The sequence below is a fragment of the Ciconia boyciana genome, chromosome 6, assembly GCF_034638445.1.
Source record: "Ciconia boyciana chromosome 6, ASM3463844v1, whole genome shotgun sequence".
NCBI lineage: Eukaryota > Metazoa > Chordata > Aves > Ciconiiformes > Ciconiidae > Ciconia > Ciconia boyciana.
In genome coordinates, this window is record NC_132939.1 from 48,430,635 (window position 1) to 48,502,723 (window position 72,089).

At 40.5% G+C, this 72,089-nt stretch overlaps 1 protein-coding gene across 3 annotated transcripts; it reads right to left on the reverse strand.

Annotated features, from left to right (window-relative positions):
- Positions 1-31,957: 31,957 nt before the first annotated feature.
- Positions 31,958-51,746, reverse strand: DIO2 (iodothyronine deiodinase 2). 3 transcript variants are annotated; one of them, XR_012043072.1, is made up of 3 exons: positions 51,064-51,746; positions 35,720-37,264; positions 31,958-33,984 (listed from the first exon to the last, which is right to left on the reverse strand). XR_012043072.1 is itself a non-coding variant. In XM_072865203.1 (2 exons), the coding sequence occupies exons 1-2, from the start codon at positions 51,283-51,285 to the stop codon at positions 36,647-36,649; spliced, it is 840 nt and encodes a 279-aa protein (XP_072721304.1). In that variant the 5' UTR covers positions 51,286-51,746; the 3' UTR covers positions 31,958-36,646. The 3 variants fall into 3 exon arrangements, 2 of the variants coding, with proteins under 2 accessions (XP_072721304.1, XP_072721305.1); XM_072865203.1 differs by having other exon boundaries at positions 31,958-37,264; XM_072865204.1 differs by lacking the exon at positions 31,958-33,984 and having other exon boundaries at positions 36,692-37,264.
- Between the last annotated feature and the right edge of the window lie 20,343 nt (positions 51,747-72,089).

The following is a 72,089-nucleotide window of genomic DNA, read 5'->3' on the forward strand; positions in this document are numbered from 1 at the left end:
AGCTATGTAACACAGGATTTTTAATGATTAATGAAGAGGATAGTATTGCCTTTCCAAAGCTGCTTCTCTGAGTACTAAATCACAAACGATCTTTAACGTTTCCATCTGAGGGTGATTTACCTCATTTCACCATAGTGTCTATCACTGCTTTTATAAAAATAGGGTCTCTCTACTTCTACTAATACATGTTGTTCCCCGGGGGATGGTTCAGGACACACCCCCCCCCCCATCAATAACTTCCCTTCTAAAGCAGCAACAATCCATCTGAGAGCAATTGCTCTGTGCACTCCGTCCCTTGCTGTCCTTCACTAACACCCAGGAGGGAAGCAGGAATGAGGTCAGGTTTGCTAACCTTTCCCCACTCTCAACAGGCCCAGAGACCTCTAACTCCTCCTTGGATCTATCCTCAGCTTTAAAGCTGCAGATTCTTGGGGGAGATGTGTTTGAGATTTTATGGTATATTAAAATGCTACTTTTTTTTTTTTCCATACCAAAGGCACAGAAGTATAACCGAAAAGGGTAAGGAACTAATTTAATGTATAATACAAAACTAAAAGGACCAGACTTTTTAAAAGAAGCTTTCTCAATCAGCTTTCCCTCATATAAGCCCCCTTCTGTGTAATCTTTCCAATGCAATTCCTTCCATGCAAATCAAAGTGCCTTTTACGATGAGGAAGTCAGGCCAAGCAAATAAAAGATCCTCCTCTAGCTTTAGCACAGGATTAATCAAGAAAAGTTGGGATATAATACAAAAAAAAGATAACAGGATTCTACCCTGAGTTCTCTTGCCATCCGCTTTCACCAGGCAACTAACGCTCCCACACTTTCTTCGAGAAGGGTAATCATACATGCAGACATTAAACAACACTGGAGATACATATATGCTAAATATAAAAGAGAAGAGAGAGCAAACTTTAAAGTAGATTCACAAGTAGGATTTTTTTCATTGTTATAGTATCTAACTTTTTTAAGCACTCTTTTATTTCTGTCTTGAAAACAAAGACCCTTACATAATGTGGTGAGGATGGGGGTGGGCATTCAGAGAGAAAGAATGAGGTTTGCAATTTGCACTTTCGTCAGCACAATGGAGCTCACATCACTTTGTATCCTCTGAAATCTCTGATACTCACAGAACTGAAGGAAATGAAAGATGTGAAATACCTGTGATGATATATGCCAGCAGTTATTATATAATCCAAGCCCTTAGCTGGTACACGAAACCACTCCTACCAACTTGAAAAACAAGGAGCTTTCTTTCAGCCTCCCTGACTCATTTGGCTCTTGTACTGCATGCAGAGGAGAGCTAGCTAGCATGTTGAAACGTCCCCTTTTAGGGAGAACATGAGGATGTCATGAGAGCAGGTGGGTAGAAGTATCTCTCAGTATTCTTTCCATAAAAACACAAAATAGTCTTTCATGGTAGATAATGAAAATTAACATGGCAACAACTAAGAAGTTGAGTAACATGATTATCAGCATTTTCTAATTGTAAAACTTAAGCTGCATTAAACTGAAAAAGTTTTATTTTAGACCTAAAACAAAATGAACCCGAGGCAAAAAATATCAGTTCATAAAGGTCAACTATATTCCTGGGCTCTTGTCTGCAGTGTTGATTTTTCCAGTGGTGCTGCTTCTTTGATGAAATTATATTTGTGTAAATCTCATCTTCCTACACTGTCCTGGTGTATATTTTATCTGCCACAGATGCTGCTTTGCCCAGCTTCATACTGAAGATACATTTTTATAGCTTCAGTGAGCTACAGATTATCAAATATGTTTATTTTCATAGCAGGATTGGCTTTTGCATACTCATTAGCATCATTTTTTATTGCATTGCTAATCTTTGTGCTTGTTTAGTATCTTATATTAAGGACATAAACCACATCTTACAGATATAAAATAAGGCATACAGGAGAAGAAAGAACCAGAATTTAACCCAAAGAGTAGTGTCTCACTTTGTGTAAGTACCATAAGTACAGTACTAGTCAGCAAGAGTAAATTCAACAATTGCTCATAATGAAGGAAATGCTGTAGCAAAGCTAGGAATAAAACTCATATTTCTTACCTTTCATGTAGGCTGTTAACAAGGTTGCAATAACTTACATTTAGTGTAATTAAATCTTGTTATCTCCTGCAATTTCAACTCAGCAAGGTATCCAGCTATTCACAGCTTATTTGCACCTTTTCAGGAAAGAAAATAGCATCTCAGATATATAATTAGCCACAATGACCTACATAGATGTCATCTGCAAGGCTGTGACTGAATCCCAGTCTTGGAAGTAGTGGCATCCCTTAGTGGGGATTGCTGCTTCATAGAAACCCATGCATTTCACAGGTAACTGGCTTCCACTTTTGCTTAGCTGTCCCTTTACTGCTACTCCTTACAGTATGGAATTGCTGTGCATTAAAGGAATGAATAAGGTGGTTCTGAAGGGAGTTCTGGGCACCAACACACATCCTCTCTGTTTGGTAGTCAGTTCCCTTAAAACATTTCACTGAGGTGCCATCATTTTGTACCACCTAGAGATTAATCATTCACCTGCTTAATGTAATATTTTTTCATTAAGGATTCACACCAATAAAAAGGGATGCAGTAAGAAATCTTTCTTGTAAGAAAATACTGTGTACTCTGAACATAGAGAACACACCAGGCTGTGGTTCTATAAAGAATGATGTCTCCATATAAAGAAGATGAGATGTAATACTTTGTGTTAATGAAGTGAAAAAACAAAAGGGACCATTAAGATAGACTTTTCAGACTCCCTTCCACAAAAAGGATAGAATCTTACCCACTAACCCCGGCATGGAGCAACATGTCTTGTGAGTGGCCTAGGATCTGTCATTCAATGACACATTTTATCTTGTCTGAACAACTTTAAGAGGCGGAGAATGAATTACTTTTAAAAGGTTTGGCTAAACTACACCCACCTTTGGGAGAGTCTCACTTGGCAAGTACAGAGGAAGAGGTTCTAACCTTGTGTTCATTAATAACCAGTTAATCTCAGTTGATTTGTACACTCAGTAAGACTAAGTCTGGAGTCTTCCCAGACAGTTGTTCTAAGACATAAACCACAAATGCTCTGTGGCAATTACCTGACTCCAGCAAACAAACACTGGTATATGCAATTTCATTGTTCTCCACACCCTCTCCAATTCCTGGTCCTGCTGGCAATCCTTTCTTCTCTCTTTTTTGCTATTAGGACACATCTTATGCCTCAAACATTAACTTTCATGTGTTTCTTCCTCTGGTATTTTCTCTCTTTTTCCCTTTCCAGGCTTTGTTCATGTAGATCTTTCCTGGTACACACATGCTTTAAAATAGCTCCTTCCTTCACGCTACTTTACCAGCCTATTCCTGAGGTCTCGAAAGACTACTCTCTTCACCACCTTATTTATAAATTTCCTTTCTCCAATACATTATCTGCTACTCCAACTCCACTCTCTTTCCCAGCAAGCACTCAAGAAAGAAGTCTCCTTGCTTTTAAAAATTCAGATCATATTATTCTTATCCCTCTCTGGGTTTCACTCTGGCTGGACATGAAAACAGTTCTTCTGCGAGTATTTAATAATCTGTCTTTCTACTTAGATTAGCTTTCAACATGATGGACAGTTCCATTCTATTAAATCGCTCTTCAGCAGTGCCATCATCTCTGCTTCCTTCCAGAATAATTTCTCTTTCCCTTACTCTTTCACAGTCGCTTGCCCTCCATCTACTTTCCTCCATTCACACACTAATTCTTTCATTGATTCAAGTCCCCACAGCCTTAGCAGTGTTTCTTAATATTTATTATCAAATCACTTACCTGTTCTCTCTCTTGTTTCCTTCCATTTTTACCACTGAATGTCATAAAATTCCCAGAGGATCGTAATGCTACCTGTGACCAGTTTTGGAACAAGAGTCCTTTGTTACCCACATCTCCTTTTATCTGACTTGGTGAGTCATATTGGTCAGGGTAGCAAGGACTTCAGATACCTACCCAACTTAAAAGCACTGTCTTTGTACTGCTACCCAAAACTAGGGTTCACCAGTTTTTAGTCCTTTTTCCTCCAGGGCAATCACTGTGAAAATGTTAATGCATTTTTGGCATCCCTCCACAAGGCTTTGCATTAAGCAGTAGACAAACATCCTTCTCCAAAGCAGCCTGCAACATTTCCAGCTACTCACACTATTTTAATTGACAGATTTCCATAGCTTATAAGGATCTTCATTAAACTTTTCTGGTCTTCTACTGTCTATGTAAAGCAGGCATTATCCATTGCATTACTATTCTTTGACTGCCTGTTCTCCATCCTCTGGGTATCTTTAATTACTTTCCTGTCTATTCTGTCCATCTAACTTTGTGGTATTACTTTCGTTTCATTTAAACAGCTGTCTGGAAGACATTTATGGGCACCTGGACAAGAAGATCTTCACACTTCCCATTGCTCTCCATGACATATATTCTACAGGTTTCTTCTCTTCACTTCCATCACAACCTTGATGTCAGGGTTGATTCTGAAATTTTTTCCTGCTGCTGCAAATCTGCCACTGTGATATTCTCTGAATATCACCCCATTGTTTTTTGATAACATTCTCTTTGATAACTTTGTGTCCTCTCATCTGAACTACTGAGCGTTCTCCTGGCTTCATCAAATCCCTGCTCCCCACTGCTGTCTATGGATTTTCCTTTACACAAATTCCTCTTCAGAAGTTTTAATTCCTTTCTTGCTCATCTTGGAATCCAGTCCAGAGTTAGAGGGGAATCGGCTTAGAAATTGTTTAAGCAAAAGTTTTTTCCACTGGAAAAAGACAATTAATAAAACCCAACTTCTCACTGCAGTAACTTAGTGCCACAATGAAACTTCCATCAAGAAAAGGTCTTGTAGATCCAGAATGGAATTTCTATTCAAAACTAGCTGCACAGAGGACCTCAGTGTGGCCAGTTTTTCAATAGAAAAAACCTGTTCAAACCCCTGCACTTTCTGATTTTTTTTAAACCTTAAGTTTTGGTGTATATATAAGAGACACTCCATACCCATCCAGCCAAATTAACCTTTTTTCTTTTTTTTTGTGACTATCCCTTTGAATTTTCTCTATCCAATTTAGCAGATCAGTGGTCTCCCTTTTCCTGTAATACTAACCATCAGCAGTGGTGCAAGGGTATTCTGCTACTCAGTGGCTTTCTGAATTTCTCTGCCCATTCATTTTTCACCTCAGCTCAGATCTTACTGAAACACCTTTCACCTCCCTTGCTTATAGTTCAGTCTTTCTCAGTACCTTGCTACTTATTTCTTAACTCAGTGAAGCATTTTGCTGTTCTTTTTGTGTGACAGATGCAGTCCTAAACACAGGTTGATTGTATTCCCTTTCAGCAGGGCAATATTCCTATTAGAACAGTAACCAGCACACTGAGACAAATTTGAATTTTTTTCTCTACCTCACTGTAAACAGACTTTCACTACAGTAAATACAAATTCCACTGCATGCAGACGGTACGAAAATACACAACACAAATGAGTACTTCTAGCTTTCAGGGAGATTCCAGCAGAGCTCTGGCTTTGGCAAGTGAAAGATTTCAAGCAGTACATCTTATTACATGGGTGGTCGAGTTATTGAACTTTATTGACAAAGGGCTGGATTTTCCAGCAAGACGGAGCTTCATTAAAATTCTGCAGAGACTGAAAATTCAATAATCTCTCTCACAAAGCACTGCATGAGTAGGGCTGATTAGGCAATTTCTCTCTCATTCCATTTCTTTTGCTAAAAGCGTTGTTACTTCTTGTTGGTACAAAAAGACAATCATTAAATGAGCATTCGCTATAGTTGATTAAGCAGAAAGTTTTAAAGGTGCATTGGCTCCCTTTCTCAAGGCTTAATTGAGGCCTTAAAAAAAGTTGCAACAACAACAACAACAACACTCTATAATTCTAGGTTGAATTATTTAAAATTTGGATCTGATGAATCCATTTGTGGCTCTTTTTTCTTTTTTTTTTTAAATTCTCTACTCTCATAGCTACTTGTACATTTGCAGCCAGGTCTGCCTGGTGCTGGAAAGAGTGTGTAAATTACTTTCTACTTAATTTCTTTTCCTGTAGATCACAACATATTTGCTTTCGTTGGGTTTCAGATTAAGAGACCCCATAAGAACAGAACTGCAGGATCAGACTGAAGATCCATCTAGCTGATTATCTCTTTTCTGGCAGTGGCTATAAGTAGTTAGGTAGAGGAGCAGCATAGCAAGCTTACTGTTATACTTCCCCTGGGAAAGCTATGGGCTTCAGCAATCCATAGTTTAGGGACTTCTTGACACAGAGGTTGTATCCTTGTATTTAACAACTGTTAGCAGATTTTTCTATCCTTGTATTTAACAACTGTTAGCAGATTTTTCTTCTGTGACTTTGTTTATTCGAGTGCCCCCCCCCCCCCGTTGTACAACGTGATGGTGTCTTGCTGCTTGCAGGAAGGTTTTTCTAGTAAGCAAAGCCAGTTTAGAGAATAGGAGACCCTACAAACCTGCTCTTAAGGGTCTGTTCACAGTAATCGCAGCAGCAATTTCCTCCCTTTTTTTTGCAAATTGAGAAGGGAGGTTCTTTGGACTTCTTTTATGCAAAGAAAGATGATGAAAAAGGCCCAAACCCTACAAGATGGACCCCTAGAAAAAGAATTATAGGATTTTTATTCCTGACCATTCCTCTTATCCTCTCTCTCTGCTCTTGATCAGTCCTGTATTACTGCTTGTTCTTTTTTCTAAGGCAGTTCATTTGCACCCAAAATATAAGGATATATAAGACCACGGCAAATGTTGGTATGTGTTTGCTCAATAGCATTAGTTATCTAACCTGGTCTGCATCCTAGAACTGTTTGGTTCTGAAAAATAAGGTGAGGAAGCTGCTGCTGTTATTCAATATCGTCTGCTATGATGTTTTTGGAACATAGATCAATCCATTCTGACCCTGACTGTATTAGGGAAAAAAAAAACCTACCAAATACCACAGTCCTGATTCCAGTTGTATTCATTCTCTGCTCAGCTGAACTCCCATTAACCTTAGTGAAATTTTGCCTAAGTTAGCGCCGAGAAAAACAAAACAAAAAGTCTTCTAAACATGGTCCAGTATTGGTGCAGATACATAAACTGTGCATTGAAATATGAGTGCAAAACCTAGGTCCTGCAGTGTCTCTTACCCTTTGGCCACTATGCTGTTTCTGAGGAACTGTTTGATATTTGTCCTGACTTTTTTTCAATTAAGGGCACTCAAAAAAATATTGAAAAGCTCAGCGTAGTGAGAGACATAGGCCAGGAGAACAGATGTCTAGCCTGAGACATCTGGATACAAGATGGTCGGATAAGGAGCACCAGGTGGCAGCAGGACCCAGCAACATGCCAGCAAACAGAGGCTGAACAGGGGTGAGAGATCTGTCCTGCGGAGAGAAGCACTAAAGCAGAAAGGCTCAGCTGATCTTTCCACACTTGATTCCTGAAGACACCATTCCTCAGATTAAACTTTTGGACACAGTTATCTTCAAATCTGAATGTGACACATAAACTGAGATTTTCACCAGATCTACCATCTTCAGAAGCTTCTGTGTTCTACAGTCTGGAGAAACAAGTTTCCAAGAAGCAAGTTCTCTTTTCTAATGGCTTGGGAGATTCTCCAGTGCAGGACCAGATAGCTGTCTTCCCATGGCTATCAAAGAGATTCCTTTACAAAACACTGTTGAACATAACTGCTGTATCTCGAGGCTCTTTTGCTTGTTTATTCTATTTTGCTGTTTCTCTGGACAGATTTTTGCAAGAGAAAATTGCTGGCAGTGCTCACATGCTTGCACGAGGGGGCAGGAGAAGCTAACAGTTTCGGCAGCAAAGGCTGCCTGTGACAAGAGAAGCAACCGACAAAAGTGACTTTTGCACTGCTGGTCCCTGTGGTTCTTTACCCTTCTCCTCTCCCTGAAGACAGCCCTTGCTGCAAGGATATTTTGTAATAGAGACTGGAAAATAAATATGACTTGCAATAAAACTTGTGTCAACAAAGGTTTGCAGATTTGACTCAAATGTACACAAGCAGTAGAGATTGTTAGTAGGAAAAGGCCATTTTTGCATAGTCATTTCCGTTCCTGTAATTACACTTTGAAATAAATACCAGTAAGAACTGCAGTTAAAAGACAAATCAGGACATTCCCTTTCCTTATGTCTTTTCTCTGACCATAATTAAGACATTGTGCTTTAAAATCAGGAAACACAAACACCATGGCCTGGGAGATGTGAGGAATAGGGTTGCAGAAGAAATCAGTAGGATGCCACTTTACAGTTGCAAAGTAGTCCAGCAAAGTGGAGCAGAGCTTGAGTGAGCCAAGCCATGATCCCATGTAAATCGACATCATTCTCTTGATGCAGTAATACACAATTTACACCTAATAAAGAGTGGCTCACATTCTTCTGTGGGGGGAAAAAAAAGTGCTGAGAAGAAAAAAGTCTTGTTCATATGTTTACCAAATCCAACTATTTGCTACAGTAATAACCACTAAAATTTGTTTTGGAGCACTACCCTTCAGTCTTCTCATCTCCCATACTTTTTTTTTAAATAAGTGTATGCACAACAACCATGAGAATGTCTGATAGGTCTGAAGCTGAAACCAACTACTTTTTCTGGAAAATGAATAATTTAGCCTTGCAATGCTTTTAGAAGGCAGAAAGCTATTGTTTTCCTGTGAAGAGACGAAAACAGGGTCTCATGAAGGCAAAGTGACTTGACATGGGCTCTATAAGAAGACAGAGTAAATGAGGAGTTCCTTGTTTCTCAACATCTACTCAGGATCCATCACAAGTGCTGCACTAAACACCTTCCTTCATCTGCACAATAATTCTCAGTGTCTCAGTCCTTCTGCTGCACTACCCTACATAGGGATGGATGACATGAACCAGAGTAGATCACTGAGCTCTGAAAGTACAGGTGGTGCTACTGGGGCAAGAGGTATGACAAATGGTGGCCTTGCCAGAAGTGGCTGTGCTTGTCTAATTGCTGATGCAGCAAGAGTTCCTCCCCCTGCCACAGCTGTGGACAGCTGCTGCCCTTTCCTTTGCACCCATCCCGATGCTTGTCTAACTTGTGAGCTGACTCAACTTGCTAAATGAGCTAATAATAAAGCTAATAAAATACCAAGCTCACCTCTTGTAAAAAGCGATGAGATAGTGGGCCAGCTTCGGTGTCCTACAAAACCTCACTCTGGTGTGCCTAGAAAGTACACAAAGTCCATGTAAACCAGGTAGACTCTATTGACAATACTGCTACACCTTCTCAGCTCAGGAGGCCCATGAAGCAAGCACTAAGTGTGATACCACCACAGACAACAGTCCAACATGCTATAGCAGCAGGAGGGAATTCAGCTCCAGTCTCCTATCAACTTTCTGCATCCATAGCAATAACTCAGGCAGAGATTTGTGTTCTAGTATTGAGTCTTGGGACTCCTGGTCCTCTTTAACTACTTCCTCTCCATCGATGGGCTTATTTCTGCCAGTCACTATCTCCACATCAATCCTGTCAGCTATTCCCTACTTCAAGGCCATCTCTTTCTTCCATTCCTCTGCCAAGTGAGTGTGTGCTTTGGAGTTTCAGCTCCTTCAACAGAATGCCTCAGAGAGGTGTCCCATCTTCATTCCCCAATAATACAGTATTAGTTAGTAGTGGTAGTAACAAGGAGGATTGCTAGATATGGGTATCGCTATTCTGACTCTGCATTTTTTAGGACTTGGGTGAGAACCTGCCTGATTTTAAGCACCCAAGTAAGTAGTCCCCTTGATTTACACAGACCCATAAGCTGACTTAAAATCAAGAATGTGTTTTAAGTAAGTACCTTGCTAAATCAGACTTCACTGAGTGACACTGCCTGTAAGGGATACAACAATAAAAAAATCCAACTGTTGGCACTGAGGACTCCTTCTTCATGCTGGGTGGCCAAGGCCGCATTTTCAAAGCAGGGAGATGAAGGCTATAATTGAGGCTTCCCATGCGTGTTCAAATCAGACCCTTACACAAAACCTGTTAGAAGCAATGAGAAGTTTTGCATTGACTTGAAAACATTTTGGATAAGACTGTTACATAGCAAACATTGCGGATAAGGCCACCACAGATTGGCACCCAGACACTGGAAGCAGATTGCAGATAATATGAACCAACTTGGTCCAAACACACCATCAAGGAGAAATAGTTCTGCCCCTTATTCCTGTCTGATCCTTAACATAGCCTGCAACAAAATCTCAAGTTTGTGTGCTGCATCTTGGGTACATCATTAGTACTTGACTTGGAGATCTCTCTTGTATTCCACCAATTCAACCAAGCAGAAGAATAGGTTTGCACAGAGCAGAAATTAGTCATTGGATAAGTTCATTGGTTTTAGTATTTAAGTGAAGGGCTGTGTTGTGGCTACAGTTCCCTACAGCAGAAGTTGTAATCAATGTCAATTGCAAGACAGAATTGCTCACTGCTGAGGCAGAGGTGAAACAGCAATAGTTAAATGCTTCCCTCCTGTGATGGTATTAGCATGACTGCTAGGAAATATGTGCTTGAAAATGCCAGAGAAAGTGATTTGTCTGTGACAGAAGCTGTTTTAAGAAGAGAGAAAATGAAAACCACAACCACAGTAGAATAAAGCCTCTTTTAATGAGCTTCGGATGCCTTCTGGAAAATTGAGAAGAGCTTTTAATGCATAAATGGTTCTTCTGGTATATCATTATATTTTCTGGTGGAGGGTTTTGTTGTTTTTTTGTTGTTTTCTTTTTTATTATTATTACCAAGTATATACTTTTTTTTTTTAACTGAGAACAGGACCTTTGTTGTTAGAAACAGAAAGCAGGAAGGACCAAATTGCTCCAGTCATCAGAAGAACCAGTGTGAGAGATGTTTACCTGAACCTAACCTAAATTCCTGAGGATACCCACCAGTATTTCCTGGAGGATGGTTTGGTAATCAATTTAACTTTGTGTTGCTGAGCATGAGTCATTGGAAATCATAACGATCAAGTGTCTGTATCACCCCTCAGATGAAAGTGAGAAAAGGGGAGGGCGTGGAAAAGAAATCTAATATGCCTTTGCAGACCCTGCTTCTGGGCACAGAAAAAGGCCTGCAACACACTTAGAACAAAATGACACCTCTTGAGGGTGTGATGGTTTTCAGTCTATTTGACTGTTGCAAACCAGCTATATGCCAGTCTACTGCTCTCCTGTTGAATTCTCCTTTGCCATATTGCCTGCTCAGAAGAACTATGCCATTTTATGTCTTATGTTATCTGTTCCTTAATCTGTCTTATTTTAGGCCACTAGAGCCATCAGTAGGGTCCTATTGTTGATAAGCCAGCACTCTTATCCTTCACTCTAACACTCCGAGTGGGAACCTGTCATTGAGGAAGTAATCCTGAACTTGTTAGCTATTGGTATTCCAGCATCTGATAGCCTCCCATCCATATTTTTGCATGAAGTTGTACGAATGTATAGCCCCTGCCTTCAAAATGAGTGGAACAAGTAAATCATTGAAAACTATGAACAATCTAGTGTTTCAAGGTACAATCACTGTACTATTCAATCATACTGTATTCCTGCTTGCTTTCCAGTGAATCTGTGCACATTGTGCACATTGACCCAGCCTTGCTGAAAGTTTTCCCATACGAGGGTTATTTATGGCATCATTGCAGGCAGAAGGTCTATACTCATCTTTAACACTTCCCGAATGAGTAATCTAGCCATGAAACAAAGGTGGTTGCTCCTCCTTCAAACAAGTTTTATGAGAAAATAGTGTTTACCCAAAAAACACAAGCCAGGCACTTATCTGCCAGCAGCAGTTTCAGAAGCTGAATCTCCATTTCAGAAACGCCACCTCTGAGATCACTCTCTAAATCTAGGCAATACAGAGAACGTAAGATTCCCCAGTCTCATCAGCATTGCCAGTTGGCTGGATTAGACTTTCTCTCATCCCCTCCATTTGGTGTGACTGCTATTCTTAGACACCTAAATTCATTACGTAACGATCCGAAGTCAGCCCTGTGCATTCCTGTGCTGTAACCACGCTTTTGAATTGGGGGGGGAGGAACTGCTCTACTGAATGTCACGATGGCTAAATCCTGGTCTGGATCTGGTCCTGAGAAAGTAAGGCCTCAGATTCCCTGTTTAAAGAGGAGTTTGTCATGCTCGATCAGACTGTTGAGCTTGATAGTTTCTGAACTCTGGCTGGTCGTTAACATGCAGGCTCTATGACAAACATTTATTCTTTATTTTCCTCAAGTCCAACTGCCCAGTTACACCTCAAATTTCCCTTTGCTCATTCCCTCTGCTTATTCCACGCAGTGGGTTTCCAGGGCAGGAGTGAGCAGGCAGCTCTGCTGCTGTCTGCTGCACAAACACCAGAGAGGATGGGAAGAGGAGTCATAAAATCCAAGTGAAGAGGAACATCTTATTCACCTATGCAAAGGGTATGTCACCAGCTTTCCTCTTTTTTTTTCTTAAAAAAAAAAAAGGCTCTGCAGTAATCAACTGCCTCAGCAGAGACACCTGAAAGCATTTTGTCTGGCAGAAGAGAGGCGTTCACAGGCTGCAGGGTTGGGTTTAACTTTATTTTTATTACTTCAGCTTGTGGCTGTCACAAGTCAAACTAATTTGTGGTGGGGGTCTCAGAGAGAGCAGTGTCAGTGCTCCCTTTGCCCATTTACAAACTTCAGCTTCCTCTTAGCAAGATGCCCTGTAGTGCATCTTCACCAAAGACAGTTTTGATTCATGTCTCATCTATCCTTAATATCTTGTCTTGAAAGTATGCTCAGCCACCTGGAGGACCTATTCCATACAGGCTTTTGACTACACATTGCACCAGCAACTCATGTAATTGAAACCCTCTGTAATTAAATGCTCCATCTTTCTCTGAGCTGTGGCGGTGACAGAAGTATCACTGAGATTCAGATCCTTCATTATCTGCTAGGCTCTCTGAGGCCAATCCATATCCATCCTCCTGCCAGCAGTCCTGTGACAATTCATCTCTGCAGGAGAGAGGAGAAATGTCTTGAGGTTTCAAGCTGCCATTTTGTCCCACTGCATGCTCAGGCTTCGGCCTCCATTTCTAATTTGACTGCCAGCAAGATCCTATCTAAAAGAGCTGAAGAGAAAGAGCAGGCTCATGGATGAGCCTGGAAGACCTGGATATTCAATATCTGCCCCCATCTTTGGTGCTGGCTCCCTTTTTACCTCCATTGCTTTCTGCCTTACTTCTTTCCTTTTGTCACACACAGTTTGCCCAGCAAGGAAGGAGGGCACTTGACAGACGGAGGCCTAGCTTGTTTTCTCATCTTCTCTTCTAGGTGCTACCACACTCTGACTATTAATACGTAACAGTGAAATAAGACTGCACAAGCTCATCTCACCAAGGACTGAAGAAGAAAGTCAATTAGTAGCTAAGTCATTAACCCCCTTGGCTGTTACTAAACTCTTCCTGCTATCAGTGAGAAAGAGCCAAGAAAAGTCCTTAAGAAAAGAAAATGTCTGGTCATAATTACAATCCAGGTGCCTAATCTGTCACATGAGAGTCCGAGACAAAGTCTAAATGATTGAACTCACTCCTGGAAAAATGAGACCCGAGTTTGCAAAACTACAAAATCTCTACTACAAAATTAACTGCAGAATCAGTGAGCCATGATAAGAAACAGCAGATGAAGAATAAATTCAAAGAAAAACACACATCTTGCTCCCCTCTGAGTTTCTTTCCCTTTTGCTTTGGAGCTTCTAAGAATCAACTGTCTGCCTGCATCAGTTAATGACCATTCAACAGTTTATCCCTCCAGCTGCCAAGATCTCTCAAACCTAGAATCACTTGTTGCCTATAGCTGGCCAGCTGATCCCCAGAAGGGTGGAAATCATTACAGACTTCAATCACATGCAACTTTAAACTGCCTGGGCAGGATACCACCAGTTGCTCATTCACCTGGCAGTGTTCTTCTCATCCATACTGAGTGCTAGGAATTGGAGAGGGGCAAGGGACCACAATGCCGTAAAGCACACAGGAAACGGTAATAAAGGCTGCTGCCTTCCATCCAGAAGGCACACATATGTCAGTGATGGATTTAGTGATCCTTACATACATAGCAACAAATCCTCTCTGCTACTGCAGCAAGTATGAGTAGCTGCACTTCCAAAGAGGGCTTTTATAAAGGTAAAAGATGAGCAGGAAATCCCTTCCACACAAGGTTGTTTTGCACCATGCTAGTTGCAAAGATGCATAGCAACTGCTAAATCCGTGCAGGGCCTGATGCACCGGTCGCATCTGCACACTGATCTTGGCCCAGTGCCCAGCATCTGTAGGGTGTGGGTGCCAACACTGCACCCACACTGCTCGCTCTCTATAGCACCATCCCTACAAGCTCTAGCAGGAGTTGCAAGAAGTTTATATTACAGGTGTGTTAATGTCCTCCTTATATAAAGAAAGCCACAGGGCTTTGGAGCTAGATGTTTGTGTATTTACACTCTGGTTCCTCAACCTCAGTACTTAATTGCTTTTCCCAAATTAAAGCGGAGAAGAGAGACAAGTTCTGTTAATGAATAAACTGTTCCCATTGCTAATTAATCAGCAGCAGAATAATGATTCAGGATCAGAGCTGCTCTGTTCTAGCCCTGCTCAAAAGGAGATCGGCTCACCTCCTCCCAAACACTTGAGAAAGCCCGCATTCAGAGGTTGCTTAGCAAGTTAGCCAACACAGGCTGCGATACAGAGTGTGCTGCCACAAACGTCGTCCTGACACATTCCCACCCCAGCTCCCTCATCACCAGCTCTGGGCATGCGACACTGCAAACAAGGAGCATCTCCCAGGTAATCAGGGCCTTAAACAGTTAGGACGAAGTTTTGGCCCTGACTCCTGGCACGCCACCCAGGTTGTAGAAAGCTGGTGTGCGGTGCTCCTGGTGTGACGTGCTTAATAAGCAAGCCGCCACCACCCCCACCCCCCCCACTCGTTCCACTCTCCAAATGGTCTCAAGGTTTAGCTTCATTTGTTACAGCCATTAGGGTGGCCCCAGTAGTTAGTGCTGGACACATTCAGGCTTTCTCTTTGAAGCTGTTGCACTGTGATTATTTTCTAGCAAGAATTAGCTGGAAACTTTTCCCAAAGCACATTATATCAGACCTGAGACTATCTGGATAATAATAAGTAGTGCAGAGCAGCTAGTCAGATTGCCAGACAGGAGAGGAAAGCATGTCACCGGTGAGAAGGAACAGCTCACCTTCATCACAGACCAATTAAGTTGGCATCTGCTGAAGGTCTGCCAGTTGCTCACATTTCCCTGCCATGAGTTCACCTGTGGCAGCACAGGCGGGAGGGCTGGCTTTGCACATGGTCAGAACATTTTGCTTTGTTTGAGTACTCGGCCGTCCGTTGACCTGGAGTTTTACGACGAACTCCAAGCACATTTATCCAGAACACTGGGAGACTGGGGGCTGGAGGGCTATTCCAGGAGCTGAACTGACTGAAGTGGATGTCCTCATCGTTTATGGCTTAATCAGTTTAATCATTGTGTCACTAGGACATTACAAAAATATCACTGCTTCCAGCCCGATCGATACTTTTATAAGGTTTTTGTACATTGACCTTTTAATACACAGCTGACTGTGTAATCTGCCCTGATTGAAGAAAATGGCATTTCATCACACTAAAAAAAAAAAAAAAGATTTTGGCATGGTATTACCACACTCCATAGAGAATAGTTAAACTAAAGAAAGGAAGGTCATAAGAAGTGTGCTAATGTGAGGATGAAAGGAGTGAATATGAAGTCAAAGAAAAACAGGAAATCAAATTTCCAGGGAGATTTGCAAGCCTGTGGGTGTTTTCTGTGTGCCGTGAGGCAGTGCTGAAGCATCCACAAAAGGAAGGAGCTCCTTCCCACAGGCTACAACAGAAGATGGTGACGGTTCAAGTTTAGGTACTATGAAGAATGGCATGAGAGGTAACAGGGAAATTTGAGGGACAGAGGTGAACAAAATGGTTATTAAAGGGAAAGATGAGTGAGGGCAAACTTGATACGTGCCCCGGTCAGTGGATGCTAAAGAAATTAGGGGCAGGGGTGATACGGGAGGGCAAACTCATTTTGAAAACCCATGTTTTGGAGACCAGGTGCACAGTGATAGAGTTAAAGGTCTGGGACGCAAGCGGATTAGACAGTAGTTTCTGAAGTAGCAACAGCAGGAAGTTTATGTGGGAAATAAGTAGCAGACAACCTCTTCAGAGACAAATATCCTGTTTTCCTACAAACTTTCCTACTTAAGAAAAAGAAAGAACCCAAATAAATCCCATATAATGAAGTCATCAGATTATTTTTTTTATTTTTTAAGTAAACAAAATGTTCTTTCAAGTTCTGTGAGAGGCATTAGTGGATTTTAAAATAAGAAAAATTAACACCACATTTCCCACAACTGAGCTTGCAGACCACAAGGGTTTTACTGCCCACTCTGGTTTCCTTTGTTTTGTTAGTTGTGCTCCACATCAGAAACAATGAAAACTTTTTGTTGTTGTTGTTAAGAAACATCTTTCAAATTGAGCTGTAAACCACTCCTGATGTATGTGAGCATGGATGTGTGGGGGTGTGTGAGCAAGCTTTTTGTGAGAGAGAGGAAGAGTGGATACATGTGTGGTAGGGGAAAAATGAGAGCTAAGAAGAAAGAAAATCCAGTCTAGGGTGGAATTAAGCAGTGAAAAACGAGTTGTGAAATAGGATTATAACAAGATGAGGTTATTTTTGTGATTTTAGGCCAATTGGGGAAGTGGGAAACCTAGAAATTCTCTCAGTTAATAGCAAGGCAATTCAGAGTTCATTAAATATTCTTGGTTGTTTGACTGTTTGTTTTAAATCTCCCAGCAACAAGGGGAAGAAGATTTACAAAAGCTATAGGAGGAAAAAGTTCCATGGGACTTCAAAAAAAAAAAAAAAAGGAACGAGAAAAACCTTTATCCATATGAATAAAAGCTCTCTCTGTGCTGGGCTTCTTTTCACAAGCTTTGCTCATGTTGTAAGTTTCTATATTGTAACAGCTGGGCTGCATTTTTTCACCATTCCTTCTTAAGCAAAAAACCAGGCATATTAGTGGGACCTAGTGCAGATTACAACAGCTCAGGGTAACTAATCAACTGCTGCTGGGTCAGAAAGAAAAGAACCACTGCTGTGAAATGGCAGGAACTGCTCCCCTCTCTCAACTAAAGTAGTGCCGTGTACTGATTCCTCTTGGCAGTTTCTGTACTACAAGGTTTTCTTTTAAAATCATATTTACTTTTCCAGCAGAGATTTAGGCAGTTACTTAAAATCCTGCAGCTAAATCAAATATTTAATTTTCATCTAATGTCGGTGAAAGATAACAGAGCTCGGCAGGTACTCAGCATGAACAAATTGAGATTTGGATTGCTACAAGTACTTCTATGTTCTCCAGATAGCAATAGATACAGTCGATCCAGACAATGATAAAAGTTAGAGGGACATGCTTCATAAGACCCATTTTTTCCTTGCTCTTTTCCCAAGGCTGCCGATAGAGATAGTGGTTACTTGCGATGCAGACACCTGACTCCACTGGGCTGAATCCCACCACATGGCATTCAGCAGACATTTGAGACCCATCTGCACTCACGGTTGGGGTAGCACAGAGCCGAAATACTCACCTACAGGTTAAGCAGTCGGTATTCCATTTCCAGTCCTGCGAAGCCATCCAATTACTCACCATGTAATTACTTGGTAGTCAGTAAATAAAATTCACATGATCAGAAAAATACTGCTTTGTTAGGGAAAGGAGGAATGGGATAAATAGAAAATTAGGGGGTTCTTTTCCAGTAGAGAAAAATATTAGTTTCGAAGCTTGTATCCATATTTCTTCTCAAGTTCAGGGATGTTTGTCTGGATCCATTTCTAGTTTTAAGCAGCAGGATGACTTACCATCTAAAAAAAGCCTCACATTTGGGCAATGCATCTCAAGTCCTTTTCAACTAATTCAGCCTGCAGCTTCCAGAAGCTGGGCCACCTAGGATTTGCTCCATGTGCTATTAGCAACTGGCAGTGTGTAAGGGAATAGAAGTATTATACGAAATCCTGGTAATGGCTGAATCCTGCCTGCCAGCTTTAATAACTTAAAAAAAAAAATTACTCAAGTCTATCAAATCTGCTGGCAATCCAAAGCTGGAAAGGACCCAAATTTACCTTCTGCCTTGTGTTTAAAGGCACTGTTTGAAGACAACTGAAATAAAAAAAAAAAAGTTAGACAGCACACTGGTATTGGAGAGAACTTTAGTTCTATTGCCCCCCCTAGATACAACGCAGAAAAGTCAAACCCTCACTGCTATAAGAGATACATCTGGTTTAGTAGACACATAGGAAAACCATGTAGGATGTTTAGCTTTGTAATATAATGAGCTAGGAGTGCTTCCTACATGGCAGAGGGAGAAGAAGTGATCTCACTTTCATTCAGGTTCAGCTAAGTTGGGGATCTGAAAATCTAGTTTAGGTTCAGATAGCTGTAAGGTTACGTGGAAACATTGTTTTAGCAGAGGGGGGGAAATAAAGGTTTTATAAGGATTTGTTCACAGGAAATCCTACCTATTTACATGGGAACGTGCTCACAGTGATTTGCTAAAGAAGGAGGACTGGCCTCCTGAGCTTGTGTTCAGAACAGGTACCTAGGCCATGCAGACCACTTCTTTGCCTCAGCAGGTTTCCCCCCAGCCTCCTTTCTGCTGTTGCAGTGAGAAGTGCTTTAAAAGGCAATGGAGAAAGAGGGGACAAACACAGAAAATGTAGTCGGATTCTTTAGATAGATTCTACAGATAGAACCTATAGATACATAGTTACATTTCTGGTGTATTTCTAATCTAATGCTGAGTATCCTAAAGAGCTAGGATTGTGCAACTATACTTGCAACTCAACTGAACACGTTTTAATTCCAGGATTTTTCTTACGATGTTCCATCTCAATTTTCCTTTGCTTATATTTATCCTGCCTACCATCCTAAATATTTCCTTTCCCCTGCCCCCTCTCTCCTTGGTATTTATATCACAGTTTTTCAGGCTGTTATATCTTTCTATTTCAGCATCCCTAAACTAAACCAGATTTAGAATCTTCTCTCATAAATCAAACCCAACATGACAAAACTAACACATCTCTTAAAGGTGGGTCCTCTTGGCCCTTACATTACTCTCACAGATCTGGATTTGAGAGGTTGTAAAACCCAAAGCCTAGGACTTCCCAAATTAGGTGGAACAACTGTAATGAACAATCTCAGCTGTGCATTTCCTGCCTTTTTTCCTCATGAAAACATACATTAATAAACTGATGCTGAGAATCTCCAAAAAGCAGATCATGGAGTTTAACCAGCTAAAGAAAAGGCAGAAGCCTCAATCTGAACACACAAATCTGAAAATGCTTTTACCCTCTGACTTCTTTTACTGCTTTTGGACACGGAGAAAATAAAAATCCCTTCTCTATTACAGATGTGTGATACTATAAAAATTTGCTGCTCTGCAAGTGTGAAAACACTATGCCATAAGGGGAAGGCGGGAGATTTCTTTGCATGTTCTAACCTGCTATAGCATATTTATCACGTAGACTCTTGGGGTTAAGAAGCTGGCATGTCTCAAACATATCCTACTTCTTTGAGTATCACAGCATTGGAAAGAGACATCCAGTGCTCCAGGCTTCTTCTGTACTACAATTAGTTGGAAACCATGCATGGAGACCGATTACTTTGCCCCTATTCGGCTCTCCAGGCTAAACAACCACTAACTGTCTGAGAGCAACTACAGAAATCAAATACACAGCTGGCTCTTTGCAGGTCTTGACTCCAGGCTGGAAAACAGCATGTCCACCCTTGAGCTTTCAAGGACGTCTGTGGGAAAATAGTGTGGAGGAATAAAGGGAAGGCATGGGAATTATTTTGTAAGGCAGTATGATTCTCTAATTGCTCAGGAATTAAGAGGTGAGATGTAATTAATCACTACAACTAATTCACTGTTTAGCCTTGACAAAGTCCCCAGTGATTGGTTCTGCGCTCAGGTTTTCCTGTGCACATATTGGGAATATTAACTAATGCAAAGCAAGAGTCACCCAGATTTTTTAAGGCCTTTCAGGAACTCTCTAAAGCCAACAACCAGACTATGTCTCAGAGTACCCCACTTACAACTTATTATGTAAGAGGTAAAGCAGTCATTTAACTGTAGCCACATTACTGAGTCTCCTCACATGACATGATTTCCAGACTTAAGTACCAGTTGCAAGAAAGTCATACCCCAGATCTGAGAGCCTTTTCCCACCATCTCATTGTCCCTGCACAGCACAACACAACTGTTGCAACAACCCTGAGGACAAAGCCAGGAAGTCTGTGATACACCCCAGGCCCTGACCATCACAGCTTTGAGCTGAAGAATTTTGAGGGCAGTCAGTCTGGAGCATAGGGATGATAAGTGACTATCATCTTTGTTGTGGGGTATTTGAGCCGCTTTATGCTTGAATGCCAAATATTCTTTTAAAGATTGTTACTTTAGCTCCCTTTACAGTGCAGAAGGGATCATCAACACTGAAAGTACCAACATACTTGAGCCAGAGGCTAAAAAAGTGCTTCTACTTCAGAATGCAGTAGAAATATGTTAGCGGACATGCATATGAAGAAAGGTAAAAGCTCCTACCCTCTTTAAATTTCTTGGTCCCAGCCAGCACATTGGCATGTCTGGAATTGATCTGGTATAAGCAATATGCTCTTTCAGATTTTGGAAGAAACCATAGAAGACATTTACTACTGCCCCCTTCCCCTTAAAGGATAGCCCAAGCCTTTGCTAAGAGCACATGCCTTGCACTGTGTCCAGAACCTTTATGAAAGAAGATATTAAAAAATAAAACCTCTTGTGTGCCTCTGCGGAGGCAGCTCTACAGCCAAACCCTCAGCTGTACCGTGCTGGAAGCACTAGCATAGGAATCAGAGTCCTTCTGTGCCTGCTGTGTCAGGAGCAGTGTAAATTTACACCTGCCTCAGGTTTAATTTAACAATTAGCAATAATTTGGTAAATTAAGGAAGGCAGGAGTGTTTCCTCTCAAATAAGGCTATTATTAAACAACAGAAAAACTGAGTGCTGGCTGAACTGAGCATGTTATTTTTGTTCTCCCAGAGTGCCAAACAGACTAGGGTAGATTTGTAGAGTTTTAGGGTTTTGATTTACAAAGACGTCTTAGTGTCTTCCATTTTCAAACTTTGCTAATGCTGTTGTTGATATTTTGCTGGGCAAATCTATATTCTTTTAAAACTTTTCTTCTGTCTTGAAAAATTATAATTGGCCCAGACACCAGCAATATTCAATGATCAGGCCTTTTTCCTGCTTAAACACAAAGCTGGCTAGCAACAAGAAGCACATGTCCTTTCACGGTGAAGTGCACAGCTCTGCCCCTCTGCCCAGTCTAACAAAAATAATCCTATAGCACTAGTACCTGGGGATGTCTCATTTGTTCAAAGTAATGCATACACATGTCTTTTTACTTACCAAACCCAGCAGAAGACAGTCAGATCAGGTCCTGGTTAATACAAGCAAGTACTTTTTGTTGGCTAGGTGTAAGCTTCACCTTATCTCTTCAGTAAAAAAAACAAACCCAAAACCAAAACTTTTTCGTCCTCAACAAGGCATTCAGTTGTCATGGGGAGAGCTTAAAGTGAGGGGCATTCACTGAGTAACAACTCCATGGGAAGGCAAAGATTTAACATGTCTGACAAGATTTCCACATGTTCTGGGCTGCAGATTAGGAGAAACTCAAGATAGGCCTGGCAGTGCATAAGCCAGAAAAGTGACAGGTCCAGAGCCTGCTGCCATTCAAAGACAAGCAAGTAACATTAGCCTGTATTAAGGAAGACAAGAATAAGTCTAAGGAGTTTTCTTTAATGCCCGTCACCTGAAACCCAGGTTCTTCTGATATGATTTCCAAATATTTTTTATTGTGGCTTAGTGTCTGTTTGATGGAGCAATAAGCAAAGCTCTCAGATTTTGCATACTCTGAAAGCCCCCAAAACTCTAATGGCAGAGTCTCAGTCCCATTTACTTCCAGTTCACAAAACTGATGGGTCAGGCTCTTCTGGGAATCTGGTCATTTATGAAGTTACCTGTATGGGAGCAGAAGTCTTTAGAAAATCAGCCCCTTAACATATGAAGGGCATGAGACGTCTTTTGATGTATGGATGTGCACGTGTGTTTGACGGTAAGGAGTAAAGGAGTGTAATGCTTGAATATGTTGTGCCTAGAATTAAAAAAAAAAAAAAGAAAAAAGAAGCATTGTGAGGCAGTTTCACAAGAGTCAGTTAAAAATAACAAAATCTGTAGTCCTTACAAATAGAGGGCCCACAAGACAAACAGCAGTACGTCGGTCAGTATATGTCATCACAGGCCCTGGTAGTACTGTTTGTTTTTATGCCATGGACTACATACTTGGTAGGTCTTCTCTAGGTTGGCAACGCTTTTTGATGCACTATTTACCCAGGTTTGGGTCAGGGTTACACCCATTCCACTTGCTCTGACCTTTCCTCCACATACAGCTCAGCAGCGAGCGTGACACCTGGGCAGCACTCAGCACAGCTTTATCAAACCAGCACTGAGAACCAGCTTATCAGCAGTTGTCCTCTAACCACCTGCTACAGAAATGCAGCAAGAGCTGTCCCGTGCCTGAGCTTCATGTGAAAGCCCAGAGCGCCAGGACTGAACTTGTAATAAGCAGGACTGAATCCCCTGCCTGGCGAGAGCTGGTCAAATGCAAGGAAGGAAGAGGGACTTGCGCAAACTAATATTTTGAAAGAGTGGGGAAATACCGCTAGTCTTGTGCAAGCTTAACAGAAATTCAGTCGTGCCCAGGGTCATTGAAGCCTGCCTGGCAGCAGCCTCCAGACTTGTGTTAGAGGATCTCTAGTGCAATACCAATTCAGAGAGCACTGCTCTAACTGTTGGGCCACTGATCATATGACCTCCTGCAGCTGCCCAGTTTTTCGGAAAAAAAAAACAACTCCAAGAAAAATGCCCACAGATCTGAATGCTGCTTAAACAACAAGGCCTACACGTGCCTGTTGCATGGAAGGTAGAGATCCCTAATGACATAAATGCATAATGAATTGTCCAGGAATAATGGCAGACCTGGAAGAATTAGTACTGAAACAGAAAGTACCTAGTGTTGCAAGAAATAAAGATTTATTTTTAAATAACAAAGTAATCCAAAGGGGCAGATTGTTTTTCTTGCTTCCCTGAATAATATTAAAGTGGTGGTGGGAAGGAAAGATCCTCATCTTTTATGGAAATAAGGCAGAAAAAATGAATTCTTATTGTAAATGTTACCAATATCAACCGACACCCTACAAGTAACTTCCAGAGCATAACAAGATATTCAGCGAGTATTTACTGTACATTATTCTGTCTGAATTACCAGTTTCCTCCAAAAACCTACAGTGGCAACTTTAACACATCTTGTTTTTTCTTACTTTAAACAGAGGATAGGCTAGCACAAAGCGCCTGCTTGTATGTATCCCAAGCAAAATTTGGATGAGCAAAACCTGGATTATATTTGCAAATGGCTCCTGGATTTACAAAAGACCAAGACAGAATGTTGGCTGTTGATTTTCCTACCTGGGATTTTCAAAATCCTACGATTACTCTAAACCTTATTTATACATAAGTGATTTTTTAAATAGATTTTGGACTAGGCAGTGTGGTCTAAGGTTTAAAGCAAAGGGCTGAGAAACAGGAAACTTGGGAGAATTGGGCTGGATGACAGCCTGGATAAATGCATGTGGTTTGTTTGCATGATTTTCAGTTAATAACAAGGGAGATCGGGTGTCTCAGAAAATTCAGAAAAGGGAAATAAAGCTTTATCCTGCCAGTTAGAAAAAAAACCAAAAACCTTCATATGAAGGTAATTGAACTTGTAAATAGTAATGGAAAGTAGTTAAGTGTCTTATCACTTAAAATTGGAATGGAGAAAGCCCTTGATAATGTACTGCAGGGGACAATCCTGTGCCAGTTTGCAACAGGGCATCTAGAAGCACTGGACCTGTGACTGCAGAAGTTTTGGGACACCATGAACAAGAACCAACCAGTGATCAGCTGAGTGTTCCTGTCCTCTCACTGATACCAACCAATGACTCAGAAAAAGCTGAACAAAATCCCTTTAATGTATTATGGAAACAGTCAAGACCATTCTTCAGCTGTTTTCCCAGACCTGCTCTATCATGTGAGATAGGGCCTAAAGGCATATGAGGTCTAATATGTCTTGTAATTGTTTTCCTACACAGGGCAAGTTCAGATACTATTGTGTGTGTGTGTGTGTGTGCGCGTGCAAAGGTCTGATCTTCTGAAGAAAGCTTGGAGAGCTGCCCAAAAGGTTAATTAAAAGGCAATGATTTTTTTTAAAAGGAGACACTCCAAAGACTCATAAATAAGTCTGCAGGAATAAGACATCCAATTATTTGAGGTGAAGAAAGGGCTAATTTGGTAGATATTCTAGTGTTCCACTGCTGATTCCAACGTTGTCTCTCTTCTTTGATGTTCTCTGATGCTCACTCCCCTCCTAAGCTGCAAAAAACACAAGCTCCAAGGGGCTGTAGGCAAGAACAAGGCAAGTGAAGCTCTGCCCTTGTGACAAGTGCTGCAGATACAGCGCATCTGTTTTCTGCTTTTTTCTTACCTTTTCTTCTGAATATTAGTCCTGTGCTTACATTTTCGTAATAACTTCCCAGTTAAAAAAAAAAAAAAAAAGGCAAGCCTGAAAGTTTGTCAGTTTGCATAATTAAGCATGTAGAAGCGGGCCAGTCTTCAGTTATACTTCTTATTTTCCTTGAGGGTGGATTACCAGATACTCATATGGCTTTATTTACAACATTAGGAATGAGGACACCAAGAAGTTATTGCTCCTTGCTTGAGAACCTTTTGTTTTTAGTCAATAATCATAATTTTATATCACAGCAAGCCCTTTTTACCTGATAACTATGAAGGTCAATCACACAACTTCACTATATGGAAAATATTATTGGGTCTGAGAAAATAATTTGCCAAATAGCCTTTAATTTTGGGTCCCTCATGGTTCAGGCTATACGGCAGGGCTTGGTCTTAGTGGTGAGAGTGCTAGCTCTGGAGTCAAACTGGTACCAGGTGCTTAATTTAAATCTGATTCACCTAGTGCCTAAGTTCCAGGTATTTTTACATGGTGAATTCAAGCCTTTAAATTAAATGTAAAAGTTGTTAAAGGTTCAGCCAAACTTTTTTACAGCAAACCTTAACAATAAAAGTAATCAAGTTGTTTACATCACACTGAAATTCAACTGTTTAATGCCAGCTTACTAATCAGACTTGTGAGTATTGTTGATTAATCACTAAAATATTGTTGCTTAACTATTATTGCTTAAACTTGAGACTTTCTTTTAAGATATCATTATCCTTATGAGAAGGGAATGTCAGATGAGTTTCTTCTCAAAATTTTATCTTTCACAGCTTACCTGTCTTAACTTTCTGTCATAATTATCTGAATTTTTTCTTGATTAAAATGTCAACATCCAATGTCCTCCTTAAATATTACACTCTGAGTGTGTAGAGTGTAAAAACACACTTCTCAAAGTATGTCCACTTTGGGTAACAACCCTGTTAGGCCATAGGGTTACTGTACACCAATGCAGACAGTGCTCATGGATTCCCACCTTGAATCCTTCCCAGTTCCTTGAAGACCTTCAGTTGTGGGATTTTCCTTTTCTTTTGCTTGTTCCTTCATATTTTGGCAGCATTTCCATTTCTCTGACATTGTTTTCTAAAGTTACATGAGTTGTAATTTTCTAACGCATAAGAAATATCAACAGATGAAAACAGATGAGTTGAGCAGCTCATGTCCACATGTACATGTGCAGGAATGGGGGGTGGGGTGGTTCTGAGAGCTCATCTGATCCTTTGTTCAACAGCCCTGGAAACTCCTGGTGTTCAAGACCTCTCTTTCTTCCCATCCAGTCCATTGGATGAGGGAGAAGATTTTATGTGGACTAAGAAATTTATTCTTTGGTGTCTTTGGATCTTTGATCTGTATGTATGCTATGCCTTATTAATACTTAGTTTGGTATGGCCAATGGCAGCAGAAGAACAGCCAGGACATGACATCTTGACACGGATGTGGAAGAAGAAAGAAAATGAAGCAAGTTATTAACATATTTCTGCAAGAAATATTTACATGTGTCATTCTGGACAGAAAAGACCATACCCACACTGCGGCCCAGATCTGTCTACTTTCTGCACATGCCCCAACAAGTGCAACTGCAGGCACAGCGAGAACACGCTCTTCAGAGGATGCAGACCCTGTATACACTGGGTGTGTTGGCATGTCCCCAGAAACACATGCACAGGCTTTCTCACTAAACAGATTACCTGTAAGGCAGCCATGCAGAATAAGGTGGATGGGAAAGGAAGTATATGTGTCTCCAAAGGCTCATGAAAGAAGCAATGCAATTACATTTTTGTCTATTTAGAGATGCAGGGAGACCACAGAATAAAAAAAAAAAGTTAGTTTCAGCAAGGCTCTACAGAAATAGCTAGATAGTCATAACGAGAGTTTGGCTGGCCAAGGGGCTGATTTTACCCATGGAAAGAAAAATCTTCTGAAAATAGAGACACGCTGGATGGCATGTATTTTCCAGTAGTATTCCTTTAATATGCCCTGGCTTCTTTTGGAAAACTTGCTTTAAAGAAGTAGTCGTCCATGTTCATCCGGGCCTTCATCTTTATGATTAGAAAACTGATAAAGTACTAGCCTGTGGCAAGTACTATCACAGTTTGTATTATGTGGTTGTCTTCTTCAGAAAAATGCTCATCCGCAAGTTTTCAACAGCTTACATGAGTATTATTTTTCCTGAAGATTTCTACTTAAGAGTTATTATGTGCAACATATCAGGTGAAAAATGTCAGTCATGCTTGGTATGGCCATCTCCTTTTGTTTAAGTGTGATCATGTCTTTTTTTTTTTCCATGGGAAAAATATGCGTGTCTCTGTGTGTCTCTCTGTGGATGTATCTCTATTCTTTACCACATTCTGAAATAGCAATGTAAAATGTCTTGACATTTTCCACCAAAAAAAAAGCAATAACAAAAACCCCAACAACTCTGGGATGAGTTCATGCCTGGAATGTTTCTGGAAAAAAAAAAATCACGGAAGATTGTATTTCAAAAGAGAGTGATGAATAATGGAAAGTATGAACTGTGAAGTTCTATTATATCAGTTGTATTTAGGTTAACCACATTTAATTTTTTTAAGCTCATAAATCCTTAAGAAATGTTAATCACATGATGGACTTATTTGTAAATTTACATACTGCCCTGAAGGAGACACTGATTGTCACGTTCTGTGGTGACTCATGAGCACCCCTGGTTCAGGCTGCCAGGACTGAGAAAGCAAACTGAGTAGTGTGATCTTGTATGAACTGTGATTAACTTTCCAGCAGAGTTATCCTCAGGACACTCCATAGCATTTTTTAACACACTAAGATATGAAAACTAAAAAGGGGGTGATATAAAGCAATCTTTAAGTTTGAAACTTAGCACTGTTTTCTTTCATTCTGTTAAAACTGAAAATTATGCAGTCTAAGCATACATACACACTTAAACAGGAATATCCTATATTTTAGTTGCCCACTATATTCAAGATAGTTATTCCAACAAATGAACACAAAAACCTTTCAAACAATATGTGAAAGTCCTTTTCATTAATAAAGATACTACTATTACTTCTTAATTTCACTTCCAAATTCAAGTATCACCAACTTTACACAACAGTACTTGTTCTCTAAATATCAGAAGTAAACCTACATTTTAATAACATGTATGTATTTTAAAATTGAATTCTTTATTGCATGTCAATGAAAAAAATAAGCCTACAGTAAACTCAAAGCCCTATCAAGTGATGCCATCTGTTTTTTTCTTCTATTGACAAGACAAACAGATTTAAGATATCTTTAATTAAAGTGTTATCCATGATCAAATATATCATGAGTGACAACGTATGGTAGTTGACACAATTAAAAAATAGTTACTTGAGTTCCTATTTATCTGTCAAGTGAACTGATTTATCTGCTGTCCATAAATGAACATCAGATGTAATCTAATGGCTTTTTAATAGAAGGAAGCTTGACAAAATACTGGCAGATGGTATTCTGGGTAATGATCCAGACTGCAATGAACTCAGTAATGACTTATTGTATCTATTTACCTGGCCTCAAACAAAGGGGGGTAAAAGCTACAATGATTCAGCTAGCCCAGGCTGCTCTGGCACTGTAAATGTTTAAATCACTGAGGCAGCCCATTCACTTCCGTAGTAGGAGAAAACATGAAATTGATTAAAACAGCATAAATGCAACAGGAAAATCTTCCTCCTCCGCAGCCAGTTTGGGAATGGAAACTTACCTAGTTCTCATGGTCTTTTTTTTTTTCCTGTTGTTGCTCTGAAGTGATCAGTACAGGGGAAATTATGTCCTTTAAAGGAAAAAGATCTCATAGCACCACTGGGCCAATTCGGCATGCCTCTTCTCAAGGAGTGGTGATCTGCTTCCAGAACGGGGGCAATGAGAGTAAGGAAGGCTTTAGGAGTCATGAAAGACTGTTGTGTGCCCTGAAAATCTTCCCTTTGCCTCACATTGACATGGATCATGATACAGGGCTTACAATGTTTTTCTGCTTCCCTCTACAACTCACAGAAACAACACCAAACAGCCATCATAAACCGCAGGGGGTATCTCCTGACTTTGTCACAATTACACAGTTTCTGAAACCTGAAAAAAATACTTGTGTCCTGTAAAATTCTGTTTCAGATACTGAAAGTCCTGTTGAAGGTACAGTTTGATGATCTAAATAAATACAAAGGGAAGCCTCATGGAGATTTTCATACATATCTAAATATATAATGAGAAAACTCTTGCAATTAGCATTATATAGTAAGTCCCATTGGAACAGAAAAGGTCTGTTGAACTTTCTCTCCCAGCCTCACGTACTGTGATACTTCCACTGCTGAAAACAGTGCTGGGAAACTTGTTGATCTACTGTCTCAGAAATATCCGTCCCAATAATAAACAGGATGACCTGAACTTCAAATCAGCTCAGCACCAGTGTCACACAGTATAAATTAAGAGGTCATTGCAATCTGCTTAAGAGGAACTAGGTGTGATGCTGGACAGTTTGCCATGGTATTGGACAACAGAGAAGCAACATTATACTGAGGTACACAGGTGCTGGTGACAGGCAAGAGAAATACCCTGAGACAATAGCTATGATGTTTATATGCACTTTCAGTCAAGGCATCCAGCCTAGCTGTTGTCAAATTAGTCTATAGTAGAGTTGTACTTCTGGTTTCAAGTACTTTGAGATGTCCTGGAAGCAGAAGTGGCAAAGTTGTGCTATTTTCCACTAGGTGTGTTCAGTGTTTAGGTGAACTGCTTTGGAGTTTTAGCACTGTGAAATCCTGAGCCCCCTGCAGTGCCATTCAGTCCATCTGTAAAGCTCTGCAAGGATCACTTAGAGAGAACTTCTGCAGCTAGCAAAAATCTGCTGCTCCTTCCATAGGAGCATCAGCTACAAGACTTCCTTTTCTCATGAAGCAAGTGCTTTTCATTTACAAGCATAGTCCACCAATTTCATTTCTGGTTTGGAAGGATTTGTCTAATTTCCTGTGAGTCTCTGAGAAAACCTCAGAAAGATTTGTCTCATAAGACATCTGGCCAGTTCTAATGTATGGCACTCCCAGTGCTCAGACCTTCACCCTGTGTGAGGCTGGAGTGTTGGCTTTACGAGTTTTTACAAACTGATGACAGACATGGGGCGATATGAACTCTGGTAGCTAGGGCTGAGATTAAAATCTGTATGTTCGCTCCCTTCCAGTCTGCAGGAAGCTAAATACTTGTTCGTGCTGTTACAATCTGCCCAGAAAGCCAATGTTTAGCTCTGCAGGCTGGCATGTGGAAAATGATGTTTGAGAACAAACCTGCATGCAGATGATCTGCACTGAGGATACACAGATAAACAGAACAAAATGCTATATTCTCCCATATCTCACTTGACCTTCTGACAACTGACATCCTTTTAAAAGTACTCATACTTGAAATGAAGTCCTCAGCTAACCTGTAGCCTTAAGCAAACTCCACAAAACCAAAGGCTGAGATGGGGGAATCATCATGAAGGGTATTACAGGTTGGAAAGAGCAAGAGATGGGAAATCAGGTGCAGGAAGGATATAAGGGAAAAAGAACAGGGTTAAAGGACATCAAAGGCTGATTAATTCTAATAAAGATAGGGCTTTGGAGAAAACTTCCCCTCATGTTACCTGCACACCTAACCAATAACTAAGTGGCTTTTGTATTGATAACACAAATATACATAGGAAAATATGGGAAATACTGATTTACAAAGAGTATTTTTCCTGCTTGCTACTTCTTTAATTTTATATAATAGGAACTATCTTAGAGAGAACTAAAACAGTTGAGGTATTCATGTTTCATATATATGACCTAAAATGGATGCTCCTTCTCTAGTCAAGTAACAGTGAGGCTCACAAATCTTTAAGGCCTTAAGGATTTGAACAGGATGCTCACTCAACATGTTTCCACTTCACATTAGGTCTGTAAGACACATTTAAGCCAGTGGATTCATTAACATCAACATTAGAAGCACACAGGCGTATACAATGAATCAAGTAATACATCAAACCATGGAAGTGATATTCACTTTAGCTGAAGTTGATTTGTCTCTGATCAAAGTCTTTAACCAATATTTAGGTCCTTTGTTTGAAGTTTATGTTTGGAAAAGGTTTATTATGCCTCAGGAATTCTCTTCTTTGTCAGAAAGTAAGATCTTGAGCAGTAGTCAATCCTCTTGAGATACTGCTCTATAAATAATCCATTTTCTAATTTTTTTTTCCTTCTACCATGGACACCATCTATTCCAGAAAAAAATACTCTTACAAATATTTGGGAGCAGTCAGAGCCTAAGTTTTGGTAACAAGTTATTTATTAATGATTCTATTTGCTGATAAAACTGTTATTTCATCACATCTGCCTTCACCTGATTTATACAGCTGTGAAATAAGAAGCAAGTCCTGAAAGGTGTTTTTATTTCTTCCAGTATATTGAGTAACTCCTTATAGCAAAAATTGATATAAAGGTCATAATCACTAACAGCCAGACTACAGGAATATTCACACAACTCAAAAGTCTCCTTTCAGTACTTTTGGGGGTTATTTTTATGCATGAACTAGATAATCTAGAGAGTTATTTGGTTGTTGCAACAGCCTGTCAAGCATACTGTAATGAACCATTTCTGTTGGGACACTTAGATGTAACCTTTTCCATGGCTTTCCTTTTGGTGAATTGTTTTGTTCTTTCTTACCTATATTCACAAGCAGTTTTCAGATGTAGGGTCCTATAAAACTTACTGTAACAAAAGATGACAAAGAGGAGGAAATTTCTAAAATACAACTAAATCACAAAGTGACTTTGTTTAGGAAGTTGCCAGACATTCTTCCCTTTGAAATTTTTTTTCCTGTAGTGGCTCTTCAGCTGTGCTTTTAATTTTATATTTCATCTTTTGCCTTCTGCGTGTTCACTGAAATGGGAGCTGCACGTATAGCTGATGCATTCACAACCAATTCGTCCAGGTTTCATGTGCTATATACAGCTCGGCATGCTTTCTTCAAGCACATTGGTTTTTTGAACAGTGCAATTCTGTGCAGACTCAACTGCTGTCCTTGTAGCTCTCAGTTTCTCTCCCCCTTACCTTTCTTAAAAGTTGAGGGGTAGTCAAAGGGGTTTGCTCATATTGCTTCAGATCTAGTCAGAATGGCGTAGGCTATTGTATTTAAATAGAGTTTTAAGTTTCCTTGGTCTAATGGCAAGATTTCACTGCGTATTAATAACCAATATTAGAATAAGAAGACACAGAAGAAGTATATTTTCCTTTAGTCTTTATTATAATACAAGAAAAACAAATCTAGAAAGCACATGTCATGGAGCACCATATTGTAACAAAATTTTGCTGGCTCTCCTACAAAGTGTATTTTTGACATTTAAACAATGACACACAAATAGTCAGTACACACAGGCATCTACACCCCGGCGATCTTATTAACAGCCCCAAAGAGACCCCTCTTTCAAATACAGAAACACTAAGGTGCGCAGAGGAATGCCAGTGTGAGGGCATCTGAACGCCAACTGAGTTAATTACTCTTTTGTTAGCGATCTTCATAAGCACACAAGCCTTCATTGTCTCACCCCAATCTCTCTTCTCTGAAGCCTCCAAATTGGGCCCAAAGGTCACTGAATATGGATCCGGCACAGACATGGTGTAGAGTTGAACAAAACTGGCCAATATTCCCTACCTGATACCTCTTATTGCTTTGGTTATAGTACTGAATGAAAGTCTTAAAAACTCTTAAACCTACACTTCACATCACAGAAAAGCCACTTTCACACATACAGAAACATAACCTCCCTCCCCACACACACCTGAACGCATAGCACTGATACGTTTTTGAGAAGCTTTGTGCGTTTCCCCACCAAGATCACCTTCATGAAAATGATTGCATTTTGTTTTTCAAAGTGTTCAGACAGTTGTTCAACAATATATTTCGTAATATATTTCTTTTGTTTTAATAGAGAGGGCATGTTTTCCTTCTGCCTTAAATTTATGTCATTGTCTACACAAGCAAGAGCAAAATGCTATTGTTCGCATCTGTACAAAATGTTTTACATTCATTTCATACAGTGCTAAATAATGATGCTAAGCACAGAACAATGTAGAATGATAGCCCAGAATAACTTTTCACCTTGCTCAAAATGAAAAAGTACTGGAAGTTTCCCATACTAATGTTGAGACACAGTATTGGGGTCTCTATTATATACAGTAGTCTTCCAGAATACTTTCAGGCACCTATTTTGTGAGGTACTGCTCAGCATGTATGTCACGCTGAAGCACCTCAAGTAATATGGTTTAGTGCCCTCAAACAGTGAGAATAAGAGACAAAAGCAAATCCAGCTTCACAGAAGACTAGACCAATTGTGAATTACAATGCTAGCAAGGTAGCAAAATTTCTGCCTGGATCGAGAACAACCCACTGTTACAATAATCTTGGGTATCTGACCTATGGCCACTTCTATCATTAACCGAGGACAATGCATGAAGTTTAATTTAAAACCTTTCCTATAAAATTTTTTAATTTTGTCAACAAAAAAAATTAAGAGCTGGTATTTCTATCAGCCACTTACAAAAGATATTTTTTTCCTCTAAGCCCATTCCTCTTTGAAATACTTTCACTGCGTTCTGCCCACAAATTTTCTGGGGAAATTTAAGGATTTGCAAAATGTATTTCTGTCTTGATAATCAGTGAGGCTAAACTATCTTTAACTTTTGGGCAGGGTAATGCATTCTTGTTGCCAAGAAAAAAATGAAGTTATTGTGTATTTTTTCTTGTGGAAAATCCTTGTGGATTTCCCATTTACAGGAGCCAATTTTATAATTCCTTTATACTATGTGATGAACAGGCATCTATGAACAACAAGACAAAATAATGGAAATTCAAAAGGAGAAAATGGACTTGAAAAGTAACTGTAGTATTAGATATGCAAAGGGGTATAAACTAACTGAATTACTAACTCAGACTCTCTCCTCCAAGCTAAAGGTATGTTTCAACAGCTGTGCTAAACATTTGGCTAGCATTTCCCACATAAACAGTTCAGACTTCAACTGTATGATAAGGAAAAGAAGAGAGAAAGAAAAGACTTACTAGTTTAAGTTTTACAAAGGCTATGGAGTTGCTATGGATTAATAAAGTTTCAGATGACTGAAGAATAGGATATAATAAGGAGATGTTGTGCTGGGTATATCAATACGTATTTTTCACTTGGAGTAATGTCTACAGCTTTACTCACCTGAGTAAAAGGACAGTGTAGCAAAAACAGAAGAGATTCAGAGACAGGCAAAGAATATGGACCTGTATAAGAATGTGAATTATTGTTTGGCTTAAGAAACAAACATAAGGTATGTAAATTTCTACATAGAGTATATAATCACTGACATACAGAAGAAAAATTGGGATCACTCCTCTTTATACTGTTTTAGCATACAAGAGCAAGAGATGAGAATGACATTGAAAAGCAGCCAATTTAAATCTGAAAAAAAAAATCTGGTTTTATTTGTTTTTCTTTGTTCTTAAACATGATGTCTTTTTGATTTTAGTATTCCCCACCTCAAGAAATATTTAGATCTCAAAACTCAGGATCAGCCTCTCATAGGGATGATGAGACATCAACAATCACATTAGACAAGACAAAAATAATAAGGGCTGAAGCTAATGAAAATTCCGGAAGAAATTATTGCACCTTCCCCTGAAGCATCTGATACAGTCAGAGGTAGGACACTGGATTAAATAAACCACGTAGGTTGGCTATGTTACTGTTTCTATGATATCAGGTTTAAAAATTTCAGTTATATATCCCAGTTAGTCATGAAAATGTGTAACAATCTTCCACACTAAGCAATGAGTTACAGTAACATTAATGAATGGGAGAACAGATTAATTATTATTATTGGTCTTAGACAACACTTATGTGTGCATGCATATGTATATAAATACATAAAAATATATGATATACATATATATGCATACATAAATGCATACATACATATACATACACACAGACACACATGCTTTCTGAGAAGTGGGGCTCACCTGCAGGTGTGAAGACCATTCTTTACATTCTTCTCTTATACACATTACTAAACTGTGTAAGTGCGTGTGTGTGTATGTTTAACAGTGTGTGGAGGAAAATGTGAGAAGGAAGGGAAACGTGAACCTGAATATGGGAGAAATCACTCATGTTACTGTCATTATTTCAGATATCTGTGCTTGAAAACGCATTTCCAAATGCCTTGTACATTGGCTAAGTTGACCAACAGCCAAGCAAGAAGAAATACACAATATTAAAGGGACATTGTGAAAATGAAAATATTTATGTATGTATTTTCTGTTCTTCCCTGTGTTAGTATTAATACAACATATTCCTGACAACTGGCAGAATGAGAAATTAAAAGAACTAATTAGATTTTTGCCACTTACCCTGTTTCATGTTTCTGCCAAAGTTGAGAGAAAATTTGGATAGTCCATCTCCCTATGGGTTTTCATTTATCAGCTCTAATGGGTTAGTTCATTGTAAACTTGCCTTTTCATCTGGCTTGATTAAATAATTTTAGTTTTAGAAATACCTAAACTTAATGTATGCTCTAAGTTGACAATATCTCTTTAAACATAATTTATAATTCCTCAGACCCATTCATATGAAAATTCTGCCATCTTTTACACTTATTCACATTAATTCACGCTATTAGTCCTCCTTGTTTCTCTGGGAAGGCTTTTGAGAACACGAGTGAAACAAAGAGACTATCACCTCATCTGATAGCAGAACTACAGCTAATCAATTCTGAGGCTGCAAACAACTTTAACTTCCAGACAAACTAACGTAGCTATAAACTAGTTGCAGATATCTAAGATAGCAAAAATCAGCATGGCTACATTTAACAGGGTAAATGATAGGATAGGTTTCCATTTCAATGAGGTAAAGTTGTGTATAAGTTCCCCCCTCCCCAAAATACATCTGTAAGGTCATTATCTCAAATAAAAATAAGAGAGAGAAATAAGTTATTTTTTAAAAAGCTAAAAATGAAATTACCTTTAAGCCTATTGCTAGACAGAAAGAGATCGAGGTGGGTACAGAAACTGAGAAGAAAACCAGAGAATATTGATAAATGTGTGTTGTCAGCTCTGAGAACCAAGGGCTGGTTGGCATCAGCTGAATTTTGTCTCGTGATGCACGCTCTAGATTGTTCTCGCTGTTTTGTTAGAAATAGTCCAGGGTTTTTTAGTTTTCAAATTGTAATGGGCTTATTTGATCACCTTTGTCTTTTTGGTCCAACTCCATAGATTTTAACATCTTTCTCAGCAGGTACAGGCCTGCACACTGGATACAAACATATAGATAGAATCACATAGTTAATATGCTGTGCAGAGATGTCCATAGAGAGTACAAATACCAGCACACAATGTTCCATCTTGATCTGAGCAGCCAGTCTGCCTGCAGGATGCATTGCATGGTGGTTCCTGTAGTCTCTGAGCAATAAAATCTCTATGAGAGAGGACAATTGCCACACTCCACTGCATTTCTATGCAAAGTAATTGCAAGCTCCCTGGCTCCTCCCAGGTCGCTTGCATTGCCCACAGGAGGGTAAAGAAGCATTTCTGATTAAATGCATGGCATTGCCTTTCCATGGATTGCTTTCCAAGCAGCAACACTTCTGGTTCATCTCAGGGCCGACACTTGATGAGTCAGGTTCCTGGGAGACAGGTCTTATCTCACCACTCTTCCTGCTCGCCAGCAGCGCCTTTTCGCAGAAGCCTCTTCACCTCTTCTGTCCCGTAGCGAGCGCAGGAGTGGGATTTTTTTCATACAATAATGTTTCTGTGGAGTTAGTTTTTTGTTTTATTTTCTTTTCCTAGCTAACGTTCATTTGACCTTGTTATCAAATGTGTTCTCCTGCAATCATCTGAAAGGCCTTATTCAAACCAGCATATGTTTTCTTTTTTTCCCTTTTACATCACCTTAAAGGGACACATCTGTTGACATAGCTTCTGTAGAGAATGGATTTCATCTTTTGCTGAAGTTTTGTTCCAGCCAAAGCCGAACCTCCTGCAGGTTGTAGAAGAAGGGGCCTTTGCCTCCCAGGTAGGCGATTTTTTGTCTCTGCACAATGCATACTCGCTCAAATGAAACCCCGTAGGCCACATTGGCATTGTTATCCATGCAGTCAGCCACCACTTGGCACTGAGGCGGCAAGGAAAAGCGCTCTAGGAGCTGGTGAGCAGCTGCGCATCGGTCTTCCTGGTTCCTGTGTTTCTTGACTTCAAATGAAGAGGGAGAGATTCCAGGGGCAGCCCAGCCATCTGATGGGTGAGCCTCATCAATGTAGACCAACAGAAAGTCAGCCACACCAGAGAACTCCTCCACCAGCTTGCTGAAGGCCGACAGCTGGCTTGTGAACGGTGGTCAGGTAGCTGAACCAAAGTTGACCACCAGTGGCCGCTCAGAGTTAGCAAAATCGAGAAGGTGGCATTTGGTTCCACACTTGCCACCAACACTCTTCCAGCTGCTACTGCTGCCATCACTGCCCTTGGCTATGTGTATTACACTGGAGTTTGGGGCTTCTCCTCCCAGTTTCACCTGATGGCAAAAAAAATTAAAACATAGCAAGTTAGTGTGACTTGCTTGTCCACTATCCAAATAAACAGTCACCTGTTCAGAGTACACCTAACTACCCGCATGGACACTAGCATGGGGATATAGGAAATTATCAAAAGCAGCAGCTTCAAAAAGTTCATCTAGTCCATCTCCACTCACAGTGCAGGGAAATGTGGCATTCCTGAGAGGTATACTACTTCATTATTGTTAGAAAATTTGATCTGAGATGTCTTGTCCTGTCCACTACACACATAGTCCTGTCCACCCTTATGTATTTGCAGACTCTTGTTTGCTTTCAGACAGACTACCTCCAATTTCTCCTAACTTTTCTCTGAGCACCAAATTTTCTAGACATGATTTTTTTTCACTGCCATCCTCTGAGTTCTCTCCACTTGGTTTACATCTTCCTTGAAGAGCAGTGTTCAAAACTTCAAAAGAGTTTTTACTAATTCTTAGAATAATCAGACAATTACTTCATGTATCTCACAGGCTACACCTGTTTATACATTCCAGATGTTTGCTTTTTACGAAACATCATGACTGTTTTGGAAAACAGTAGACTGTTGACTAGGGGTTAGCTAGTGAGAAATTATAATGCCTAGGTCCCTTTTTCTGCCTTTCTAGTTGCTTCCCATCATGGATTTGGGTACTTCATCTGTCCAGCCTGAATTTGATGCTTTGCACTTGGCCCCATTGAACTGCATCCTACATTTCAAGCCATTTTTCCAATTCTCCAAAATCATTCTCCATTGTATTCCTGATCTTCACAATATATGCAGTGCCTCTCAGTTTTAAGAGGTTTGCATATTTCGTACGTGTATATTGTCTTCCATCCTGCAGTCCAAGAATGAAAACACTCAGAGTACCAAACACAAGAGAGATCTCTGCAGATGCCCACTCAATATATGATTCTGTTTTGACAGTGGACTATCCAAGACTGAGCTCTCCAAAGGGTTTTATAACCACTTTGCAGTAATTTTGTCAGTGATTGAGTGACACATTTCCTTCTACTGCAATGTTTCTCTAGAAGATGACTGGGGAAAAAGCAGCAGGAAAAGGGAAAAGTTTATATGATGGTTGAAGTAGGACGAAGTGAAAACGAACTGTTCTCAGCTCTAACCCCAGATCTAACTCAGACCCAACAGACAATTGTGGAAAAGTCATTTTGCCTGACCATTTCTATTTCCCTGCCTATAGAAAAAAGACAGAATATAAGCAACTCATAGAAGGGACTGCCAGAATAAGGTGGAGCCTGCAGAGGGCTCCAAGATCCTTAGATGATAACTGCTATAGAACCACAAAATATTATTACATATGACAATTAGTTTTTAATGAGCTCTGCCACAGCAATTCTTATGTATCTGCCTTTAACATCAAGCTTTAGTACAACAATGCAATTATCCTTTTGTATTTCCCTGACTGTTTCTATCTCTTTCTGTCTCCTGTCTATTTGATTATGTTCAAAAGTGTTGCTTTGAAGGAAATATACAGGGCCAAATTCATAGAATCATAGAATCATACAATCATTTAGGTTGGAAAAGACCTTTAAGATAATGAAGTCCAACCATTAACCTAGCGCTGCCAAGTCCACCACTAAACCACGTCCCTAAGCACCACATCTACACATCTTTTAAATACCTTCAGGGATGGTGACTTAACCACTTCCCTGGGCAGCCTGTTCCAATGCTTGACAACCCTTTCGGTGAAGAAATTTTCCCTAATATCTAATCTAAACCTCCCCTGGTGCAACTTGAAGCCATTTCCGCTTGTCCTATGGCTTGTTACTTGGGAGAAGAGACTGACACCCACCTCACTACAATCTCCTTTCAGGTAGTTGTAGAAAGCGATAAGGTGTCCCCTCAGCCTCCTTTTCTCCAGGCTAAACAATCCCAGTTCCCTCAGCCGCTCCGCATAAGACTTCTGCTCTAGACCCTTCACCAGCTTCGTTGCCCTTCTCTGAACACACTCCAGCACCTCAATGTCTCTCTTGCACTGAGGGGCCCAAAACTGAACACAGTATTCGAGGTGCAGCCTCACCAGTGCCGAGTACAAGGAGGCGACTGCTTCCCTAGTCCTGCTGGCCACACTGTTTCTGATACCAGCCAGGAGGCTGTAGGCCTTCTTGGCCACCTGGGCATTTTGCCAGCTCCTATTCAGCTGGCTATCGACCAACACCCCCAGGTCCTTTTCTGCTGGGCAGCTTTCCAGCCACTCTTCCCCAAGCCTGTAGCATTGCATGGGGTTGTTGTGGCCCAAGTGCAGGACCTTGCACTTAGCCTTGTTAAACCTCATACAATTGGCCTCAGCCCATCGATCCAGCCTGTCCAGGTCCCCCTGTAGAGCCTTCCTACCCTCAAGCAGATCAACACTCCCACCCAACTTGGTGTCGTCTGCAAACTTACTGAGGGTGCACTCGATCCCCTCGTCCAGATCATTGATAAAGATATTAAACAGAACTGGCCCCAATACTGAGCCCTGGGGAACACTGCTTGTGACCGGCCGCCAACTGGAGTAAACTCCATTCACCACCACTCTTTGGGCCCAGCCATCCAGCCAGTTCTTAACCCAGCAAAGCGTACACCCGTCCAAGCCGTGAGCAGCCAGTTTCTCCAGGAGAATGCTGTGGGAAACAGTGTCAAAGGCTTTACTGAAGTCTAGATAGACAACATCCACAGCCTTTCCCTCATCCACTAAGCAGGTCACCTTGTTGTAGAAGGAGATCAGGTTCGTCAAGCAGGACCTGCCTTTCATAAACCCATGCTGACTGGGCCTGATCACCCACTTGTCCTGTACATGCCACATGATGGCACTCAAGATGATCTGCTCCATAACCTTCGCTGGCACCGAGGTCAGGCTGACAGGCCTGTAGTTCCCCGGATCCTCTTTTCGGCCCTTCTTGTAGATGGGCATAACATTTGCTAACCTCCAGTCAACCGTGACCTCCCCAGTTAGCCAGGACTGCTGGTAAATGATGGAGAGTGGCTTGGTGGGCGCTTCCGCCAGCTCCCTCAGTACTCTCGGGTGGATCGCATCCGGCCCCATAGACTTGTCTGTGTCTAAGTGGTGTAGCAGGTCGCTAACCATTTCCCCTTGGATTATGGGGGCTTCATTCTGCTCCCCATCCCTGTCTTCCAGCTCAGGGGGCTGGGTACCCAGAGAACAACTGCGCTTACTATTAAAGACTGAGGCAAAGAAGGCATTAAGTACCTCAGCCTTTTCCTCATCCTTTGTCACTATGTTTCCCCCCACGTCCAATAAAGGATGGAGATTATCCTTAGCCCTCCTTTTGTTGCTAATGTATTCATAGAAACATTTTTTATTGTCTTTTATGACAGTAGCCACATTAAGTTCTAGTTGGGCTTTGGCCCTTCTAATTTTCTCCCTGCATAACATCACAACATCTTTGTAGTCCTCCTGAGTTGCCTGCCCCTTCTTCCAAAGGTCACAAACTCTCCTTTTTTCCCTGAGTTCCAGCCAAAGCTCTCTGTTCAGCCAGGCCGGTCTTCTTCCCTGCCAGCTCGTCTTTCGGCACACGGGGATGGTCTGCTCCCGAGCCTTTAAGATTTCCTTCTTAAAGAATGTCCAGCCTTCCTGGACTCCTTTGCCCTTCAAGACTGCTTCCCAAGGGACTCTGTCAACCAGTCTCCTAAACAGACCTCTGGAAGTCCAAGGTAGCAGTTCTGCTGACCCCCCTCCTTACTTCTCCAAGAATGAAAACCTCTATCATTTTGTGATCGCTATGCCCAAGACAGCCTCCAACCGTCACATCACCCACAAGTCCTTCTCTGTTCACAAACAACAGGTCCACTGGGGCGCCTTCCCTAGTCGGCTCCCTCACCAGCTGTGTCAGGAAGTTATCTGCCACAGACTCCAAAATTCTGAAGTCTTTCATATTTTATTTATTTCTTTCTGAAGCTATACTCCAATTGAAGTCAATAGAAGTTAACGCTGAATGAGAACTGTGTAAAACCTGAATAAATAACTGCTTTTTGGTGCACTTCTATTCTACATTACATTCTACATTACATTATAATTTAACGCTGAATGAGTACTGTGTAAAAACTGAATAAATAACTGATTTTTGGTGCACTTCTATTCTACATTACATTATAGGGTATCCTAGTGAGTCAGATACAGTAAGAATCTGAGTTAACAGCTTAATACTTAACTGATGCGATTGCTGCTGCACGCAGATCCAGAGGCAAGTATATTGTAGATACTGGATCCTCCATTTCTCCCTAAGAAACCTGAATACCTTGAACAAATCTGCAGTTACTCATGACCTGGCATTATTTCATCAGAATAGCAATAGAAGCAAGAGTATAACCAAAGCAAAGTTTGTAAGACACTGCCTTTAAAGCTGCCAGACTTCACAGCTACTTGAGAAGGTCTCACAGCATGTTGGAACACGATATAAACATCATTTTGACTATTTTCTATGGGGCAAACTGAGACACAACTGTGCCACCACTCACTCTGAGATCAGCAAGGAAGAGAGCTACAGAAACAAAGACTGTCCGAGACCCACAAGTCTCTCCAGGCCAAGCACATGGTGATCACGCCACTGGAAGCAGGGGACGTGCAGCTGCAGCTGCACCACAAGCAAGGGAAGCAAGTGATGCCCCAGGAAAGCACAGCCCCTTGTGGCCCTCCATCCCGTAAACCTGCATCTGCAGCATTGCTATCTGCTAGAGCCCTGGTAACAGTTAAAAAAAAAGCCTTGTGCTCATTTGCCTTTGAAAGCAAGCAAGGTTTGAAATAGCTGAGTTTAGGACCTGCTGTGTGAGTGGGCTGTCCATTGAACTCAAGGAAGGAAAAGAGCTGTATCCCAGTTTTTGAGAAGAAAGGATCTATCTGGAGAGAGGCAGGCTCAGAGACTCAGGCTGCAGCATTTAAGAAGTAGCATTAAGCACTTTGCAGTGTTTCAGAAGTGCTGCTACAGGCCACCTACACCTTAGCAGGTAGTAGGTACTCTTCTGTGCAGCTGTTGAACATCTCATTTCTCTCTGCCATTCTGTGCAGTGAGTAGGCAAAAGCAGTGAGTAAGGTAAAGGGCCAGACTTGAGTAAAGAAATACACAGGTCAAGATCATGCGGCAGCCATATAATCATCCTGAGGGCTGCATTCAATCCATAAGCCAGCTAGACAACTCAGCATTTTGGTAACTACCAAAAAAGGGCACATCTCAAGAAACACGACATCTGCACATCTGCACAAACACTAGATCCCTCTTTACCTAGAAAGCTTAACTGTTCTTGCATTACCAAGCAAATGCTTTTTCAGAGCTAGCTTGCCCAAAATGTGCCTTTTGGGCAAAGCCTGACATGTAAGTATCTGTGCTGCACCCACTCCCTGGATGAATAATGGTCCTCAGTATTTAGGAGTGTGTGCTCATCCAGTCAAAGAAAAGACGCAATAACATGTGATTTATCTCCTAAATCACAATTAAGCAACACACTTTAAATTTCTGATATTTGCTTGCACTCTTCAGAGGAGAAGAAAAATAAAGGTAAAAAGGATAGAAGAAACTAAAACTCAGCAATGAACAGAGCTGCTCAGGAGACAAGAAACATCTGAGCAGCTGTTTCCCCTCACTCTTCTGGTTTTATTTTAACAAAACTATTACGACTGAAAATACTCTAACCAACACTCTTGAACTGGGAAACCACAGTCTGCTTCTTGGTCACATTTAAGCAGAAAGAGAGGCTACATATTGTAAGCTCTTCATTACCAACTCTTCACTCAGGTCTACCAAAAGTTTCTTTTCCTGGGCAAGTTTGCAAACCCCGAAGGAACAGACTAACAAAACAACTCCCATTGAACACCAGCATGGGAATGCCCTTCAAGTACTATATAACATTGATACCAAAGGTGGATACGTATTTCACTGGTCTCCAACAGTGCAAGTTTGCATTCTGTCTCTCATACTCCTTATTGACCAAAAAATAGATGTATTTAGGAAATGAAGTACAAATATGCCCGACGTCACCTTATAGCAGTTTCTCTTCATTTCCCACAGCCATGAAGTGAGTCTCATGGCCGCAGGTTACCTATCATTTTAATTTTTGTTTCTAGGAGTGCTTGTGTTGGGTTTTTTCCCCTTAATGAGACATCCTTGCCAAGCAGGCATTCACAAGGCATTTTCTGCTCTTGTAGAGGAGTAATTAGGTCGGTGCCTTGTTCCATGCCAGTGTCAGGCACTCCAAAAAGCAGCCCTGCCCAGTCGTTAATGCTTAAACATAAGCAGCAGCATCTTCACTAATTGGTCTTGATGAAGCACTGATGTTCCCAAAGGGGCTCTTTATTTCACCAGGCTCGGGAACCGATTGACACAGGATGACAATATCATCCTTGCTGATCATCTGCATTGTAGGCCTTGGCTGTCGTCTTTGTTGTTATTTATTGAAAGAAAAAATAGCTCTTGGAAAAGAAAATCAATGCAACGAGAAAACAAACAAAAAACCCCATGCATTCAGCCAAACCGCTTTTGAAATCTTACACAAAGGCAGGCAAAATATAAATTCTGAGAAACAAACTAGCAGAATTCCCCTCACACGCAATCCAGCATTTCTATAATCACGTACTTATGTGCGTGAATATTCAGGCATTCGGCACCAGCCTTCTGTGTGAGGTGGAAAGCGGGCAGCATGCGGGCAGTGCGCAGGCAGCCCCTCCCGCGCAGCCTGCGTGGGACACCCAAGGTAGCCCAACCGAATCCCATCAGCAAGAGCGAGCACCAGCCCAACACCAAAGCGCCGTCTCGCATCATTTGTGCGAATCTTGTGTTTGCTCCACTGCTTTGGTACTGCATCTCCTTCTCCAAGTCTGCATGCAGAGCGAAAAGGGAACAAGGTTGCTGATGCTTGAGCACACAGACTGCAAAATGAAGGAGACTTAGGAGCGGGAAAGAAAGCCCTATTCATAAACTACAGGCTAGAAATAGCACATACTGGTAACTTTGTTGTACATTCTCCATGAGGACTAGGAAAAGCCCCACGGACAAAACATCGCCTCCTCGTTTACCTTTTCTTTCTTCTCATTTTGCTTTTATCAGCTTTAGCATAACCCTCCTGGGATGCTGTGCACTGGAATAAGGCTTTCATTCCCTGCATGAGGGATTTTTAAACAGTTTGGCAGAGTCATCAGGCTGTGTCAACCCCCTAAAGAAAATAGGTGTTGCCAGACAATTAGCAGTCTGTGATAGTAGCCATTTAAATATGGACATGCTGTGTTGGGGACTGGAATCCAGCGATTGGTAATGAACTGAATCCCTGGAGCTTTCTGCTCCTTTTCAACTTCTCTGCTTTGATTTGATTTGATCCCATTCAGCTAAATATAGCCTCTGAACAGCCCACTATTTCTCAGTGCTTCATCCAAATTATAATCAGACTCTGGCTGGAGAATTGTACAAATTATTATTTTTGTTTTCTTTATTTACATGACCCAGAGTTGTGCACTGGATAAAAAATACAGGAGGCCCTTATCTGGAGTACCGTACGGGAGCGACAGCTCTTCATTTGTCACGGGGAGGTGGCAGCTTCCTTTAAGAGACTCAATTACTCGAACTGGAGAGCAGAGACTGGAACTGACTCGAGTTTTCTCAGAGTCCAGTGTCTTTTATTTAGGATCAGGTGTGTGAAGCTGAGGGAAGGAAGTGGGAGACAAATTAAAAGGGCACAGTCCAGACAAAAATAACTAGTCAAATGCTGCTCTCTTTATTTAAAAACTGCCAGTCCCACAAATGAGTATGCATGGCAGAGGGAAAGCATAAAGGAGCCTTTTGCCTTGCACTCTTATAAAAGAAAATGGATAATTTTAGTTCCTCTGATCAGGGAGCCTACAGCAAGCTTCTTAAGGGCTTATGTTTCCCTCAGGATGGGAGCATGGCCTACGACATTGTGGTCTCTGGGCCACTGGCTGCCCTTGTAGACTCTTCCTACAGGTGACAGAGGCCTTCACCAGTCTTTGTTAGTCAGCACCTGGAGGACATTTGAAGTTAATTTGGATGATTTTTTTAAAAAATTTTTTTACTCAGCTTTAGCACTGTATGAATACACAGTGGTGGTTTTGTTGGAGAGGCAGAGCTGGGGCTCGAGGAACGGGTACAGTCCTTTTCCTAGGTGGTGCCTGTTAGCTAATTTTCTGTGTCTACCACAGCCAAAAGGGGTTTTCACAAGGGTTTGACAAAAAGGCAAGCAGTCCTTTCAGTCAGTTTTTTCCACGTAAGGGTCAAAATGGAAGACTGCAAGGAGGTGGTGTGGAAGAAGTGAAGTCAGGTCAGCAAAATGAAACAGGTAGGATGAGCCCCCATGTGGGACAGGAGTCATCATATTCCTTTTCCTACCCTTTGTCTGCCTTGAGGGTTTGAACTGTAAGCTCCGTGGGACAACCTGTCTGCTCCTTTTGTTTAGGACACTGCCTACTACAATGGGTCCCTGGTCTAGGTTTGTCCTCAGACACTACTATAACAAACATGATTATATATTAATAATAATGACAATGTTTTAATAATAATGACAATGACAAGCCCAAATCCTGTTAATTTAGGTTCCAAACACTGCAGGAAAGGTTTCAATTGTGGGTTTGTTTTGTTTTTCTCACTTCTTTCAAGATTGTTTGCATTTGCAAATGTCAATGAAAACAATTCTGCTAAGGCTGAACTTTGTAAAACCAATAAAATATTTTTAATACCACATAATGTCTAGTTCTAAACCCTGAAACTATAGAATACGTTCTCTTTCACAAATTCCCTTTATCACTGTCAAATGCAGAGAGACACACTTCCTTACCTTGCCAGACAAAATAAATGCAAATAATAAGTATAGAGGTTATGTCTTTGTTCCAGCCTTTAAAAGATTTCCCCAAAAAGCAAAGAGTTACCGGACAGCCAAACAGCAGGTAAAGGATCATGCCATTATATTACTTTCACATTTGGCTTTGTGATAATGCTGTGTAGCATGCACTTAACATGACAGTTTTTGGGCTGTCCTGCTTTGCATATTGATTTATTTTAGGAATAAATGATGTACCTGTCAGGCAGGCAGAAGGAGCCAAAGGTAATTTAATTGTGCCTCCCTGAAATCCCAGGAAAATCCCACTGGGTGTTTACTGAACCAGTCTACTTGCTGCTACCTCCAGAGCTGGGCCTGTGCTGTGCAGTTGGGATCCTGTGCCAACCGTTCCCTCTGTGCTGGGTCTGTCATGCCAGAGCTTGCTACTGGCCCGTTCTAAAGACAATAGAAAGCTGTACAAGTACGTACACACACCCATCACCATCCATTGCTTCAGATACCGGCATCCTTCTGAGGGCTGTAACGTACATTTACACACATGTGCGTATATGCACACGTGCATGGTACCCCCATAGGCGCACCATGGCATTCCTAAGGATTTGGCTGCTTCAGGGAGATGCCATTAAGGTCTTCCCCCTACCTACCCTGCACTGAGGTGGAGAAAAGGGAGGATTTCCTCTAGGATGACCTTACAGCTCTCTGCTGGATGCCAGGAGTGGTAGCTCTGCATTGCTGAAACACAAAGCCCGTATCTGGCACTGGAAAAGGTCCCAGCACAAGGCCTCACCACTGGGCATTGCTAATGGGTGCAACCTTTTTTGTACCCATTTTAAAAGCATTTTAAGATAACCATTTCTCATCTTTGGAATCTTAGAAAGTGGATTCATCCCAGTACTAAATAAAGCATGGAACTTAGCAGGTAAAAAAGGCTTTTAAATGTAAATACAATGTTTTTGCAAAACTTCTCTAGCTTTTTCTCTGGATTTCTGTAAGATATGTGACACATTCAGTATACATGCTGTGGGCTAAAACAAATGCCTCAGTGGCCTATATAAATCATGCAGAAGGCACGCTAACACCCTCCCAAAAACCTCTTTTGTTTTTTCTCTCTTTATCAGTAGGTGTGGTTGCATTCATATCCATACATATGTATACATACATGTATACATATACAGAGAAATGAGAAAGGACTGACTCCTGAAAGAGTAGATTATGTATGCCTTTGTATGTGTATTTTTGCATTTATACACATATATGTATTTGTATGTACATATATCTAGACAGATACACACATGTATATCTATCTGTATACATACAAACACATATGAAAGTGTAAATACCTACACACACATACATACATGATTTGCTCTTCAGGATTCAATCCACTCATTTCTGTAGATAAACAGAGCACAACAGTAAATTAGAAAAATAACATTTAAATAAAATAGCTGCACTCTTTCAATTATATAAAGTTAATGTAACTTGACTACTAGCTCTATTTATCTCTGTTATGACAATTAATCTGGTCCTAAAGACTCCTTTGTTGTATGTAAGACACGCTTGCCTCTTGGAAAAGGAGGAGGATGTTCTATAAATCACAAAGCTGTTGCAGTGTAGACAATATCAACACTGAGTGTGACAGATACTGAACTCAGAGCTAAGGAAGTAAAAAGAAATATATTAATCATTGGTAAAATTTACATAAGAAAATAAAAATAAGCAAAAGATCAATAATTTTTATTCCAGTGGGACTGTAAAATGTGGAGAAAACAAGTCATATAGAATGTTCCAATAAAACAGAATACTGAATATACTCTATATACAATACAACAAACTCTGCATTGCTTCCCCACTGAGGATGTTAAAATCTTCAGTTGTTGCTAGGTCATCTTGTCTATGAAATAATTGCCCTAACCAAAAAGTCATGTGCAATAATACTTAATAACAACAAGCAGAACAAAAGCAAGTTGAAATTTGGGTAAGATATTCAAAAGTTTTTCTAGAAGGGACAATGCATCAGAATACCTATTTTCAAATATACTCTAACTATTCCAAGATTATCTCTTGTACACACTAGTCTTGAAACAAAATCACTTAATTCTGGGACAGTCTGTGTGCTTTCAAGGCAGAGCTCCTTTCTTGTAATAAATTTACTTTAATCCAGAATCTAGTATCTACCCACAGAGTTTTGCTGAAATGGCTTCCAGTAAATTTTTCTGTGAATAGGAATTCTACATCAAGTACTTTTGTGAAAAATGTTATGAAATGTACTCAGGAAGACTTCTGTGTAAGTGACACAAAACATAGTAAAACCAATCTAGTTACTGCTTTAATCCAGTCTTCTGTTAACTGGCAGTCTAGCTTTCGTTTATCTCAGACAATTGCAATTCTGCTATTCTAGCTGAAAAATGGTGATTATCTCATAAATATTCCTCAATGGAACAAGCTTAAGCACCTGCTTAAGTACTTTGCTAATACCTGGCTTCAGTTAGCAAATTGGAGCAATAAGCAACCACAGTTATGATATCAACTGCATTTTGTCATACTGTTTGGTACTCTGATTCCATAATATTTTCATTTCCTACCCTCACTAATTGGATAAGATTAAGATATCACAACTGGGCAGTCCTATTCAGGATTTAGAAAAAGATAGTTTAAGGAAAAAGATGCTTTGTGGGATAAGTCTTTAATATATTCCACTACTTCTCCTGCTTTTTAAACATGCCACAAAGCAGGGTATATTTCAAATTTTTTCAACTCTACTGGTAGAGCTTTCCAGCTGAAACTTTTTTTTCTTTCTCTTCCTTGTAGAAGGAAGAACAAAAGATTACCCTCTGTTGATGACTCTTCTTCTCGTAATATTGCTCCTCAGTTTATTGTGTCCCCTCTATAATTTGTTTTCTACACTTATCTACCTTTCTGTGACAATCAAGGGTTTCCAATGATCTTCTGTCCTTATGGCCCATAATTCTATTAAGGAAAACAGAGTCTTTCCATGAATTGTTGGTCAATTAGTTTCATCTTAAGGATAGCTGGCATTAATGGATTTTTTCCCCTTTTTGGAACAAAGTGATAACATTTGGTTATGTTTATATGCATTTTTCTGCTGAGTTCATTGAGGCCCAGAATTCATTCTAGGGACCTTAAAGCCTGATTGGCCTGAACAACCTAGGTCATTCAATGGTGATAAGGGAGAGTTTTTAATTACCAAAGTTCAAGGTATGAGTTTCATTGCCAACACCAAAAATAGCACAGAGTCATCCTCCCTGTATCATCCATGGTTGACATCAACAGTACTGAGGAAAAGGCAAAGTATGACTTTGGAAAGTACAGAAAGGCATGCGAAACCTTTATTTTAAATCATTTTGTGTTATTTAAGCAAAATGAGACTGAAAATATCTCATGGATGTGGTTCCTTACAGCTCCACACCTTCTCCAGACCCTGGGCCCCATACAGGTTGCAAATGTGGGAACTGGAAACTTGGCTGTTTTAGAGCCGTGCTACCAACTTCCACTGGAGCCTTGACCAAGTCATGTGTTAACTGTCCCGCTTTGCCTTGACTGTAAAATGGGAACAATTGTGTTCACCGGCCCATTTAACAAGGCCACTGTAAAATTTACTTACTTAATGTCTGTGAAGAGACTAAAAACAGAAACTAGAAGAGCTAGGAGAATAGTGAGCTCCATTCAGCATTACTTTATTTGGGTAGCCAGCTGGCTGATTCCTAGGGTGGCAGTAAGAGGTTGACCTATTTGGCAAAAGCTAATGTTATTTATATTTGTCTTACACTGAAAATTAATGTCCCCGTGGCTTGGGTTTCAGGCTAAGCAGCTTGTATTCCATATCACAAAGCCAGCAAACACCAACACCACCAGTTCTTCGCATCTCTAGGTAAGAACAAATACAAAAGCCATTGTGGGGGAGCGAAAGGGGACTGGGGGGAAGGCGATACAAAAAGAAATATTTCAGAAGATGCAGAGCTATCTTTTGGATAGGACCCCTATGACCTCATGACTTCACATGGTGTATGTTAAATTAGATGGTCTAAATAAGACAACACATTAACAGACTAAGCACTGTTTTGGAAGCCACAGAGCTCTGAATCCAGTTCTTCTACTTACTGACTGGGTGGCCTGTGCAAGAAATTTCATCTTTTTGGGTCCACCTTTTCAATCTATAAAAGGGAACTATAACTACCTCATGAGACCCGGGCAGTACCACTGGGTAATGTTTGTACAAAACTTAAAAGGAAAAAAAAAAGTACATGTTGCATAACTGCTATTGGCTTTATTAACTTAAATCACCAGGCAGCTGTCCCTCAGCTAGTCAAGTTCATTTTTAATCTCTGACATGTCCCTCTGTCACTGCTTTCATGAAGAAAAAAGGCTCACTGTTTCACTCCATGCCCAGTTTTACTATTACCTGGATGCTTCCTCCAATATAAAAATTAACATATGAGTAACAGAAAATGGCAGTGTAATGACAAAGGTTCATTTCTATCTTTTACTCTAATTAAAACAATTCTATCTATGTTACATAGATGACATCTATCTATGCAGAGCTCTATCTGAAGATGCAGTCTTTGTGTAATTTCTGAGGATCTCATATGGCAAACAATTAAACAACAGCTGTGAAAACATCTAGAGTATTTTACAATTATACAAAGATCTTGAAATGCTTTATAAACATGAAGGTTATTATTCGTGCTGGGGGGGAAACTGAGGCACGGCTAAACTAAGTGACATGGCCATGGCTTCACAGAGAGTTAGTGGCAGAGCAGAGAGACAGCAGCTCCTGAATCTCGTGAACCCTTAGCCCCGACTTAAAAGAACTGCTCCTTTCAGCTTATACCTCTCCCGTCAAACTTAACATCACATAGGAGGTCGTCGGCACCGCACAGTCATTCCCTTCCCTTCTCCGTTGACAACAGGGATGCTGACCACAGCTTACCCACCCCACCCTGCCAGTCCCCATCCCCGGGTACCCACCTGCTTGTAGGCGTCCAGGAGGAAGCTGTTCCAGACGCAGCGCAGCCCCTCCGAGGTCAGCATCCTCCGCCACTCACCGCGCCCAGACTTAGACCGGCTCAGAAATAGCACCATGTGCTTCAGGAGGATCACAGAGTCATAGAGCGCAAGGAAGAGGCAATTGGAGAAAAAGACCGGCAAGATCTGAAGCGTGATCAGCAAATCCACGCTTAGCAGACCCATCTTCCTTGCTGCTTCTCTTCAGCCGGATGCCTTCAGCTCCCTTTTTTGCTCTGTACCCTCATTTAAAAAAGTAAAGTAAAAAGCGTTTCAAAAGCCTCGTTACCCCTCTGTCAGCCGCTCTCTGTAAAATGAGCGGAGATAGTTAAATACGAGCAGGCTAGTTAAAACCATAACTGCATGATACTCATTCAACTCGGAGCTGCTTAATTTTCAGAAACTAAGATGTTAACAAAAATTCTTCCCTTAACCAGGAGAGCTGATTTTGTGGAAGAGACAGGCAGCTGTGTTTCCAGTTCCCTGCAGTTACAGAATTTAAGCAGAGACTGTTAATTGTTAACTTTCCTGCACTATCCCATTGTTTCTCAGCTATTTAAGCACTGAACAGACCTCTCATTTCTGTGTCAGTAAAGCTAGCTACCAGGTGCAACAATACTTTTTTTAAAAAAGGTTTATGTACATAAACTTTCTGTTCCTCCCTCCCTCCCTCCCTCCCTCCCTCCCTCTGTGTCTCTTTCCCTCTCTCCCTCCCCCCCCGCCTCTCAGTATTCCTGCCTTCCTCCTCTCGCCCTCTCTCTTGCTATCTGCCTATGGTGCAAAGTGCTTTCCCCTCTGGAGTCCTAGCTTGCTTCCCTGAAGCCTTTTATACATTCCCTAGCTAATTGCTGCAATAGAGAAATGAAACCCTAATCTTAGTAAAGATCTTGACGTCAATGTAAAAGAGGGCTTTACTTTGGCCAGGACTGCAGTGAATAGAAAAATGAAATTCTCAAAACTTTTTTTTTTTTTTTTTTTTTAAGAGGAGAAAAAAGAGAGACAGACAGCAAGGGTGGAACTTTGCTTTGCTTTGAAAAGGAAAAAGAAAAAAAACAATATGCTTCTGACTGCTTTTATGAAATGCTTTCAAATTTTGGAAAAAGTCTTTTCATATGACATGGAAGGTGACAGAGCAACGCAGGCTTCTGTTGTCAATATTTTTTTTCTCATGGCTGGTTTTTTTTTCCTTTGCCCTTTCGCCTTTTCCAGGAAGGTGTGCTAGTTGATGCATCCTAAGAAAGGGCACATTTCTGTACATTTTCCTCCCACCTCCATGAAGTACAACATGTATAGTGTTTAAATATCTTTTGTTGTCTTCTTGGTATTTAAGGAAACATAAGTAAACACCCAGCACTGACCTTATCTACTGATGCGTAAGAGAAGAAGATAAGGAAGAGAGAAAAAAAAAGTTTTTGAAGAATTTGGGGTTTTTAAGCTAAAGTTCCCTGCTTAAAAATAATATGTTACTGCCTTAAATGCTGTTAATCAACTGAGCTTCAAGGACTTTAATATTGCCCTATGATAACAATTTACATCCACTAGTCTAATAAGGATAACTAACTTTTGGTCAGAAGCTTATAAAAAAAAAAAACAGAAACAAAGAAGTTTCCTCTGGCAGAGCCCTGTGTGCTTTAACAACCACAAGCATCCCCTGCAGCTCCATGCTGAAGGTTTGCTTTGTTCATTTGCACTTCTCTTTGTTTCACCTTTTTAGTCCGGTATGTAGTTGTCTTTCCACATAATTTTGGGGGTTTTTTTGGTACAGTAGACACATTTTGTTTGGGTTTTTTTTAGCATGGTTCTAACTTCCTTAGGTAAATATTTCATGTATTTCATGTTGCAGACATCCATAATTTTGTTTTTGAGTGGATGTCTTCCCTATGTGCTTACGTAGGCTCTCCTCACCAGATACATTTCATTCCCAGAGATGCCAGCATGATATCTAACCTCTGTCAACTCACATCCTTGATGAGTAGTACAAGCTTCCTTCATTAATATATCTTAGTCTTCATCAGTCATCACTATCCTTTCACTGCTACCAACTGCAGAAGGTAAACACCATCAATCTTCCCTACTCTGGGGTCCTTCATTTTCAGATATTGTAACATCACTTGGGCTGTCATTATACTTAGGATGCATACCTCTAGAAAGGCCAGCCCATGTCTTGTCCTGAGCTCACCAAAGAAAAGTTTGTTTAGGTAGCATAGTATCAGGCATTTGCAAAAGATATCACCCAGACACGGTATCTTCCAGCAAATGTTTACTCAAAGAAATAACTTTAAAAGGTTACGTACATTAAACCAGTGACCTTCTGTGTTACTAGCATAAACAAAAAAAGGAACTGAGTTTCTTTTTCAAACTATAACAATTTTTAAGTCAAAATGTTGGTGATGACAGTGTTCTGTTGCCATAGAAAGGATTGCAACCTCACAGATCTGGCTTTATTACTAAAACTTGCAAAAACACGTTATAAGCAGGCATTTATATATCCCCACACATGGATGAGTCAGCGTGCTCATGTCATGTGAGCGCAACACAGGAACAAGGGTCCCCAGAGCTGCTAAACTAGCTTACTGTCTGACCTCAGGCAAGCATATGTAATCACTTGATTACAAGCACTCTTAAGCCTAGATTACTCTTCTGTAGATCCACCACTAAAACATACATAATTCTGTCTGGGAAGGTCCCCTTCCTTTATTTTGGGAAGGTTTGTTAAAAGGCAGGCTTGGAGATTGTTGATGACGATGCCAGATGAATCATCAGCCATTGTTTCTGAGAACAGTTTGCAAACAGCTCTGAGGACAGTCCAGCTCAGGCTCTTCCTGTTCCTCGGAGGTAAAGGCAGGCAAGAACCTATGCTGGGAACACAATGTATTCTGGGTTCCTGTGAAACAACTGCCCCTACCCACAGCGTGCTTCATGGGTGAAGAGTTGTTTGTAAGACAGCTGGAGACCAGACAGCTACAGGGCTTTGAAGTGCATCGGAAGCTGAGCAGGAAGCCCGTGGAGCACTAGTGTGAGACAGTATTTCATACTTACTACGTCACCTTCCTTGCCTATAAGGCAGACTGTGAGTATTGAGTTAAACAGAACTACCTCAGATTGTGTGTTTGAGAGCTTCAGTCAAGAGATGCTGATAACTACCTAATCCAACCATAAAGACAAAAATCTTTTGACTAAATAAAAATGTAAAAAGACAGTTTTTGCCATTGCTGTCTTCAGAAGTAGTCTGTCCCTGCAGGGCACAAGCCCTGCTTCTCAGCTTGACAGTCAGAGAAGGACTCAGCAGCCCTCAGCAGAGAAGTAAAGCGTAATCCCTGCTTCTTCATGTTGATACCGCTTCTCTCCTTCTTGGCTGAAACAATTCATCCCTGTGTTTATTTCTCTCAGACATCAAAAATACAAGGGAAACCACTATTTGCATCTTTTGTGAAAGATCAGTACCTGGAGCATAATCTCAGTGTTGAAGCCAACAGTCTCTTGTTATTTCCCAGCAGACCTTCATGAAGCAAGGAAGAAAGGCTACATCTTTCAGACCTCGAGGCGTTACGAGAGCGTTTACTCTCTTGAAGGAAAACTGGATGAATTTGATACATGAGGAAGAATTAGGCAGGGTTGAAGATACACATGAAAGCACTGAGATAGGGTTCAGCTACAGCTCATTTCAGTTACCTGCTCTGCCATACCTTCCTATATAATTTGGGCACAGCCCTACAATGTACCTCAGTTCTCCATCAGCAAAAGAAAATAAAAGTCCTCCCGTAATCTAAGGAGCAGTCAGGTTCAGTAATGGGAAATTAAACATATCATCCATAATTTGTCAAGGTGGAATGAGCAAAGCCAACAACATTAAAGCGTTCACTGTTACTAGACCTCGTATGTGGCTAAAGTCAACAGTATCGGTATAGATGTTCATATTCTGTAATGTTTATAGAAATCAGTGCCATCAAAACCGTATCCATGCATAGCTTCATGTTTCTTCCCAGTTTCAACCACAGTAGCATGAAGATTAGGACACGGGCAGCTCGTAAGTTTGTTTACCGCAACTCTCTTGATAACTGTGCCTAGACACAGGAAATTTGAGATGGAGTTACCACTGCTCAGGCCACGTTCTCTGATCTCATTTTATAGTGGATCCATACTAGCTTTCTGCATGTCAGATAGTGGGTTTTACAACCTTCCCTTGGTTGTGTAGTTCTTCACTTGTTTGTGGCTGAACTACCTGTGTACGCTGCCGTGGCACTCAATCACACTGTATCTAGGAACCTAAATGCAAGACCCTAGAGCCCAAAACAGGCAGACTGATTGATATTTTGGTTACTCAGCCTTATTTTCTCAGGCTAAGCAAGACCATTTTGAATGCAGTTACTCTTTGCAACACAGCTGGGAAAGGGTACCTCACAGTGACAGGCAAGTAAGGCTGCTGCTCCAGTCCTGTCCCCAGGAGGTTCATGGGAGAGATCATCCCAAAGGATTCAGCACAACCTGTGTGCCTGCCTTGCTGCTTCTCACTGCTTTGACTGCCAAAAACAAAGAATGAAGCTTTTTGTTTGAGCGCTAGTTAGTGTGTCCATGAGCTTATCCCTGGAGAATTGCGCAGCTGCAGTGTGATATGGCTAGAGATGGGGAGGAGAAAGTCTAGCTTAGCTTTGCCTCCCTGGCCCTGGGCAAAATTTGTTTATTACAGCCAAACAAAAATTTGTACCTCTCATAAAACTGCATTTTTTTTCTCTTTGCCAAAAAAGAAAAATCTCTCCCTTCTCTCAGCAACAATTCCCTCACTTAAAATGCCATGGAGCATTGACTGCCTGCCTATTTCCACTTTTTAATTAGGATCAGCAGCATATTTTCCTAAAGAAATAATATCTTCAATGAAAAATAAATTTTTTCAGGCAAGTTTCTGTGATACCTGGATGGATTACCCACGGCGTGGATTCACCAGGCCCTGCCTTCCTCTACCACTCCTGGCCACAGCACCACGTCTGAATGGAGCGACGTTCATCCCGCTGGCACCCAGCCCCATCCTGCCTGCTTAAAGCTGCCTCTGTTCTCTACAGGAATACGCTTACCAGCCTTTCAAAGGTGAGCACACTAAATAACTAAATATATCCTTACTCCCTAAGTTATTTACCTTTTGTATCAGCCTTGGTTTTGTTCTATTTGGGTTATTCTACCACTGCCATTATGCTGCATAATTGAGAGTTGATTATTCTGTGAAACTGGCAGCTGTGAGAGGTGCTGATTCAATAGCCTGGAAGACCTGATTCCTCTTTATTTGCAGTGGGGCTGAGTACAGGTAGTGAGAATGCAAACTGCCCCCAGGAGTAGCTCTCCATGGCAAGTTGGAGGGGAGTCCCCGGAGTAGGAAAAGGAAGCCAGCCTCACTGCCCACTCAGTCCACAAGGCAGCACTACAATTAGAGGTCCTTTCAGCCAATAGATGCCAAACTGAGACAGCATTCAAATGAACTAAGGAAGAAAAAGGCCGTATAATTGGGAAACTTCTGGATAGGGAAAGAACAGAATATCCTAAGAGATGGCAAGTTATACCTAGATTCTGGGTATAACTGAGGCTGTTTTATAGTCAAGCCACAGTGGTTCAGAAAGACCGAAGTGCATGAGGAGAACTGGGACTGCTGATGTCTCTGCAAAACCTGTTCTGTAGACTTCAAAGCTGTCAGTCTGGCACCTTCTAAGAGCCTGCATTCATTGTATGACAGCAAAGTGAAATAATTGACTCATGCGTGTGGGTGTGTAATAGTGACAAATTTGAGGCTAGAAGAATCCCCCACATCCCTTGGCTAATGATCCCCAAATTTCTATGCAAAACAAAAATAATCTCCCTGTTTCAATAAACTACAGTGAACAAACCTGATGCTAAAACACACCTGGCTGAGTCAGACTTAATTTTGGAACAAAACGAAACACCTTACCCACCCTAAAAGATAAGGTAATTTCTCTTAAGAAAAACAGGAAAGCTGGTCTATGAATAAGGACAATCAGAAGACTTCGTCAGAAGAAAAATCAGTCAGTCCAAATACTCTGAATATTGCACAAGAAGAGGAAAAAAGACTTAAATGTAGGGAACATAAGAAGAGAATAACTTCATCTGCTTGTAGATTCTGTAGATTACCTCCCAAACTCCCAAGAGAAGCTGGGAGTAGACTTTAAAGTCTTCTACTCATATGAGTATCCAGGTGAAGGATATGTATACGGGAGTCTCATATAGCTGTCAATAAGTTATGATGTTATTGTATTCCTACCCATCTAAAACACCGGACGGGGGGGGGGGGGTGTGTGTTAAAATTTTAGTAATATCTCTGTACGGGTTTCTAAGTAAGTTGGCTCAAAGTTCTAGAAAAGCCCTGCAGCCCCAGCTTTCCCAGCTGAGAAGGGGACATGTCCTTTTTCCCAGCAAACCACTGACCTTTTTCTTCAGTGTATCCCTCTGGAGAGCTCCTAATCCAGCATGTTTCAGTGGAATTAAATGAGGTGTGTGTCCTTCCCATTCTTGTCGCATGTTTGTACATGAATTTCAGTTGGTGATAATAGCTATACATGACCCAAGCTTTTAATCTCCCTCCTTCACATCCTGACGCATTTTAAAGTTCCACCTTCTGTGGATAATTTTCTGTGGAGGAGTGGAGGCAGAAATGCTGAAATACCATCATAAAGGTTCTTATCATTATATTTCTAGTTAAGTCAGAAGCAGAAATTGCCAATAATCCTGTTTCCTTGAACTTGAATCCTATTCTCTGACCTTTTCTTCCCAAACCAAGACAATGAGATAGTTCACATCTTATGTGGATCGAGAACCGAGGTTTCCAGTCTTTATCAAAAGATATCCAGCTAGAAGAAAAAAAGGGAGTCACAGTACCTCCTTGTAGAAGGTCTAATATAAAACTTGGTGTGCTTTGCCCAAATATTCAATTCCCTTCCAATCTGGAGCACTGGAACACAAAAAAAATTGAATGTCTTACAGTGACAGTAAGTTATGCAGCAGTTTGCCTTTCTGAGTGGATGGCTTCTTCTCAAGAGGAGCCTCTTAGATGCATGAGATTAGAAACTGTATGGTCTAACTATTAATCAAAGTCTAGGAAGTGGTGGGTGCTGAAGTGGAAGCCATTAGAAATCTATTATTTTATCATCATCCTGCTCACATGTGATATTAAAGCAGTACTGCACTCCCCATCTTTTTTTTTCAGCTTAATGTACCAGTAACAATTAACAAAAAATGGTGTTTTAAAAACATATAAACAAGCTGTCTTATTCTCAGATTGATCTGGTGTATACTGTAAGTGTGAGCAATAAACTTTCGTATACTCCTTTAATGCCATTGCAATCTGAAGTCAATATCAACAACCTGTCTCCTAGGTTCCTTAATCTATAAATCAGATCCTTAAATCCTGTTATGTATTTAATATCTTACAAACTGCCATCCCAGTGCCCTTACACATTACACTGTTCAGTTCAACCCTCCTCCATCTTGCCAGGCAAGAATGCGGTGGAATGACCATTCCAGCTGACAGCTATAAGCGGTTTCACCAGGACTTCATTCTCAGTGGTAGCTCATCTAAATACCATTCACACTCAGTCTCAGATCAGACAATTTTGGGTTTTTTTTTCAGTAGGATTCCAATTTTCAACCTAACCTTACTTCTCATAGTTTTGTCAGATAATCTATTGTCATCATTTGTATGTCATTTATAAATCATGAGTTTGCAGCCAAAACATTAATCTTTTTGTCCTTGGGAACAAGGAAAATACCTAGGCCTTCTTGGCTGAGGCAGTGAGGAGTTCACAGGCAGTTTACTTTCCTAAGTAAGGACAGGAAACTTCTTATATCAAAGACTGAAAACCAAGGCTTCTTTTTTCATTTCAGTATTTTCAATAGTTGTGACAGAAACTACAGATCTTTGGATGAAACCATATTGTAATGGTCCAAAACTCCTTGTAAACAACTTGGTTTTATGCATTAGCTTTCAGGCCATTTAAAGACTGGTATTTCTTTAATTAACTCCTTCAGTTTCCCAGATTCTTTATTAAAAACTGTTAAACGTACATGAGACACATGCACAATATTGCTCAAAGTCTGCCTTAGCCACAGGCCTCTAGCTTTTTCCTAAACTGCTCAGAACATCTGCTCATGCTCTTTTTTTTTTTTTACTATATTTCCTTCAGTTTGAAAAATTGTCCATACAGAAAATTTTTTTTGCTACATTAGAAAAATTCTATCATCCTAAAACAATCTAAATGATAATGCAGGAAGTGTCCACTGTGCTTCCTATAGTGGGATGTTAAATATGCATAAATTTAAGTGCTTTTTCCCCCACGAGGGTATTTTCCAGACCTCTGGTGACACACGAAATGGAGGAAAATATTTGAAGTCAGTCACCTCTCCAAAAAAATATCCCACTCTTTTCAATGATGTTTCATTTTTACATGGAAAAAAGCACTCCTCACATTTCTGAGCTGTATTTCTACAGATAATAGGGATGCTAGGCAGGATACTAACTGAATAATGTGAGCAGTAGAAAGTACTCAATAACTGTGTACTGTAAGAAATAAGAATACTTTCTGTCTTCTATTCTGCTGGCACGGACTTCAGGCTTATTCAGAGTGAAGCTTTAATGAAACTTCTGGTTTCATTCTAGTGAAATTTAACTTCTCCATTGCCCCTTTGGGGTGTTTTTAAAATTTATTTTAATCCCATTACCATGTTTTGTTTAGAAATTATTTAGGCCTAGGAAGCCTTGTAAAAGCGTGTTCTTTCAGTCTTCAGTTTCTAGGTGGTCAGAATTGTGCGACACTTTTACAATCCCGTGGCTTGTTCCATCCATCTCCTACCACAGCTCCCCACATTAGGGTCGTGATTCATGCTCATTTCTTTATGGTTTGTGCATTACAGTAGTAAATATGTTGTTTAGGTAAATAATCAACTATGGTAAGCCTTGTATTAGTATATATTATGGACAATCTCTGCCTTGAAGGGCTCCAATTTAAATAGAAAAGATTGAAGGAAAGAAGTGGAGAAAGGGGTGGAGTCCCAGAGAAATTCAGCAATTTGCACAGTCACAAGCCAGGACTTGAATTCCAGGGTCCTGTAATTCTTTTATTTCCATAAATCTGTCTACCCCTCTCATCAAGGCAAAGAATCATTCCAGCCAGAAATAAACAAAAAATAGCAGGTTTGATTCTCAGGTCTTTATTTACTCAGTGCTGCCATGACCAATGTTGGTTGATGACAGAGGATAAAGTAAGGAAGATCTTGATGATTTAATGTTAGAGTACCCCAGAAAAGCAAGTGTATAAAATGGGGCAACTCAAGGAACATAACTTAAAAAAAAAAATAAAATTCAAAACTTTGTCTTAAAGAGAAATTTAGCACAGGTACATGATTTAGGTTTTTAGGTTTTTTGCTTTTTATCCCCTCACCACGTCCTTTGCTTTGAGTACATTTTGCTGTTTATAGTTGCCTAAATATCTGTTATGAGGTCTGTTATGCCACCTTCCTAACCTAAAGAAGAAAAAAATTTCCAAGCAGCTAGCCTCCTCTTGGGAAAGGTAAAGTCATTATGGACGGTGAAAACTGCTTGTTCCGAGGTTCAGCATGACAGACCATTTCAATAACTGAAGTGAGCATGTACCCAAGAACATTAGTCTTCATTTTCTCCTAACCATATTTGAACAGGCATTTGAAAGGAAATGTAATGATTCAGAAAGATAAATATAATTCCTTTTACATCAGAAGAATCCTGGTGGTGGTGGAAATAAGTGTTTTAGATGGAACAGTAGATTAAGAGTCAAAAAAACCTCTGCTTTCCCCAGTCAGCAAGCAACTCACTCTGTGCATTTAACTAAGCCACTGAAAACCTCTGCTATGGTTTCCCTATATATCGATTTTTACTTAAAGAGTTATATCACACACAGGTTTTTATGAAACTTAAGTGAGCTTTTTAAAGTCCTTTTTACATCTTCAGAGGAAAAATGTTGTATAAGTGTCAGATATTACTAACAGCAGTAATAAGAATAATACAGCAGAGACACAAATTAATGCCATTCACCTATAAGGTTTAATTATATCTTGGGCTGTTTCCTGTGAGTTATCTAGGCAGTAACCTATTATTCCCTTACGCTCAAAGTACCAAGAACCTTATCAAGATTTTATGTGATTTTCTTTATGAAGTCTCATTGCAAGTGAATAAAGTGCCCTCATCTTCACTGTGTACAGGTAGGATTAACACTATTAATTTAAGAAATAAAAAACATAAACTATATCCAATCTGTTGCCATATATTTCTTTTAAAAACTCCAAGAGCTAAAGTATTCTTCTGGTCCTTCTGTTACAACCAAACCAAGAGATAACTAAGAGCTAGACAAGTATTTTTGTAGCCTACATAATGCTATGCAGCATTTACCTTAGAGGTATCCACAATATCATCTGATCCCACTTCTATTAATTCGAAATATTTTCTTATAGTAAAATTCATTTTTTATATCAAAACATTGAGAGAGTATGTGGATAAGGTATATACACATTCGCAAAAAAAGATAGCTTTATTGACTTATTTAGTGGTATACTTCTATGTTTATTACTATACCTATTCAAGGGGAAACTTGGCAAAGCATCTGTTTTAGGACTCTAGCAAGGTTCTAATTTCACAAGAAAGAAGTTACAGTTGTACCTCTTCCCAACAAAATCAGATCATTTTCCTAAAACCTCCGAAAATGTCTTCCAAAATACTGAAGGATGCACACACCTAACTTTAAGCAAGAATTATTTAGTCCAGCATAGAAACTTCAAAAGCATGGATTTTCAAATGCAGCTGGCATCTTACACTTGTACAGAAACCAATTTCTTATGACAGCGTTAGATGAAGTGTCCCATCCTTGAAACACGTATGCTCAGGCATAATGCAAGTGCTTTGTAGGAAGGACCTTCCACTTTTGACTTTCCACTGCCCTATACCTCTTGTGATCACTGACACCAGTACAAGTTAGGTGTATAGTTATCATTTTCCAAGGGTGTATCCGTTTACATCCACGGTGTGCATCAGTGTTGGTGACTGTAAAAAGAACAGAGCAATGACAAATCATTTTTATGTGTCCATGCTTGCAAATGGAAGCATCACAATCAAGCAGCATGGCAACTCATAAGTGTACAGTTTCTTAAAGAAGCGTAGCTACAATTGGTCTCTGCATTGGTTCAGTTAGTGCTCATACAATATCATCACTGCTGTAATCAGCAGCAGTAGTAATTTGCCATGGTTTAAAAAAAAAAAAAGTCCAAGCATTTTCTAATGTTAATTTTCCTTGAGAACTAAGGAGCTTAACAGCAGCTAAGTCATAGCTACTTTTATGGGAAACGTAAAAGATAATAATAATGAGTTGAATCATAACAACAACAACACTTAGCACTTACGTAGCTCTGTGTACTTTCAAAGTGCTGTACAAATACTAAATAATTCATTTTAATTAAAAAGGCCTTGAAAAGATTAAAGGACCCTTGAAATAAGTGAGAAGTGTTGCTCATTACCTCAACAAGAGAAAGATCTGGCCCCAAATACCTTTATGTTTGAAAACTATTGAGAAACTAACACTGCAACCTAAGCTTGGGGAAAAAGAATGCTTAACCACATGGAATAAGCCTTTGGAAATCAGTGAAGCTACTTGCACAAGTAAAAGCTGTAAGATCAAACCCTAAATTATACATCACAGCTTTTTCCTTTTTTTCCTCTTTTTCTTTATTCCAGAGATTTCAGCCTTTCGACATACCAGGCAAAAAGTCCCACTGACTTCACCAGGAGCAGTCCCTTAGCAATTTTTATGTGCTTTCTAAGAAGGTGTTTGTCTTTCCTGAATTGTTCCGTTTCACGTCAGCTGTGGTGCTCATAGCTATAAAATGAAGAAGCTTTTTTTTTTTTTGTGCAAAACCACACCTTTCTGTTTCTAAGAATAGGGCTTGTTCTCAGCACTCCTGCCACCTGCCATCAAGAGAAACGCTGCACTTCCTATTGGAGACCTCCCTTTCGTCCGTTGTAAGAGGAGGCTGCCAGTAAAAGGGCAGTACACTGCACCAACTGACTTTCACAGCCTCATTTTACTTGGCTTTTTTACACTTCACTAGGAGCCACTTCTCTAGGGTGAGAGTTGCCTACCAGCTGCCATTCTCCCTGTCATACTGGCCAAAATGTCAGGGCTACATGCTGCAAGCAAGAGTACGCTTCAGCTTCTTCTCACAACTAAAGGCCATACCACCTAACGTACAAATTTTCAGTCTCTTTCGCCCTACAACTTTCCATCGTTCCCTCTTCTGACTCACTTTTCCCTTTCATAACAGATCTACATGGATTTGGGATGCATCTCTCAATCTTGCTTTTCATTTTCAAGCATACTAAATTTTAATCCATACAGCATTAAACTCTCAAAGGCAATTTTTCTAGTGCAAAAACAATTTTGTACCCAACTGATCCATGTAGTGCTACAATAAGCCCAGCCAGTCATTGCTATCTCTGCTGAGAAGCAGGAAAACATCCCTCTGGCTATTGAACTCCATCAGTCTTCCTAACCACTTTCAGCAATCTGTTCCAAAGATATTTTAACTAAATTTATATAAAACATCCTTTCTATTTTTCAGAGGTATATTAGTTTTAGTATTGTGCTCTCAGAGGTCACTGGTGATACATGGATTTTTGGGAGCATACCATATCTACAGCAGGGATTCTGTAAGTGTACAAGAGCAGTGAAGTCCCGATTTCTCGTCAGCAGATTTTATGAGAATGAACAAGGAATTGCTGCTTGCATCTAAGACCTTATAAACTTGTCTACGGAAAAAGGTAGGGAAGTGTACCACTTAGACATGTTATGTTCTCCTTTGGAGGAGGTGGTACAGGAGAAAACAGCGGAGTATAAATTAGAGGTGGCAGCACATATAAAACTAGAGGAATAGTATACCAAAAATAATCAGCAATTCTGGATTACTTTTGGAAGACAAGATATGCTGTTTGTAAGGCTGGGCAAAATTGGGTGAAAGCGTTTGGTGGACTAGCTTGCGTACATACATTTAGGAGTAGCTTTCAGGCAACCACAGCCTGAAAAAGAAACTACTATACAGGATTTCAGTTCTGCCTATTCCAGCACATGCAAAATGCCAGGGCTCTGGGCTTGAGCATTAACCCAGTATTTTTAGACGACCAAAGCTTGAGCTCTGGAATACAAATTTTAAACAAGCCAAAGATTTTTACAAGAGAATGGGAGTGAGAAAGGGGCAAAATGGGAGAGGTTCTTGTACTTTATGCTCCCAATGGGAAACATGAATCCCTTTTTTCCAGTTCATGACCTGCAGCGGACTCTGTGACTTCTAAGAAGCCTATATGCCTCACCGTCCTCATCTTACACTGTGGGCAATGACTGACTCACATCAGAGATAAATGAAAATACAAGTATTGCAATGATTTTTTTTTATCATGAAGTGAAGAGGAGAAAAAGAATCAAGTCTGCAAACAGTTTTGAGAAGAGATGACATATATTAGGCAGCTATGTTTAACATTTTTCACTAGATAAAAATTTACATTATCTGCATATTCTTACTCTTTCACAGTCTCTGATGAAGGTCAGGTATGTTGCAAGTTTAGCACCTCTCCTGCAGGCTTCTTGTGGTTAAAAACAGCTGGCATGTGGCTACGGATCCCCTCTGTCATGGATGGCCTGTATGACCTTGAGTGAGCCAGAGCAGACCTCAGGGGAATTATTCCTTGTACAGAGGATCAACTCACAGCCATCAGACTCAAGTCCACTTCTGCTTTGTCTCTTGCGATTTTGCCCTTTGGACCTTAGTGATATTTAATACATTTATATTTCTGAGACACTTTTGTATTATAGCATTTCAGGCCATAAATTCAGACAGATCTGGTGGGGTCACAGGCAAATTAAGCTGTCTTTTGAAGATGTATGAAGTTCAGCCATAGTTCACAGTCACAGTGACTGTATTTTCCAAAGCATCCTGTGCAATGTGATAACATGAGCTTCTATCAGCCAGCAACAAGGAATAACAAGATGTCACTGTGGATGTTATTTCTGAGAGGCAATGATAATTCACTAGTATTTGCGCAGATTACTGAGAACAGGTGTGCAGCAAAGTTGATTCCACTCATTTGTATTAATAGGTCGATTAGGGTATTGTATCTTATCACGTTAATTAATTAGAGTGAATTGAGTTAAGGAGTTGACTAGCAACTAATTAAAAATTAATGAGGAGCCATGCAGTAAAAAGTAATTCTTTATGATGCAGCAGGTAAGCAGAAATACTCCTTTGCTGTTAAAATCTGAGGCCTTTTCCCTTTTCCTCTGCAATAGCTGAGTGAACTCGTACAGTATGCTGGGAAGGCATTGCTGCCGAGTTTTCTCTAACAGTTTTAGGCATATTTGAAGGTATGAACAGCAACAAAACCAACAAAACCTCCAATTTCAGGTCCTGCAGATAGGCAAAAATGTAAGGAATGGATAAGTGTTCCAGGCACCTGGAAGAGCACAGCTAGATTAGCAAACCTGGCTTCACACATTTTTCTTTCCTATGGCCCACTTGCATTACCCAGATAAATCCCTCAAATGATCTAGAATATGAGGGCCAGCTCAAACTGTTCTGGGTAATAACAGTACAAAGCAAGTCACCTCCCCTTGATGATGACTTTTTTTTTTTGCTAGTACATTTAAACTGCAGTTTTGAGTCACTGTCATGCACAAGTACATCCACATAATACAAATAATATACTGCTTTAGTAACATGTGTCCCTTTGTGTTGCAATATCTGAATCACATAAATTTGCCTGCACAGGCAGAGACCTGTGCAGTCCTCCTCTATGCCAAAATAGGCTTGTTCTCTACAATTATTCTGAAAGGATTGTCTCAACTGGTAGAAGTTTCAAGGCATGTGACTTCTGCCACTTCTCTCAGGCAGAGGATTTGACAAACCAACAATTTCTAGAGTTCAAAAGGCTTTTAACCTCTATGTTTTCTTCTCAAAAGGTGACTCCACTGACCTTAGTTTTGCTGAGGAATGCAAAATATGGCAGCTAGTTTTCCCCCACTGTTTATACAGTTCAGTTACCTGTAGACAGCTACACAGAATCACAGAGTGGTGGAGGTTAAAAGGGACCCTCAGAGATCATTTAGTCCAACCCCATTGCTCAAAGCAGGGTCAGCTACAGCAGGTTGCTCAGGGCCTTATCCAGTCAGGTTTTGAATATCTCCATGATGGAGAATCCACAGCCTCTCCTGGCAACCTGTTCCAGTATTTGACCACCTCCACAATAAAAAGTTTTTTTCCTCTGCTAAAGTGGACTTACCTGTGTTTCAGGTTGTATCCATTGCCTCTTGTCTTGTCAGTGGGTAATACTGAGAAGAGTCTGGCTTCATCTTCTTTATTCCTCCCACATCAGGTATTTAACACATGGACATGGGTGACAATATGACACACACTTCCCACACCCCCCCTCCCCGAGCCTTCTCTTCTCCAGGCTGAACAGTTTCAGCTCTTTCAGACTCTCCTTGGATGAGAGATGCTCCAGTCCCTAATGAGCTTCATGGTTCTTGCTGGACTTGCTCCAGCATGTCCACGTCCCTCCTGTACTGGGGAGCCCAGTGCTGGACACAGCACTCCAGATAGGGCCTCATCAGTGCTGAGTAGAGGGGAAGATCCCTTCCCTTGGCCTGCTGGCAATGGTCTCCCTCATGCATACCAGAAGGCTGTTAGCCTTCTGTGCTGCAAGAGTACATTATTGGCTCACGTTCAACTTGGAGTCCACCAGAACCCCCAGGTCCCTTTCTGTCAACCTGCTTTCCAGACTATCCCCAGGTGCAGGATTTGGCACTTCCCATTGTCAAACATCATGAGATTCCTGCAGGCCCATTTCTCCAGCCTGTTGATGTTCCTCTGAATGGTAGCACAACTATCTGGTGTATCATCCCCTCTGAATCTTCCTTCGGGCAAAGAGTATGCATTGGACCATGCAAGTCTGTAATCCAAATTCAGTTGAATTACATCTGAGAACAGTCTTGGCTTGGCCCAATTTGTGTTGCTCCACTGGCACAAAAAGATCACGGTAAGGGTTTTGACAATTGTGCTGGGCCTTGCAAAGCCTGTGATGAGGAGAGGGGCCCTGCTGGTGTAGATGCATCTTACACTTATAATGGGATAAGTACCCTTTTATTTATTTTTTTAATTAAGAATAACGAACCTCTCCTAAAATTGCACAGAAAGGGGAAAAAAAAAGAACTGTTTTTCAAAAGTACAGCAAAATCAGGAAACTAGGAAAATAATGTGCACTGATCATTGGCTCACTTTGTGGCTGTGGGTAAGCCTTTCATCTTCATGTCTCCCGTTTGACACAAATATGAAAGCTGATGAGAAACAGTAATCTTAATGGAAAACAGACAGTGCAGAGTTGATTCTAATTTAGATTTAAAATCTCCTAAAATCTCATCCTACCCATCCTGATCCATATCCTCCACTTCTAAGTATCCTCCACTAACTAAGTAGCAAGTTAATTATACACATAGTAGTCTTCTGCACCCCTTGTGTCCTGGAGGAAGTGTAATGTGTTGGCATATTGGCAGCAAGGGGAGTAGTGGCAGGCCAAGGGATTTATGACCAAATACATCCTACATGACAAATAACCAAGAGAGGCTCAGGTAGAGCCACTACGGACTAGTCTTGAGGCTACTAAGGGGCAACAGTAAAGCAGCACAGTATGGTTCATACAAGACACAGAGGCTTCCCACACACACAAAAACAACCAACCATAAAACCAAAACCTTCATGGTTCATGCTGAAGACAATGACTCAGCTTTTTCACCTCTTCAAAATACAAAAGATTAGATTTATTATTTCTCAAGTACTTCAAATCAAAGAGTCATAATTTTGTCATGAATCACTGGTGCTATTTCCTGTGCGATTTTGACGTTTTCTTGGAACGCATTCATCCAGATACCACCCACACTCAACTTTGCTTAGTTTTTGAGATCAAACAACATATTATCTAGGATGGCATAATAAAAAAAATACATTGTAATGATATGATGCAATGCCTCAGAGCCAATACATACCAGATCCTGGTCAGGATGAATTTCATGGAGAACTAAGGAAAAGGTTTCTATGGTATGGAAAGAACAAGTAACAAAAGGCTACAAAGAACCTTCTACTCTGAGGTCCTCATTTACAATGCATATTATACAAACATGCTCCTTGCTTACAGAGATTATAACCACAGTATGTGACAGAGCATTTGAGGAGCCTTCTGTATTCCAGGATAATCCCATAACCCAGCCAGATATCCAAAAGCCTGTTCTCAGTCTGTTTGAAATCAGACTACAAATCCCATATGCATCTATGGTAAGCAACATCAGAATCATAGTAGGAGAGACTCTGGAGCTTTCCTTTTGGACCAAAGCTATCAAAAGGAGTAAGACTGGAAAGCTGGAGAGTGCCCGGGCAATTAGATATGCCCCTAGGGCTGCTCGAAATACGATGTACATCCACAGTTCACTGGGAATACCAAGTAAGCAGCCTACAGCCAGCCTCAGTGGCATTCTTGCAGGAACATAACACTGAAGGGCAGTTATTTCAGTCTCATTCTGCCATAGAGACCTCTCAGTACAGTTTTGGTATCCCTTTTTCTCCAGCAGGTTGCAGCTAAAACATCCTGTTGCAAGATCACACAAGGACCTCATGTGTGCCACATTCTCTCCAGTGCTCGCCTGTTGTCATTTGTTCAGCCAATAATAACAGCAACCGACAGCCACAGCTTCATTTCTTAACAGACTGGGATAGCAGCTTCCAAGCTTTTTTGCTGGAAACACCTTTTTAGGCTCATGATATGCTTGTAGTTCTGAATTTCACTTTTGCAACTGAATTTCCAGTTGGCTCCTGACTTCTTGCATCATTGCCATAATCATAGGGTTTGGAACTGGCAAGTTCAGGAGTTCGTCTCCAAATGTTCAAGGTCATAAACTAAGAGAGATCTGATAAACACTAGGCAGAAGTCTGAAACCACACTGGAAATATGAAGAAAGTAAAGATCCTGGAGTACGTTGATGAAAAGGTAAAGTCATAACAGCTCAGGAAGATTCCAGATCTTCAGCTGGCTGATACAACTGTGCCCTCTTGTCAGCACCTTGCACTCTCTGGATGGGGCAACTAGTAAAAGCCTTTCTATACATTTGCCTTTTTTGTGGAGAGGTATATGATGTTCAGAGCTCAAAATTGGCCCTTAAAAAGAAAAAAAAAATCTGACTATGTTGGAAAACAGCGCTTCGAAATCAGCCAGGTGTCTTCTTGGCACAGAAGCCCTTTCATGATAAAAATCAAGCTGGAATATTTGGGTGGGTTGGTTTTTTTCCATTTTGTTTTGTTTTTAATAAGTCAGTATGACTGCAAGCCAAGATTAAACAGTGAGAAAGAGCCGAAGTATTCTACCCAGCTTCACAGTGCCTGCAGGCTACGCCAGCTACCATACCTTTCAACACCATTCTATGTCCCATTGTGAGGAATAAAAAACTAAAAAGTCTTTTTGGCTAAAGTGACTGAGACATTAAGGATAAAATGAATGCTTTTTAGAGAAAAAAAAAAAAAAGAAAAGCCATGGTGAAACAACCTGCAGCTGACACCATCTGCTCTAAAAGAGCTGGGCCACTGAACTCCATAAAAAATATTTGGGGTAATTGCCATCCATAGGCAAAGTCTCTTTTCTTGTATTGTGCAGAAACACTAGCTTTTATTTGAATACTCAGGCTTCTACAAAGGGCCAGCAAGCCAGACATTGATTTTACAGCCTAAGGGATTTCCTTCTACCGCTTAAATATGGAAAAGCATATAATGATCATGTTTACAGGAGGTCTTCCAGTTTATCTGGGAATTAGGAACAGCAGACTTTTAAGGGAGAGGGAACCCTGTAGGCTGAGTATATTGTTTCTACTGACTCAAGATAATCTATGTTGATGCTTCATTTCCCCAACATTAATCAGTCAGAGAATGGACGACTGAAACACACAATGACTGGTGGTGATGGATGCAGTGTGATCTAGTTACCACAAGGAATTGGGAGTCAAGAGATAAGGTCTAATCCTAGCCTCGACAGGCTTTAGTTTATGTGTGTTACTGGTTTCTTTTTGTGGTCTCTCTACCCATTTATCTAAATTTTCCCATGTGTAAAAATGGATGATTAGTTGTCATGAACTACTGGATTTTATTTTTTTTTTTAATCACTGCTAAGACTTTTGCCATAACTCTGCCTCCTTTTCTTCCCTCACCTCTGGAGCTGCAGGAAGGAATTCCCATTGCTTTTCACCACTTACATGGATATTCTTCCGCCTTTGTTTCACAGTGGAGATCTTAGAGCCTAATTTCTCTTCATTATGGAACCCAGTGTTTGTGCAGCACCTAACACGAAAGGAGCCCTCATCTAGTACAGTAACAGTCTCCACCACCACAGCAGCTACCATCACAACAGCAATAACACTGTATCCCCATGTGACTTAGCAATCACTTGTATAGTTTGGATTTTTATAATTTTCATGGAATTTCTTTCTTCAGATTCAATTAAAAAAGTGCTTAAGCAATGATTTGACTGACAGTCAGGATAATTACATTGTGAGATTAAAGGCATTTTGAATTTTTTTCATCATCAGCGTATATACACTACGTTCTGCTGTCTATGTGGTTCTCATCTATGTGTCCTGTCTACTGCTAAAATTTCTTTGATGTGAACAACAATGATGATTTTAATGGATATTATTAATATCTTGTTTTCAGCACAATTGAAGTTAATTAAATTACTTGCATATGCATTGATTAATGGCAGGAAGGTTAAGAGAATTCTTGCAGTGGTAGAAAGAAGAACAGAAAAATACAGGGGGGTGGGGAGAAAAAACACCTCAACACATGTGGGAAACAAGCTCCAGGGCATTGTCCCTTCCCTGCCTAGGCACTTCATCATGAATTTGTGAGATTGCGCAAAGAGATAGCACCCCTCAGCCTGCCAAGTCCTAAATTATTACACTTTATCATTATCTATTTTTCTTTCCATGTGCCCAAATCATGACACAAGCGTGAGTGAGAGAGACTCAGTGTGTGTGTATGTACACATATATATTATTAATAGGATTATTTATAGTTGCAGCATGGTAGTACTGAAGCTACAGATAAATTAAAGTCTCTTCACCCACATTTACCAGGCCAACAGTCCTAAATCCATAACCCACTGAAACCAGGAAATCTAAAGTATTGGCTGAAGGAGGCCTGTGGCAAGACCAGGAATTAAGCCCAGATTTCTGGAGGCCCACTCGAATGCTCTGAAGGTCTATTAAAGAGAAAGAAGAAAGTTAAAGAGGAGAGAAGGGTGAAGGTATGATGCTGTGTGAACTCAAAGAGCTGAAGTGAAGGCCACAGAGTTCAATACTTGAAGAAATTTAAGAGACCAAGGATTCAGCCTTTAGAATTAATAAGTTTTTTCTAAGACCTGGTTCGTCATTCATAGCGCTAAGGAGAATGATTTCTTGCAATTAATATGAGCAGATACAATGTGGCAGATCCACAGCTGCTGTCAATTGTCATTGTTTCATATGACTTTGGTGGAGTCAGGCCAACATACATCAGCTGAGGATCTGTCCTGCACTGTGCTCATGCATTTGTTGCTCATATGTTAAAAGCTAACTAGCACTTCTAGGCTAGAGAAGAAAATTCTGAATTAGGAAAAATGCAATTTATCCCTTTCCAATGCAGTGGAAGATCATACCAGAGCTGAACTTGAATCCAACACCTGTGGACTTAATTTTGATCCTGACACAGAGAGACTATGTCATGTTGGAAAGCTGCACAAGTTCAGCCCTTAAAATGGGGGTGATAATACTTCTCTGTGTTACTGAGGTACTGGAAATCTATGCATTTTTGAGACACACAGGTGCTAAGAAAACAGGGACAATATTAGCACCTGGAGA